Below are 72,089 nucleotides of genomic sequence, written 5' to 3'. Positions count from 1 at the left end.
GAATGGTAATGCATTTGATCTTTCTGCTTGATATGGACTTGATTGCAAAACAGTACTGAAAGCACATTAGTCTTTCTGTTGCCATTCTTCATGTAATACTGTTGCAGTTCCATATAGTAATGAACTAAGTTAAAGGCAGTATATTGCATTTAACAATGTTTCTTTTTGATATGGTTTCAGTACCGTACTGAAAACACTTTAGTCTTCCTATTACCATTCTTCATAAATCTTGCAGTTATATGCAAATGAAAAGAGTTAAAGGTAGAATACCGCATTTATTACTTTATTCATACTTAGCATCACCCTAAAACAACATCTTAATTCTCTGTTTTTCTTGTTCACAATTACACTCTACTTCCTCTTTGGCTAGAAAGAGAAAACAGGAACACTGATACTTGTATCTCACCTTTTTTTCCGTTAACATTTCAGATATGATTACTAAAACTCTGCAAAGCAATTCAGTTACTGCTGCAGTTGCTCAGTTTATCTGTTCACGTCTTTAAACATTTATTCACATCTAAGATTTCACACTGTACAAATATTTTGTTTAATGCAAGTTAAAATAGTAGGGCTGCATCTTCCTTCATATTGTTACACTTTATATGAGTGCACAGCTGCTCTGTTTTGGGAAGGGATGTTGCCTGTTATCTTACCATACACTTTCAGTGTAGCTTCGACTTTCAGCTGTTATGGTTTGTATACTTAGGCTACAGATTCAAGTAACAGTCTGGGAATTTTCTTCAGCAAGAGCAAAAGCTGTACACACACATAAAATTGTAACAATTGAAAGGACATTTTTACATCCTTTCAATGAAACCTTCATTAAATGAAACATATTTACTGTTACAGGTGGATGTAATGCTTCAGAAAAATAATGCCTGCTTTGATACACTTTCTGCTTAATAACTGTAATCATATAAAGTGATTGTTTAAAAATGTATACAGAAGTAATAAAATTGGCCATTTCTCACTAAACTATGTGTTGGTGTTTCACTTGACACTGTGAGCCCCATCTCTCCCCCAGTCTCAACTCTGACTAGGGTGTGGTGCCTAATTGAGTTTAGCCATCTTCTACATGCAGTTAATATTCTGGAAGAAGTGACTGTATTATACAATTATTACACTAATAATTATTTTCTGGCCTACAAAACAAAATTCTTCCTTTACTAAATGGTCTGCATGTTCTTCAACTGCTAAAGTAGTACCTATTGTAAATGAAATTATGTGGCAATCCAAATATTTTTTGGCTTGTATATAAATCCATTATACTTTTACTTCATTTATGTAAGTGGAATACATGTTGTAAGTATACTCATGTGGATGTATATCAGCAATTTTCACACACGCGCACACACACACACACACACACACACACACACACACACACACACACACACACACATATATAATATTTATCTATATATATTTATATTATTTCTTTTTCATGCAAATAATTTGTATTAATGCAGAAAATTATGTTATCACATAAACATTTCATATTTGTACACAGATGCAGTTCTGCGTATAGATATATTTATTTTGCATTATCATAATAACATTATAGATTCTTATTTGCAGTTATGCATATATCCTTTAACGAATACCTTCACTTATTCAACCTTCTTACAGCATATTTTTAAACCTATGTTTAATATGACCTGAAAAAAAAATTAAAAGAAAAAACTTAGTAAAGAGCTCAGGCCTTATTGCCAAAAACCATATCAACCACTGAGCCAGCTGATTGGGACAATACCTCTGAAGATCGTTATACCTGAGTCTGCACTGGGGGCCAGAGAGAGTGTTCCTTGTTAGAGGTGACAAGTGCTCAACCAACTCATCAGATGTCTATTTTTTTTCCAGTCAGACTCTCTAACATACTCTTGGATTTTATCCAGGTACAAATCACTCAGAAGATAGAGCAAAAGTATTTTGGTCTCCTTGTCAGACCAACTCAGAGCATGGCGTCATGCCTTCACAGTTGCTGCCATCACTCAAATTGCCAATACCAGAATGAAGAAAGTGTAAGCAAAGCTGTGGTTCACAGGTTTAGAGCCACTCTCTCTCTGGAGTATGACAACACTCTAACCAGACCCAGTTAACAAGCAGGAGCATTAGTCATGTAGGGTTATTATTAGCATTTGGTTTGACCAAAAATGCTTTATCACCAACATATTTTAAAGATACATTTGCATTTCATTGATATGGTAGATACAATTCATAATAAAATTATCAATATTTTTTTATCTTCCTTACAAATACTACTGCTATACATTCTTCATGTAGCATAGCGGCAGTATTAGTATTATTATTTTTTTTTTTTTTGAGGGATGGTGCTTTTTTCTGAAATAAATATTCCTGTGCATGTCAGTAGTGATGTTTAATAAATGCTGAGTGCTTTGAGGTGGCAAGGTGTGCCAGATGATGTTAGATGGGCAGGGATTACGCTTCATGGTTGTGTAAACTCACTTACATAAGACCCCATTTTGCTTTTTTCTGAACATTGTCAGCTTAGAGAATAAATGAAGTTATCCGCGTACTGAATCAGCATTCTAGAGATTCCTGGGAAGTGTTGTGAACTTTGGTGCTCTACAAAGTTTGTTCAAGGAGAAGCCCAGACCACATTCACAATAGCCAAGGCCTAGTTACATGGATAAGTTCTCTTACACTTTTCCGTTACCGCAGTTTGTAGAGATAAGCACAAAAGGAACTAATTTTCATACAAAATGTGTAAATGAACCTAAATTTACATGAAGAAGTTTACAACCGCCATACTGACTTGTGATTACTTGAGTCAGGTGGCAAATTGTTAGGAAACTACACAGATCTTAACATAATAAAAATAATAGAAATATTAAATGAAACAGTTATGGTTGGCATATTACAATGGCTTAAGTGAATACTGTCAGTTGTAAATGGAAATTTAATACACCAGCAGTGAAATGATCAGTGATCTCTGAAAAATAATGTATTTTGGTGTTGTTTAGTGAGTGTCAATACATGGTATAAATGCAGTGATTTAACTGTGAAGTACTGAACTGGCAAGGATGTTTTGTTGGCACAGCATACCTGTGTATTTACTAAGATATTTCTAAGTGTCACTGCTAAATGAAGCATTAAAGTATTAGGAATACCAGAAAGTAGTAGGGTCTAGGGAAAGGCTGGATCTGTTAACAGACTGTTTTCCTTACTACTGTGGATGTATTCTTGACAGTGCAAACAATAATTCAGCACAGTCTTACTTGATTCGACTGAGGCTATACATGTGTACATATTTATGGGTTCTGTGTCACTTTCTTATCTGAGGATGGCAGGTATGTTTTCATTATTGTCTTGCTTGACTAATGACTACATCAAAATGTTTTTGTGTATAACTGTAGCATAAACTTGTAAGTTAAGAAATGAAGAAAAAACAGAGATTAAGGTGAAGAAAGGACAGCTTCAGCCATGAGGAGAACCACATCCTCATGGCAGCTCTTAGGACATATGGTAAACATTATTTTTGGGAAAGGGGGGCCCAAACAAGTTGAGAAGGCAAAGACCTCCAATCAAGTAATTATGGACATTAATGCAAGCTGTAGAAGGAACCACACATTGCAAGAAGACAAATAATATGCTAGAATAGGCTAATGCCAAGGAGATATAGAATACAATTGCCTGTACCAGTACTGGATAGGGCCTACAATCCTTATCCTTCTAATATCAGATGAGGAATCCCTCCTCTCCATTCCTGGGAATGACTATGACACAGATGATGATGGATTGAAATAATCAGAGGTGCTGTGGACACTGGCTATCGACAATATCTGCAGCAGCAACACACTGCTCAGAAAGGTTGGTTTAAAAACAGCAGCATATATTTCTGTAAAGAAGTAAATGCTGACATGGAATGATTACATTAAACACTTTACAATTAATATTAATAGGTGAATCCTCCACTTCTGCACAGGATATCAATGAAGGCTGTGAGCATGGTAAGTGTCTCCATACCTCCTTACTCAGCAAACAGTAGTATATGTTACTTCTTTATTGGCATGGTTTTCAAATTATTGCTTACAGGGTCAGCAGCAATAACAAACATTCCACTATACCAACACATTTGGAGGTTATCAGCATCAGAATGGTATAGGTGGAGTTGAAGTAAGATGCTCTCAATGTCTAGCAAATGAGGAAATGATGATGATGATGATGATGATGATGACATAGTTATATTAATGAGGCAGCCCAAGGAAAGCTGCACACAATGACTAGGTTTAATGAGAGGATCTCACATCCACAGCATGTTAGTAACTCTGCAGGAAGTGACAGTGCATATGCTGTATCTCCATACCCAGACAAATACTTCTGAGTATGTTAAAAATGCAAATTTATGGAGTGCTCTTCAGTGCTTTTAAATGTTTTTCTGTATCACTGAACTGATTATGAAAACATTTTTGATGTTTTAGTTATGCTTAATCTTAGGGTGGCCATGATGGTGCAGTGGTTAGTGTTGCCACCTCACAGCAAGAGGTTCTCTGGTTTGATCCTTGGCTGGGGTGCCTTCTGCGTAAAGTCTGCATGTCATCCCTGTGGTCACATGGGTTTCCTCTGGGTGCTCCAGTTTCCTCCCACATCCCAAAGACATGCTGTTGGTGGATTGGATACTCTAAATTGGCCGTGTGTGTGTGTGTGTGTGTGTGTGTGTGTGTGTGTGTGTGTGTGTGTGTGTGTGTGTGTGTGTGTGTGTGCCTTCCGTGGAATGTTGGGTGCTGGGCTGGCAACTCAATACTGTAAAACTCCACTGCCAATCATGAGCAGACAGGTGATCTGCTGTGGCAACCCCTAACCGGGAAAAGCTGAAAGAAGAAGTTATTCTTAATCCTAACAGAAAAGAAATTTGCAGAACTACTCTGTATAGTATTCAGGTTTTTGGTGTTACTGTTGCATTATACTCTTCATGACCCACCTTCAGGACCTGTGCTGGGTAATAAAGAAGGGGTGGCCATGAAAATCATGGATGTACCATCTACACATGTAAACAGTGGCGGTAATAATAGTTATGCCAATGAATTTTATTATTTAATTGTATGGATGCAACTGAGAGTCCGTTTTTGATATCTATGTCTATTGTTTCAATGATTTCTGATTTGTCAAAAGGCTTAATGATTTGGAGAAAAATCTAGTCAAATTAAAGCATGTACAGTGGGATGTTATATTTTTCAAAGTCTGCTTGGTCATTAAAAGTATGTTATGTGGTTTAACATTCCTCAGATTGCCGTTGGGGAATAATCTTTACTAGCCCCTGATAGATGGAAATAATGTTTTGAGAGAAAAGGCTTGCAATATATTCACCTCTTACTGAGCTATAACAAGGATGTTCTGAAGGAATTTAGAGAGCAGATTAAGTTACAATATGGCACTCACAAATCCAATAGTACTACCACTAATTTTGATACAAAAGTTGTGTTGATTCAATCCAAGCTAATACAAGAAAATGACATTTTAGAAACTAGAAAGATAAAGAAATTTGAATGAGATGGATGATTATGAAAAGGTATACATTTATTCCAATCAAAAATAGGATAAAATGGGTTTTCTGATTTAGATCCCATTAGTCGTTCAACCCATCTTTGAGACTCAAATTGGATGCTTTTCTAAAGTGACTGGAATTGACATAAAACAGTTGCTAGTGCATGGCTAGACTTGAAAAAGAAACTTTCAATAAACATGTGCACAATTATATTTTAATATTAAAAGTAGATAAAGGAAATGCATTAGTTGTTTGAGAGATGCTTATAATCAGAAAAAGTTTTGTATATTAAATGATATTAACTTTTATAGATCAATGCACTGAAATGTGCTATAGATTGGGTCTATATTATAAGCTTGATGGTTGAAAACATCGAACAACATATGGGCGACACCATATGATGTATGTCTTTAAACACTGACCTTATAAAAAGACAAAAATAAAAAAATAAAAAAGTACCCTAATGGGTTTAAGCAGGGAGGCAAGCCCCCCTCACCCCCCCATGTGAGGGGCTGCACCCCCAAGATCCCCGCAACTTAAATATACCAACTCTGAGACCCACTTCATTGCAGTAAATGGAAATCTCTCCTTACAGAGATTTCCATTTACACGCTCGAGATTCTGAGCGTTCGCTATTCTCGTGTCGACAATGTCAGATTCGACATTATCGGCATTCGAGAATATAATATAGACCCTATAGATTGATAGATTTGTTTATTTATGAATGGTTTGCTGAAGGATTAATAAGCAAAAATTTTATTTTTTTATCATTAAAGCACCAAAGATTAGTAGGATATTTGGATGCCTAAAATTCACAAAGATATGGATAATCTCCTGCTAAGACCTATAGTAGCAAGCAGCAGGTATAAGACTGAAGCCCTTGCTATTTATGTTGATTATTTCTTACAGAACATTGTTTCTCCTGGTGCATTATATATTAAACATTCATTTGATTTTGTAAAAACGTTTGAGAAATTTGAAATTACTTGATTCTGACTTACTGGTAATGACTGATGCTAATTTTATTGTATTCTTTTATTCCTAATGAAGTAGATTTAGAGATGTTTTATGAATTGATTGATAGTCATTTGTATTACAAGCTAAAGTGTTTATGCATATTTTAGATATTATTATAACTTACACTTTCATAGAGTTTGATTCTAATATTTTAAAACAGGTTATTGGTATAACGATGGGTGCAGCTATGGCCCCTAGTTAAGCAAATGCTTTTTTATATCTGGGTGGGAAAAGGAAGTTTTAATGAATTTGAATTTTTCCAATAAAAATATGTTTTGAAGACTTTTTTTAATGTGGAAGACTAGGTCATGTGATTTGGAACTATCTGTAGAATATTTGAATCAATCCATTGTTTTTAGTTCTTAAATTTACATATGATTTTTTTATTTGATTGCTATTATATTTTAGATATTAATATTTATAAGTCCAATGGCATTTTACAGACATTTTTTAAGAAAAAAGTTAAAGGTAATTTTTATTTGAATTTTAATAGCATGCATTCTAAGTATTTGAAGGAACATATTGTTAATGGGCAATTTGATAGGACAAGTCACCTGGCAGAAGATGATGGTATGTTCGATACTGAATGTGAGTCTCTATCAAAATGTTTTTTGTATAGAGGCTTCCCAGACAATATTATGCAAAGATGTGTTCCTTGAAGTAAAAAGTCTTAGGCATACTACATATAAGCCACAGTTAAATGATGTCAAAGACAACACTGCTGTTTCTGTAAGAATGTTTTTGAAAACAGTGCCAGTAAGGCAGTAGACACTAATTATGGGGGGAATTTAATAAAGCCTATGCATTTTTTTTACCATGTAGGCAATGTGCCGCTTTGCTTACAAGCAAGTTTTAGGTTCAGTAAACACTGTTGAGAAGTGTGCACACAAACGCCAAAACAGGACGTTCTGTGGCATGCAAATCACCTCATGAAAAGGTGAATCTCATGCAAATGAGGCAGGTAGAGTGATCCAGCAAGCAGATAGTTAGCTCTTCAGACTCGTATCAGTGTCTGTTGTGTATGCAGAAAAGTTCTCTGTACAGGAGTGTAGACAGACAAAAGGGGTTGTAAAAATATAGATATATGGACAGAAATGGCATACCACATACAGATACAAGTGAAACTATCGTCCTGTGTGTCTGAAAAATTAAAGGAAACAAGTTGAACTAATTTTTTTTTTTTCAATAATAAATCTTTATTGTTTTAGCATTTTCCATACAAACTTAAACAAAACAAAAATATTAATACATTCTACCTATCCTGTCTAATTCAATCCCAAAAACATATATACAATATTTACATGAATGCCTCCAAATGTAACATCAAATTATACAGAAACATATAACAAAAGAATTATAAATAAATCAGTTATCTCAATCTTTACTTATTAACAACTTTTCCCGTAATGAATATATATGTCTCACACTACACTCAATCTCTATATATTATGCCAGTATGATATTAAAAATTTGCTCCCATATCTTTGGGTTATTGATATTTTTATTATGATCCTTCAAGAGTAGTTTGTGGGCTAATATATGTCTTATTGCTAAAGTCCTAAAATTGTTCCATGACGTTTGAGATGGATTTAACCAGTTTGTGACTATATAAAGTTTCATTAATAGAAAAATATTAATAAATATAGTGATTTGGGATCTAGGAAGTTGTTTTGGAGGAATATGTAATATCATAAATTCCCATGAATGTGTTGAACTTTGATATCCCATCTTTTGAAGTTGTAATTTTAAAGAATTCCAAAGTTTATAGATACATTTACAACTCCAGAACATATGAAGAAGATCTGCTGTTTGATCTGTACAATATGGACAGTTTGGAGAGTTTTTAGAATTAAACCTGTGCAATCTGAGGCGTGTATAATAGGCATTACCAAAAATCATAAGTTGAGTATACATTAATTTTTGAAAAGATATTGATTTCGTTGTTAGATTAATTGCCTTCATAAACTGCTTGTCCTCTGTAAGTGGTAGTTTATCCCTCCAATATTTTGAAATAAGCACTGTATTCTGAAATTTAAGATCCTTTATTAGTTTATTAGTGGCTGCTATATATTTGATGTCTTGTTGAAGAGTTTGCCACAAGTTGAAACATTTTGTTATTTCCTCATCTTTAATTTTAAAGTCATCAAAGTAGCTTATAGCTAGTTCTTTAATCTGTCTCAAAATAGTTAAATATGATTTGGGCAGATTCATTTCTTGTCTTATTGTATTAATGGATTCCTTTAAGTAAGGAGATATATCAAGTAGGGTAAAATTCATCATAAGAGGAAAAGTTTTAAGATTTATTAATTTATTATTAATTTTCAAGTTAGGATTTCTATGAAAAGGTTGGAAGACCATCATATGCTGCATAAGATTTAAGGATTCAAATAAGTTTTGTAATGACGTTATATATAATTTAATGTGATCCATTATATCATATGATTTAAGCATTTCCTTTTTTAAGAAAGGTACTGCTTTGGGGTTAATATTCAAATTCGAAATGTATTTGTAGTTCACAGTTACCCACATTGGTGACCATTTATTACTAGATATATCATAATTGGCAATTCTTAAGATTCTGTTCGAGTTTATTATTAAATAGTATGTTTCGAAATTTGGTAAATCTAGACCCCCCTTATTTTTTGGAGTCATCAATTTATCATATGATATCCTGGTCTTTTTTGGATCCCAAATAAACTTAGCCGATTCCCTGTGAATTTGTTTAAAAAAAACCTTGGAAATTAATACTTGAGCAGATCTAAACATATATAATAATCTGGGTAAAACATTCATTTTAATAATTGCAACTTTTGCTAATACCGGTAACTTTAGATTATTCCATCTCTTAAAATCAAATATTATGTGATCCCAGACTAATTTAATGTTAGTGTTATAAAACTCTTTATAATCTGTAAAAAAGGTAATACCCAAGTATTTAATTTTATCTTCAGATTTTACCTGTCCCACCAATGGAAGAAGTGAAAAGGGTTTAGGAGTCCTTAAGGGAAATATGCTTGTTTTTTTAAGATTAATTTTGTAATTAGATATTACCGCAAAGTTCTCCACCACTTTCAGTAGTTTTTCAGTGTCTGAAATTGGTTCATAGGTTCATAGGTTCATAGGTTCATACTAGGCTATCTGCCCAAGGGCATTTATAAGCCTAGCCCATAGTTATGTGGCTTTCGCCACCCCTTTAGTTTGAATAAAAACTATGCCTATCATTTTTCTGTGCCTCTGTCAAGCAGTGACATTGAAGTAATCCCTGGGGTATATCTGCGATCTCCCATCCATTGGTCAAGATTCCTCTTGAACAAGGCCAGCGAGGTGCTCTGCCTCACATGTACCGGGATTTTGTTCCACAGCATAGGGAGTCTCTGGGTGATGAATCTGTCCCTCCAGCACGTTCTATTTATAACCGTGTCGAGGTTTAAGTCTCCGCCCTTGTGGTTCTGAGGGATCTAGATTTTTGAGGTGAAGCATATTCATCAAATCTGGGTTTGACATGGCCTTATATGTCAGGCACAGGTCACCTCTGAGCAAGCGGTATGAGACTGAATAAAGCTGGAGTTCTTTCAGTCGGGCAGCATAAGACATATTTTTGAGACCCTTTATCCTTTTGGTGAGGAACTTTGGGGCCTTTCAAGCTGCATCAGGTGTCTGGTCAGATACATTCGAACGGGCATTGTACTCAATCATAGGTCTAATGAGTGATGAGTACAGGGGACGATGACCTCCCTTGATCTAGATGTGAATCCCTTCATGATCAGGTGGGCGATATAGAAGGTTTTCCTAACTACTTTAGCAACATGAGTGTCAAGCGAAGACTACTGTCAAATTGGGTCCCAAGATCCCTGATGACTTTTTCTGTGCTCAGTGGATTGTCACCTATATGGTAGCTAGGGGTAACCTTGTTTTTCCCGAAGGGTATGACTATGCATTTTTTGGCGTTTAACTTCAGGCCATGGCTCTGGCACCAGTTATCCGTTTCTGTGAGGCCCTTCTGGAGGATATCTGTGTCAGATGTGTTTTCGACTATGGCGCCCAGTTTGCAGTCATCTGCAAACTTTGTCAGCCATAACCCTCCTGTGTTTGCTTGTACTTCAGAAAAGTAGATGCCGAACAAGAGTGGACCCAGGACTGAGCCCTGTGGGACACCACTTGTGACAGGCTTTGAGTCTTGTGACAGGCTTTGAGTGGTGTTGTGCAGTATATATTAAGGTCATCTGCAAACGCCGCCATGGATATTTTTGTTCCATATAATATAGGGGCATTATGATATACATTCTGTTTAATATATAAAAATAAAGGCTCTAGGTATATATTGAACAACAAGGGAGACAAAGGACAGCCCTGTCGTGTTCCATTTTTAAGTTGTATTCTTTTAGAAAAACTTTTGTTGATATACAAAGTGGTGTAAGGATTAGTATATAAGATTTGTAACCATAATATAAATTCCTTGGGTATATTAAAATATGGCAAAGTGTCAAACAAGAACTCTACATCAACCCTATCAAAAGCCTTTTGCGCATCAATTATGAGTGCATAAATATTTAAATTCTTTTGTTTAGCATAAGAAATGAATGAATGTAGTGTTAATGTATTGTCGCTTGTTTGTCTGGCAGTTACAAAACCAGCTTGTTCACTAGAGATTATTTGATTCATAATTCTTTTCAATCTATTAGCCAAGATAGAAGTCAAAATTTTCATATCAACATTTAAAAGTGAAATTGGCCTATAATTATCCGGATTCTGAGTATCAGTATTCATTTTAGGTATAAGGATAGTTTTTGATGCGTTAAAATGGAGATCATTAATTTTATTATTAATTATATAATTAAATACAATCAAGAGTATTTTACCAAGAATATCGCAGAAAGTTTTGTAGAATTCAGCAGTCAGGCCATCAGGCCCCGGTGCCTTATATGGTTTGAAGTTTTTGATTCTATCAGTTATTTCTTCACTCGATATAGGTTTAATTAGGTCTTCTTGGGAAATGTCATCTATTTTTGGGAAACTAATTTTCTGAAAAAATTCCTCATTAGATCTATTTAAGGATAGATCCTTTTGATCCGCATAAATATCCGAGTATATTCTTTCAAAAACATTAATAATATCTGTGGTTTTAGTATATATTGTATTGTCAAACTGTATTTCCGAGATTAAAGATGCTGATTTTGATTGATTAATAATTCTAGCTAATGCCCTTGATGGCATTTGAATATGATTAGCATATCTCGCTAACATTTTATGTTCATAAAACGTCAACCTATTATTTTGAATTAAGAAAAGATCTTTTTGACATTTGAATAATTCCTCCTCTGTTTGACTGTTGTAATTCAGAATCAAGTTTTGGTCAAGTGAATTTATTTTAACTTCCAAATCTTGTGTCTCTCTAATATACATTTTTTTATAATATGAAGCTTTTTGCAAGAAGATCCCTCTTATTTGCGTCTTAACTGTTGCCCATTCTATATCAGGAGAATGTTGTGATTTCTCCAACTTAACTAGTATACTATTAAGAACATCTGTAATTTCATGTATTATTTCTTCTTTATTTAATAGATTTGGGTTTAAAGACCAATTATAACCCCTGTGAGACACATTATGTTTAAAATCTTTAGAAAAGTTTAATGAAATTTTTGAATGGTCTGACAAATAACGCGCATGTATGAGAACTGATGGTTCAAAATTAACCATTGTTTGTGAAATCAAAAAAAAATCTATTCTCGACCACATTTTGTGACACGGTGAATAAAAAGTAAAATTGTTTGTATTGGAATGATTATTCAGATATTTAAAAGGGTCATATAGTTGGAAATCTTCTTTCAAATCATTTAATGCAACCACCGCTTGCCTATTGAATGACCTTTGTGAACAAGACCTATCTAACTTCGGATTTTGATAGGAGTTCCAATCTCCTCCTATTATTATATAATAGTTATTATATTGATTTAGCAGCGGGTATAGTGATGCTATAAAACACTGTTGATTACTACATGGTACATATACATTACAAAGTAAAACAGGTTTATCATGTAGAGTAGATGAGAGAGTAACAAAGTACCATCTTCCTTCCTTATCTATTTTAGAGTCCAAGATCTTCCCTTGATATTGATTTTTAATAACTATAGCTACCCCTGCACTATTGGTCTTACCTTCTGAGGCTATGACCTCTCTAATCCATTTCCTTTTCTTGATCTCTGCCCATTGATCATTAGTTAGATGAGTTTCCTGAAGTAGTGTAAAACACGCCCCAGACTGCAAAAGTAAATGGAGAAATAATTTCCTCTTCTTTAAGCTCTGGAGCCCTTTTGTATTCCATGAGTCTATTTCCCACATTTTACTCTGTTATTCATTCTTTGAAACCTTTAAAAAGAAAAGATCAAGTGTACTCAGAGACATTTTAAAAATATATATGATTTGGAAGCATTCTTGAAATCCCGTCCCATACCAGTGCCTACCCACTCTACCCTTGGACCAGGACATGTATAGGTCTTGTATAGGGTAAACAAGTGTAATAATTACTAACATAAACCTTGATATATACTTCAGGTAACAAGTAAATGAGACATATAATATAATCAAAACCTATAACACCTAACTCTTATTCTACAAAGCCTAATCTAAACATTCCCTACTAAACACCACTATTAATCCACATCTCTTGTATCAGTTATTTTTGAGTAAATCATTAATTATCTAACTAGAAACATCATATAAGTATTGATTGACCCATCCTGATAAAAAAATTATTACTGTCTAAAAACAGCAAATCAAAACATTATATATATATATCTGTTGTGTAAAAATAGTTAACTTTCCTTATTTCTAAATACACTTCTAGTGAAACAGTTCAAATTACATATATTAAAACCCCTTGCTTATAAGATAAAATGAGAGTTCAGTTTTTAGACAAGATTATTTTCACTTGAAAGCCTGCATTATTGCAAAAATATAGTCCTATAAGCATCCAAACAACCCAAATATTTAGTTATGCACTATCATATGTTTAAGCTAATAACATCAGCATTTATCAGTGTTATGCCTAGACATACAGACAACTTAATAATGTTAAGGGAATAACTGCTTTTTTTTCATCAGAATCCTGCCCTAAATGCTTACCTGTCTAACCATTCCTTGTTCAGCATTGCTATATTTTAACATTAAGAAAGTTTGACCATTAGGGGAACTAAACATGCAACATCTTGGACATATGTGCTTAAAGTACTATTATACAACATTCTTCGATGTTACTTTTACTTTTAATCAGTCCAGCATAGTCCTCTTCGGTTTTCCAAGCCTGAAAAACAGTCTAAGCGATCGCGAAGGGGGAACCTTGACAGCGACGGACTCCCGGAAGTGCCACAGTGAATATCACACCCTCAGAAGCTACAGAATCATTTCCTGTCACTACGCAGAGAAGCAGACTTCGCAAAGGCTATAAAACTTCGGAAAATACTCACGAAAGTCCAGGATTTAAAAAACAAACTCTTATCTCAACAAAGAGGGGCCCAACACAGAACAACAAGCAAATAAAGGATTACCAAGACCACGATCCACAGTAGCAGCTAAATCCGACTTCGGATACCATGCCAGTCGCAACGGAGAGCCAGATCAAGTCTCTGAAGCAGGTAAAGCCTTAAAAAGCTTCAAAAAGGTAACTTTTGCTTCATTTTTTGACGAAACCACATATTTGGACCCATCAACTGTGAATATTAACGTATTGGGATACTTCATCTGAAACTTTATATGCTTTTCAATAAGAAGTTTACAATAAGGGGATAACATTTGTCTAGCTTGCCTGATTTGCAGAGGTAAATCCTGAGTCACAGAAATTCTATTATTGTTCCACATAACATATCCTCCATTTTTTTTAATAGTTGAGAGAATCTTGCTAACATCTTGATAATTCAGTATTTTAACATATACAGGTCTTGGACTGTTAGAAGCCTGTGCTTCCCTCAAAGCTCTGTGTGCTCTTTCTATGATTATTTGTTTTGGCAAATCAGGATCCTTAAGAATAATTGTAAATATTTGTAGAATGGATGTAATTAAGTCATTATATTGTACAGACTCCGGTATTCCTCTGACAATTATATTGTTCCTTCTAGATCTTGCCTCTAAATCAGTTATTTTGGCTTGAATAGTTCGAATATCAAGCTCATATGCATCTGATTTTTTTGCTAACAGATTTAGTTTATCTTCATTATCTGCTATCCGGGCTTCACTTTTATCCATTCTCTCAAGAATTTGAGTACAGGAGATTCCGAAAGTTTGTACTTGTACAGTTAATTCTTTTAGAGCTTCTTGAATGGGTAACAGAGCAGTTTTGATATCCTCCATGTTCAGCATTTGATCAGGCTTAGTTTTAATCCCTGATTTTAATTGTTCCTGTTGTTTAATAATTTTTTGTCTTTTCGAAGTAACATCTTTTTCCGGTGATTGCAGTTCTGACAGTTTCGTTTTTGTGGTAGTTGTGTCCATATTTTTGTCTTCCTTCGACATTTTATATCAGCAGTAAAACTCAGAGTATACTGGATACACAGTTCCTTTGTTTGAGAGTCTCTTCAGAGGCAGGTACTCTGTAATAATCCTATTAAATAGTATATTTTCCCTTAGTTTGTTCACTTCTTGAAGGTTAGATGGATGCAGCTGAAGTTATTTTTACCAAGATTTATTGTTTAAAAGTTCTTGATATCACCTCAGGGTTTAGATTTCCACAGGTTATATGCAGAGATGTAGATCAGTAGTGTTTACAGAATGGCAGCCATCTTTGAAACTCTGAACTAATTTTTTTAAATTATCTGGGCATGATTACTTGGCGCGCCGCAGTGTGCAAATATGCTTTGTAAAAAAAAAAAAAAAAAATGGTAAATATAAAATAAATATTATGTGACAGAAATTACTATAGACCTTGCGTGGAGTATCTAAAATGGTGCATTGGTGTGCTGTTACTAACGTGGTATGGCTAGGAAGTATGCAGTTTTCAGGCTGTGAGCGCAATCCCTATGCAAATGAGGTAGAGTTACTGAATAGCATAAAGGGGTAATCGTGTCCGCATATCCCCTTCATGTAGGCAGAGAACCAAGTTGCTGTTTACACAGGAGGTAGGTGACATCAGGAGAGGGTGTGTCCAATGACTTCTAAGCTTATTTCAGCTTAGCTACACCTTGTTTGGGTGGCACACCACCGTGCTGAGCATGCCCTTTCAGGGGGAGGATGTGTGCACTCACTTCTAAGCTTTGTTCAGCTATAGGGAACATGTTTCTGCATTTTTCTGTGGTGCGCCACTATGCTGAGTGTGGAAATCTTGGGGGTGTGAGTACTAAGTGCTAAGCTTTGTTTACCTGCTAGGCGTGAGTTTGCATGGGACACTGCAGTGCTGAGAGTATTTAAAAGCCAATGACATATTGATCAGTTTTGACCTCTGTTTAACTTAAACTATGGCCATTAAATGATGTTAATAATATACTAGACAGGTGGAATGTATCATAGATAGCACATACAGCAGATCACCATAAAGTATGCATACAGCCTACAATCTGATTTTTATCAAATACTCTGCACCACTGGAGTACAGACTTGGGAATTTTAACTGAGAGAATGTTAGGGGCTGCTGCAGGTGTACTATATCTGTATGTGCCAGATGCTGAAGTCAATGCTGCTGCTGTTGCTGACAATAGGCCTAGACAGAAAAGGAGAAGAGTGTTCAGGAGCTACATGAGCTAGAGATTGTAGAGTGCTACAGGGTAGATAAGGACATACTACAAGAACTCACTGAGCTCTGCCACTCTCAACTCACACCCAAAGCCAACAGAGGGGAACCCATCCCAGTGGAACAAAGGTATGTGTAGTCCTTAGGATACTAGCTACAGGGAATTTCCAATGTAGCAGCCCTGGCAGTTATCACAGCTCCCATATCTGTGCATCACAGCTGTACCAGATGTTTGCTAGGGGGGGATATCCCACATGGCCATTTACTGGGAGATGCTGGCTATGCACTGGAACCGTAGATGATGACACCCATCGGAAATTCACACCCATGCATGGAAGAATGCGATAATGAGGCACACCCACATAAACTAGGAATATCATAGACCATGTGTTTAGGCTTTGGAAGTCATGGTTTTGGTGCCTCAATATATCTGGAGGAGCCCTGCAGTACTCTTCAGCCACATGTGCACATACATTCACAGTATGTGCCATGCTACACAATATGATCTTGTGGAAACAGCTGCAGCAGGATCAGCTAAGGGAAGGGATACACAGCCCTCACCACTGCCTAAGTCACCACCACCACAGTCACAGGAGGACTCGGAGGAGGAGGAACCCCCTGATGATGTTCCTATAGGCAGACATAGCTGTGCCCAGTATGCCCTGGCTTTGGTTAATAGATAATGCATAACACATTCACTGACAACCTAGGGGTCTAGGGACTGACACCTTACTCCTTCTGACATACATATAGTAAAATTGTTGAAGCCAGGCAGCACACACAACCTGTGCCTATCAATGTATTGGCTGTGTGCTGCTTGGATCAGACAGAGTCAACCTTGAACTAGCATTATGTCAAATGCTGCATTCACAAGGTAAGTCCCTAACCTACACACTTCTTGTAAGGATTACTATAATATGGTATCATATGTATGGATCTGCTGCATTTATGCAAAGAAATATAGTGGGCTATGTGGACAGAAGTAACACCCACATTGGACTACACATACCCAGTCCAATAGTGTGTGTTCCCTAATAATCACTAGGCCTCATGGTTGGAATATTCACTATGTCAGATAAGAGAGGTGTTAAACAGTGGGGTCACATGATATTTGCACTACTATCTATCCCAGCAGATCATGTACTGTTGTCCCCCCCACCCCTAATATAGCAGTGTTCCCACTGCTTTAACAGTAAGTCAGGAATGGTATATTAGCAGACCAGGCAATCTCAGGGCTGTAACATAGAACTTGATCACACATTGTATGTCACATGTAAAGCAGGAATAACAACCTACATATTCATGCTGTTGATTCTGTGATGAATGACTCCTCTTTGGCAGCCTGTGTGGCTCGGTGGCCTAGGGAAGTTAGCATGGCTGACGATTCTAATCTGGAAGTAGCCACATCTTTTCCATGTGAAGTATTATTATGTTCATGTTTTTATAGACTGTCAATCTGTGTGTGGGTAACATTATGAACCTTAGTCACACTCACATATTAAGTACAGCAGACAGGCCATGGACATTTTCAGTGAAGTGAAGTAGTGCAGAAACAGCAACAGATGTCAGTGCTTGTAACACACAAAATCCCAGACTGGAGTACAGGAAGGCGTGGCCTGGAGTCACTTTATAAATACTGACAGTCCCACTGGGCATGCCCAGACACTTAGTTAAAATGAGCGCAATCCTATTGCCCCTTTATCAAAATGACCTGTTATGGATAGATGTGTCTATACATGCAGACAAATATGTATACATATCTGTCTGTCAGTATCTCTCTCTCCCCCTCATACATAGTGTATCTATCTCTATGCAGTGTCAAATAGATATACACACACACACATATATATATATATATATATACATATTTATGTATATAACAGAGATGTACATATAATAATAATATGCATGTGTGTGTATGTATGTGTGTGTGTTATATATATATGGGAAAGTCTATGTATCATTTTGATATATATAGCTATATATATATATATAGGTTCATAGGTTCATAGTATGAACCTATGAACCTATGAACCTATATATATATATATATATATATATATAGCTATATATATCAAAATGATACATAGACTTTCCCCATATATCTACATAACACATGTACATATCATACACACATGCAGCTATATTTATATGTACATCTCTGTTATATACATAAATATGTATGTGGATGCCTGTATTGTCCTACATACTCTAATAATGGTGAGTAAATATGCACTATTACACATCCATGCTGTTGCTTAAAGGATCCAAACTAAGGGCACAACTGTACTTAATCCACTTACCTACAGACACCTGTGTCTGCTAGATGTCACCGTGTAGACAGACATGGGTGAACAGGTGGTTTAATGTAGAACATTGACAACACATGTATGGATAGGGCAGATTGTTCCTGCCCACAGGTTTGCCTATCTAAGTGCAAACAGCCACATATGGTCATACTGGTAACTATGCACACATAGCTAGGATAATAACGAATATCTCACTGCTAGAATACTAGATGCAGATAACAATATGAAGAAATACCCAACTGCTGACCACAGATGCTGTTCAGCACAAGCCTAGTGTCTGTAATGCTCAAGTACTGTGCCTGCAGTCACATATATAGCAGACTTAACCTGTGGTGCATGTGATAAATACTGTGAGCTATAGTGTGTAAGACTAGATTGGTATGGGTTCTAATCTCACTCCAGACTACTTGGTGTGTGTGTGTGTGTGTGTGTGTGTGTGTGTGTGTGTGTGTGTGTGTGTGTGTGTGTGTGTGTGTGTGTGTATCCCCCTGCAAAACAACTGACATGCCCTCATGGGCTATCCACCTACAATGGTTATGCAAGGTTTGGCCCTGTAAGTTGCTGCCTGCTGATGTCACCCACCTTATGACTGCCAGCTGACAGTGTCATAGCAGATTTAAGCCATGGCATTGGTGATAAGTGCTATGAGCTTTGATGCATAACACTAGATAGGTAGGGGTTCTAATCTCACACCAGCTTATTTGGTGTATGTGTGTGTATCCCCCTGCAAAACAACTGTCATGCCCTCAAAGAGGTGTATGGATATGCACTTGTTTGCCCTGAAACTTGCTGCTGGCTTCCAAAGTGCCATCTTCTCCAAGGCCTGATGATGTCATCCACCTTAAGACTACCAGCTGATAGTGTCATAGCAGACTTAAGCCGTGGTGCATGTGATAAGTACTGTTTGCTACTGTGAATAAGACTAGAGAGGTATGGGTTCTAATCTTACTCCAGGTTACCTGATGTGTGTGTATGTCCATATGGTATAAATGTGCTCACCTTGGTAACTTAGAAATATGTAGGATTTTGAAGTATTTTATTTGTAGAGTATGATGTGGCCCCCCCAAAGGACTGACCACAACAAGGGCTGCTGATGTCATCAAACATATGTCCTAAACTGATAGTACTAGCAGACATGAGATGTGTTGCATGCATCACATACTGTGATCTATAGTGTGTACCAGTACATAGGAAAGTGTTCTCATCTACAGTGGATATAAAACATTTATACACCCCATTTAAAATGCCAGGTTTTTCTGATATAAAAAATGAGACCACAGTAGATCATTTCAAAACTTTTCCCACATTTAATGTGACCTATTACCTGTACAATGCAATTGAAAAACAAACAAATCTGTTAGGGGGAAAAGCATAAAAAATAAAAAATGTACAATAAGCTGGTTGCATAAGTGTGCACACCCTTAAACTAATACTTTGTTGAAGCACCTTTTGATTTAATTACAGCATTCAGTCTTCTTGGGTACACACCTGCCATCAATTAAAGAGACTCTGATTAACCCCAAATAAAGTTCAGCTGTTCTAGTAGGATTTTCCTGACATTTACTCAGTTGCCTGCTACAGCAAAAGCCATGGTTCACAGAGAGCTTACAAAGCATCAAAGGGATCTCATTGAAAGGTATCAGTCAGGAGAAGGGTACAAAAAAATTTCCACAGCATTGGATATACCATGGAACACAGTGAAGACAGTCATCAAAAAGTGGAGAAACTATGGGACAACAGTGACATTGCAAAGGACTGGATGTCCCTCCAAAATTGATGAAATTACAGGACAAAAACTGGTCAGGGAGTCTGCCAAGAGACCTACAGCAACACTGAAGGAGCTGCAGGAATTTCTGGCAAGTACTGATGGTGTACTACATGTGACAACAATCTCCCATATTCTTCGTATGTCTGGGCTATGGGGTAGGGTTGCAAGATGGAAACCTTTTCTTACACAGAAAAACATCCAAGCCAGGCTAAAATTTGCAAAACAATACATCATGTCTCTCAAAAGCATGTGCAAAAATGTATTATGGTCTGATGAGACCAAGGTTGAACTTTTTGGCTACAATTCCAAAAGGTATGCTTGGCGCAAAAACAACACTTCACATCACCAAAAGAATACCATCTCCATGGTGAAGCATGCTGGTGGCAGTATCATGCTTTTGGGTTGCTTTTCTTTAGCTGGAACTGGGGCTTTAGTCAAGGTGGAGGGAATTATGAACAGTTCCGAAAACCAGTCACGTTTGGCCCAAAACCTTCAGGCATCTACTTGAAAGCTGAAGATGAAGAGGAATTTCACCTTTCAACATGACAATGACCCCAAGCATACATCCAAATCAATAAAATAATGGCTTCACTAGAAGAAACTTAATGTTTTGGAATGGCCCAGACCTAAATCCAATAGAAAATGTTTGGGGTGACCTGAAGAGAACTGTGCACAAGAGATGCCCTCGCAATCTGACAGATTTGGAGTGCTTTCACAAGGAAGAGTGGGCAAATATTGTCAAGTCAAGATGTGCCATGCTGATAGACTCCTACCCAAAAGACTGAATGCTGTAATTAAATCAAAAGGTGCTTCAACAAAATATTAGTTTAAGGGTGTGCACACTTATGCAGCCAAATTATTGTATGTTTTTTATTTTTTATATTTTCCCCTAACAGATTTGTTTGTTTTCCAATTGAATTGTACAGGTTATAGGTCACATTAAAGGTGGGAAAAGTTTTGAAATGATTTATTGTGGTCTCATTTTTTTATATCCCAAAAAACTGGCATTTAACAGGGGTGTGTAAACTTTTTATATCCACTGTAGATACAGCCAACTTACTCTATGTGTGTGCCTTGGGATGTCCTGTACACAGTGATTGGAAGTGGTGCTAGACTCAATGTAGCCATGTTTGTATGTGAGCCTGTTAAAATATTATACAGCATGTTATCAAACCATAAGACATTTGAACTTCACTAGCATAATGGCCATACAGCCCTCACAATCATAGATATCTTTATAACCATAGTGACAGGATCAGCGCATATTACTTCAGTCCATGAGGGACACGAGCAGATGCCCTGTTTCTAGATGACCGTTGTCCAGCCAATCATATAAATGGCATGTGCTGAGGTGCAGTGAGGTGCTCTGTATGCCATTAGGCAGGGTTCTGTTTCAAGAGTGTGTTTAAGTCTGATACACAAATCTCTCCCACAAGCATGTAGTACTAACATCACATACAAGGTTAATGTCCTTATAGTGACTTATCCATCTACTATGGCTCCTACAGATAGGCAGCATATGCAATCAAGCAGGGTTAAACATTGCCCCGTATGCAAGGCACAGATCACCTCTGAGTAGTCTATATGCCACAGACGACAATGACACTCATTGCAGATGATCCCCATTGAACACATGCTGAAGACATGAAGTGTCCTTGTGAGGGACCATACTGTTCTGTGCAATTGCCAGTACTACATGGAAAGATACATCAACAAATGGCCATTGCACTCAGATATTGGCATGATGAGGGAAGAGTACCTGGAGGTTATGAGTATGTCAGTTACAGGTGACTGTGGCCTCAGCTATGCCATATGATTCCTGCCATACCACTGCAGAGGCATGGTGATATGAGGCACATTAGGTGTAAACCTATGTGGCCAGGTCTGTGTGCCTGGTTCTTTCACCCCTGAGTATGTACATCACATGTTGAGACTGATGTGCTACTTACCAGGTACATAGATCTAATTGATGGAAATGATACTACATATATATTTACATGGAGTTTATGGCCATTAGTATTTCAACAGGCATGTGTTCACAATACTCTTTTGCACGATAGTAACATAAGACAGAGACTGTATGAATGCTCATAATTTGCAGACATCAGCCAACATAGTTAGCTAGTCAGTCATAAGTCGCATGTATTGCAGTTAAATGGATTCCAAGCAGTAGAAGACCCAGGACTGCACCATGTTGAGCACTGCTGCTTACAGATCAGCTATTGCAGGCAGGTGTCCATATTTCATGTATTTGTGCCATCATTAGTGACCCCTACAATGAAACTATCATGGATGCCTAAGTGAGTGCTTTGTAAATGTTGCCTGAGTGGGGGATATAGTCAGACAACTTGGCTCATTCTAGGGGCTTGTACTCCCTGATGTACCCTCAACCAGGTCCTTGGTGACTGCCTCAGAAGTGCCCACCATGTGCAGCAGTCATGCTCCCCTGTCACACATCCAAACTGTGTACAGTCAACTTTGCATAGATGACATATATGTCTGCTGATCAGCTCCATGATGACTGCCTCTGGCATACAGATATGGATAATTAGACAAAGAGGTATATAGTTATGTTAGACAGTGGATGCACCACCTCTGTACAAGGGTATCACACTTGCCATTGTCCACTCAGCTGGCATGCAGCCAGTGGTGTCAGCATGATTGCAAGGGTATCCCAATGTTGTTAGTAATCATTGTCAGATCACATGTGGGATACAGCCTGGAATGTTAGCATGTGTAATAGATGCTGTGTATCTTCCAGTGAGATGCCAGTTATGAACTGCTCTGTAAATATGGAAATTATGGAACAGGCTGTAGGAATGCCATGTGTCACATGTGGTGGGGACAAGGGAGTGTAGATGATGCACACAGTGTGTGAGCACAGGTTAGGTATGAGTACAGACCCATCATATGTGGCATCATGACGTATGAAGTCACCAACAATCTGGGCCTGCCCTTTGAGGTCACACATGTAACTACACTGTGTGTAGTGGTTCTGCTTTGTGTGGGTGGCTACTTTTCTCAGTTACCATGTTTACACAACATCACAACAATACTATATGCTTCTTTTAGCTGAAGAGGTAGTGCCTCCACCATGATTGGTGGACAACTGCTATCAGCAGGCTTGCTGAGCCATGACCAGCCTGTGTCCCTCCTGTCATGTACAGTTGAAGTCATGCCGTTCTAATGCTGTTAATATACTGCACGGGTGTAGAGCTCTGTATACTTGTCTATCCCATCTGAAGGGGGAGGTGCAATCATGCTATGTCAACCATCCCACAGGAGGTAATATGTGGCTTTCTTGACATATATGTTAGTATTGTCTGCAAGGGGAGGGGCACATGTTGGTAGTTCTAAGGAGACTGAGCTGTGGTCAGATCCCACCAGGGAGGACCTTACACTGGGAGGAGCTGTATTGATCGCCCATATTGGTAAACACATGATACAATACGTTGGTTCCCCATGTGGGGATGTCAGGGAATTGTAGGTCAGGACTTAGTGCTGTGCAACAGTGCCATGACACTGCTGCAGGGCACTGCTGCAGGGCACTGTAGGTCAGGACCTGGACCATCCTTTGGGCAAGTGAGCTACACCATGACTAAGCAACACAGTGTATACATATCACACTTCCCTAACGTGTTTGTGCACTGTACAGAGACCTTGCATGACTCTCTTCTTGCAACTTGCTGGAAGTGACTGCAATACTCACTTGCACAGAGGACCACTAGCATGTAGTGCCAAGCCGTGTCTCCAGAAGTCATGTCACCTGAAATGTCGTAATAGGAGTTACATGGATATGAGCACTAACACTGTTGTACACCTGCTGACACTGGATCAAACAGTGTTACTTTTGCTCAAGGCCAGATCATGCCTACCGACTGTAACTGGCAGAGCCCATTGACTGTTACACTATTCAGTGGATGCCAGACATATGTCTCACTCCACCAAACTGGCCTGACAAGGCATATGACAATATTAGGCCAGCAGGCCTTGCTCGAAACTGTGTATGTCATGTACAGAGTGTTATGTCAGCTGGTAGATAGGCAAGTGTCTGACAGTCATACTCTGGGAAGATAGCATTGGGAGACCTATGCTGCAATGATGCCAGTCACCAGTGGAGTTCACCATCCTACATTATTGGCATACCCCATCTACCTATTGCCTCTCTGCAGTCACAGCCACTGTCAGTGACCTTTGACTGAGTACATTAGCAGGTGATTGCATATTAGGAGCTGTCACAGAATCCCACACAGAGCGAACAGTTATCTAGGATGCCCTAAGCCACTGATAAAGACTAAATATCAATGACTGCACAATACTATCCTGTGGGAAATCATCCACCCCTGCAAAATAGTGTAGTGTCTGCACACCGCACACAGTTGAGCCATTACACATGGAGTTATGGACACAAAGAGTAATGTGGCCTTTGACTTTCACTGGTCTGTAAGATCTAGGGATGCATTCACTGTTGTACAAACTATGCCAACAAGTTTCGGTTGTAAATCACAGATTGTCATTGCATTACTGACTGTGGCAATAATCACTCCTATCATCATGTGCAATGGCAAACTTGCTATGTCACTACACAGGCACAGCATACACCTGTAGCAGCCACATAGGTCTTATGGTACACCAATACACAGCATAGATAACATGTCCTATGGACTCTGTGTCATGACCATACATGTGTAGTCTGTCCCCTAAATGCTTTGGAGGGGATGTGAATGGCTCCATGCAGGGAAGTGTAAGGCTCCATACAGGAAGGTGTCAGATCCCACTGTATACCTCCTGCGTATCTGTGACAGGACTAACACATGTTTCACCTATTCTACATGCCTACAACATCACTGTCGTATACATAGTACATGCTGGAGAGACAGGTATGTAACACAGACAGTACAGCCTGCATGAAACAGGCCCCCTATACATGTGAAGCACACATCTGCTGTGACACACATCATGTGGAGGTTACACAACAGGATGCAGAACATGACAATTATAACATAGCTGGTGTCGTGAAACTGTCTGTACTGGATGCAGTATATTTGTAGATGGGTCATCTCCATCACCACAGCTAGTAGATGTGTGAGATCCCAAAACTCTGGTGACACTTATCAAGGGTAGCAGACCTGTTCACAGATTAAGGATGCATGAATATGCTGAATGCTGCCATTTTTGTTGTTAGCCTGCTATACACATATGACTTATGGAACCATGCACTTATAGTGAGTGTACCTTGCTGAAGACATTTCTGCTCTGCTGACATGCTAACCTGTGCTGTTTTATTGCCACTGTGTATCCATAGATTATCCCAACAGACCCCAGAAACAGAAACATAAATAGGTCTGTGACACACCTGTCATTGTGTAACTATACAGCCATTACAGCATCATAGAATATAGGGTATACAAACATATGTGGTGTGCTCATGACAAATGCCAGCATACAGTATCTGTCATTAACCACTACAAGTGGCATGGCAAAACAACACTGCATTACACAAGTACATGTTAACTAATATAGTCATCCTGTGCATCAGACACAGTTTCATTTCCCTGCATCGATGTTGAGGATGACAGGGATGTGGCACAGGTATCATAAATTACACAGTGTGTTGTTTGGGTGTGCAGAAGGCCTAGGCTGACCCAAACAGTTGACAGCATGTGTGTGAGTCAGGAAGGGAAGCAGGTAAGATGGACCATGGAAAGGCACCATGTGTGTCTGTAGATGACATGCATTTGACAGTGGTGTGTGAGTGTGTGCATGTACACAGTCACTGTCAGTGTTAGCCCTACAAGTGTGGATGTTGGACAGCTTTGGATCATACATGGTAGAGTTGACAGCTCATAGTCTCTGGTCCCAAACATGGGAACTGGGTCTGCTAGGAGTTGCACTGGCAACTCCATACCCAAAGTCAAAAGTGCTGCTAGTACCTGACAGTGACTGCTGTCTGCTGGGACCGTGTCACCAATGGAATGACCCAGACCGCAAGCCCATGGCCTGCCATGTCATGGTGTGGACAGCACACTACCTTCTGCAGTGCTGGATGTACTGCCACTACAAGACCATGATTGTGCATGGCCACGTGGACTCTCACCAGATGGGATTGCTGAACTCCATCCACAAGTCTGGCATTCGACTCCAACCACACGTTCCAGCACAGACAATGTGCGGTCCAAGACAGACACTGTCTCAGCCCACCTTCTGTCCACTACATAAGTCAACTGATCCAGGATGTCTCTAATGCAGTGGAAGCAGTCATGGATGTCAGACTGTGCTGCTTCCATAACCAATATGTCTGGCGTTCCATTCAGAATGTGACTGTGCTTCCATGATGGCCAAAACCATGCACTGAGTGACCCATGATGTAACACCTGCAGCAGATGGTGGACACATAGCAGGCCACCTACAAGCACCCCTGTCAGTCTGCTTGTGTGGGACCTCACCAGCTCTCTGGCTATAGCCAGTGTCTACACTCACTGAAGCCATAGTTGCCACACTTTTCTGTTCAGTGTCCCCACCCTCTGACTGTCCAATATCTGTGGCCTCCGAGGATTGGGTATGTATGGGCATACTGACAGTGTTCGGTGACAATGGGGGCAGAAGAGGGATGTCAACCTCTGGGACAGATTCAGCCACAGAAACCCCTACCTGTGCCACACTGTGGCCACCATCATCATCATCATCAGAGTCTGAGGAGACACTGACATCAGGTTGTGTAGGGGACAGAAACCAACCCCGCGGTCACCTGTGATAAGAAAGGAAAAAGCAGTACATTACTACCGGCACTATTATGCTCTGCATTCCTCTGTTGTGATATATGTAAGACTCTATACACTGTCATCACTATAACAGATCTGTTGAAAACCCAACCTTATATAGTAAGACTTGAGGAAAGTATTCTTCCCACTAACAGCTGTAGTTACTTGTAAATAAACTCTCGTTACACTGCAATCTCATCAGCAACAGTGAGGTAAACTGTTGACATTAGTGTAGGCTCTGCACGGTTGACACATATGACACTCTCCACTGTCCTGACAATACTGTCACATCTATCAGTGTGGTCACACTTACAAGGCATAGGTATGAGGTTGACATATGTACAGTCAGACAATATGTGTGCATTTGGCAATCATGCCAACAGTACAGCAATGCAGGGAGCAGGCCTGGGATGACAGTCTAGGGATTACAATGCTGTAGACATACATGAATAACAAAACAGTGTCATGCTTACCAGGAGCAGGACTATGGGCTTTTGTGATAATTGATGGACCTGTGAAAAAATGAAGGAGAGGTAATGTCAGTACCACCACATGTTCCACTACCACATGGTAATATAGTGATATATCTCACATTTACAGTTACTGTGTTAATTCCTATAGTGGTCAAAATCTGAGCATGACAGTCAAACTGCAGTTAAACCCTTCTCCCTCCCAAAGCAGACAGACTTGACAGCCACATAAGACTATGCACACCCTCACACACTGCAGTATTGCAGTGCTGATCTAGCTGATCTTACTTGCACACTCCTCTGCCATGGAAACTGGGGCACCCACATCCACAATATAGGGTGTGATGGATGCCAGGGAGCTGTCATGTATGCCTAGATTTGAAAGGAATTCCTCTGTGGCTGAGAGCTGTTGTTCCGCTGCAGGCCCTCCACCAGTGTTGCCATGATCCCTGCCTACATCTGTCACTCTTCTGCATGCAGCAGTGATCATGTCCATTGCATGGTGTTGCACCTGCTCATATGTCCTTGTTCTGATGGCCTGTAGCATTGAGATCATGGACAAGGTCAGCCCACAATGCCTCCCGCTGTTCTCTGCTGTGCCACCCCCTGGACAGTAGGACTTTGTGGCGCTGACGGAGCCCTTCCAGTATCAACTCATTCTCTGCATCTGTGAAAGCTGCATGGCATCATGCATACATGTTTCCTGGAAGACAACCACATGGGAACACATGTCAAGTTCACATAAGTGGAAGTACACTATGTAGAGATACAGCAAGGATAGAATGGCTGGCAATATCTACTGCTTCATCACATGTCATATTCCACAGTGTGCAAATGTACTAAGCATGTGGATACAACTAGAATACTATCAATAGTCAGGTATTCCCATGTGTGCTATGACATATACTGCTGTACAATCATATGGCCCACACTGGAGTCTATTGTAGTGTACCCCCAAGGGCCAACCCTCCTGATAATATGTGAAAGCAACTGTGCCAAACAAATAACAGTATGTGATTACAGCCACTATAAAGGGGGAGTCCCAACAACCCAGTGTGCAACACTGATATTATACATTCCACCTTTGAGGTATTGCACATTCTCTGCATGTGTAACAAATCTGGAGATCACTGACATGGCATTATCACAGTTTTAAGAATGGCTTATTGCTGTGATCCCCTATTCCCCTTAAGTATATGCACATATCTGCATCCTGATGTAAAAAAAATGGTTACATACCTGATGGAGTGTAGCACTCCTCTGATATGTACTGATAGTTAATATTTTGCATACTCGTGTTTGGTGTGAGAAAAGTCTCATACAGACTGGGTTCCCATAGCCAGCTGCTTGCCTTTTTAGCATGCTGCTCATCAGTACGTGATTGCCTCTTAACCAAACTGTGGTTCTGAAATGCTAATTGCAGCCAACACAGTTGATTTGCACTATCATCAGCCAATCACATCCAATGACAGTCTAAAGACTTAAACTTTGCCTGTGATATAAACAAGATCTGCTGGAGAGACAGGTATGTCCCTTTCTCTGGAATAGGCTCCCCATCCATGTGAAGCAGAGTTCCTCCCTAAACCAATTCAAATTTAACTTAGTTGGACGGGGAAAAGAAAACTCATCCTTGGTTTGCCACCTATGTCTCTAATGGATAAAAGCAGCCTATAAATGGCTCATCTTCTAGGCTCCTACTTGTAAATGTTTTATCCTTCAAGTCCCTGTTTACACTTATCAAGGGTACCAGAACTTGTCAGAGATTTGTGATGCATGGCTAAGTTTAAAAAGGTTTAAAAAGGCCCATGTGGTTATTAGCCTAGTACAAATGAACCTGTGAGTCAAGCACCCTTGGCTTTGTCCATTCATATACTAGCTAGGGTTTACTGGACTCAAGTAGGAGTCAATCTTAGAAGGGAAGGAGGATAGAGTAGTGTCCAGACATGTGGAGGCAGTTCACATGAGATTACAAGTCCTTCTCAAGAAAGAACTGTAATTAGTAGGGTGAAACAAGGACAATAGATTCCATGCAGGCCACATCAGCATTCATCTGCACCTAGCAGAACCTCTCTTGTGAGGTCCTAGTCATGGTCCCACAGCAATGTCAGATCAGTGTCTGCAGGATCACCTGCATCAAGTAGGTCATGGTATTGGACCAACTCACCAACCGTCATGACAGCCCCTCTTCAAAATCACAATCACTTAACCTATTTTTAGGAGATGTGTATGACACATTTGACCTTGACCTACTGTGATTCAGGTGTGATATGTATGCTACTTCCAATTTGACTTACACACACACACACACACACACACACACACACACACACACACACACACACACACACACACACACACACACACACACACACACACACACACACACAAAGGGAGATCTTAGGACACTTTTCAACTGTATGCATTTTATTCCTCTAATGGTATTACTTAAATTCTCATAGAACTGTGGAATAAAAGCTAAAATTGCAGTGATTAACATGATTAATGTTCTATGCATTATCATTGTTACAGCTGGCAATTACCTACAACGTAACACCCAAGTATTCAGGAAAACACTAAGAAAACCGAGCATTTAGCCATAAGATTTACAAACAATAATATGAGTACCTGTTCTGAAATAAAGAAATAATTATTTAAAGATGAGATGTTTGAGTCTTGGCTGGATTGCCTTCTGTGTGGAGTCTGCATGTCCTCACTGTGTTCATGTGGGTTTCCTATGGGTGCTCCAATTTCCTCCCACATTCCAAAGAAATGCAACAAGTGGATTGGAAACACTCTAAATTGGCCCTAGGTCTGAGTAGGTGTGCAAGTGTGTAGTACGGATGAACTAGCCATTCGACGGTGCAAACCTTGTCTCTAGAAGATTGCCACTGTTGAAGTCACACCCTGACCCCATGTGCAAAAAATGGGAAAAGGGGTTGAAGACAGATGAATGGATGGATGCGTAGATAAATCGAATGTCTAATGAATCCTGACAGTAGACCATGCAGTACATAACGTATCGCAAGATATCACTGTATGCATCATTTAAACTCTATGTCCTTTTTTACAAGAATGGAAACACTAACCTGAATACCATGGTTCATAGCTCTAGACTAGGTTCATAGGTTCACAGGTAGGTACTAGGCTATTGGCCCTAGGGCCTATATAAGCCTAGCCAAATGGTACCCTGGCTTTTGCCACCCAAGAAAATTATTTCCCTGTGCCCCTGTCAAGCAGAGCCACAGAAGTGATCCCCGGGGTGAATTTCCTATCTCCCATCCAATCATCAAGATTTTTCTTGAAGAGTGCTAATGAGGAGCTTTGTTTGATATAGATAGGTAGTTTGTTCCAGAGTATGGGAAGTCTCTGTAATAGGAATCTATCCCTCCAGCGTGTTCTGTTTATTCTGGTGACAAGATTTAGGTCCTTAGAGCATGTAGCTTGGAGGGATTGGGATTTCTTTACGTGGAGCATGCCCAACAGCTTTGGGTTTGACATAGCTTTGTATGTTAGGCAGAGATCACCTCAGAGTAGGCGATATGCGCCAGAGTAAAGCTGGAGTTTTTTTAGATGGTCTACGTAGGGCATCTGTTTGACACCAGTAATCCTCTTTGTGAGATGTTTCTTTGGCCTTTCCAGTTGTTATAGATATCTTGTGAGGTAAATACTAAAAGGGATGTTGTTCTCTATAATGAGTCTAATGCGTGATGAGTAGAGGGGAATAATTACCTCTTTTTTCCTGGATGAGAAACCTTTTGTGATGAGATGTGCCATGTAGAAGGATTTCCTGACTACTGTGGCAATATGATTATCAAGGGAGAGACTACTGTCCACCTGTGTCCCAAGGTCTCTTATCACACTTTTGTTGTTAAGTAGACTACCGTTTATGTGGTAGTTCATGGGTACAGAGATTTTACAAAAAAGGGATGACAGTGCACTTTTTGGCATTGAGCTTGAGGCCATGGCTTTGACACCAGGCATCTGTCTGAGTGAGGCCCTTTTGTAAAATGTCCACATCATTAGGAGTTTTGATTATGGCTCCTAGTTTGCAGTCATCTGTGAACTTTGTTAGCCAAAGACCTTCTGTGTTAGCCTGCACTTCAGAGACGTAGGTACTAAACAGGAGAGGGCCTAGGACTGAACCCTGTGGTACTCCACTTTTCACTGGTCTGAAGTTGGATTTAGAGTCTGTTACTTTCACAGTGTGGGTTCTATCAGTGAGCCAGTTGGCAACCCATCTTGTGACATAGGGATTTATACCTAGTTTAGTGAGTTTGTCTATAATTCCAGAGTGGGGGATAGTGTTAAAAGCCTTGGCGAAATCTTGATAGGCTGTATGAACCACCTTACCCTCATCTACAGCTTTGGTGACCACTTCAAAGAAGTCTATCAGGTTTAGGAGACATGATCTGCCTTTTACAAACCCGAACTGGGCAGGGTCCGGAGTTTGGAGATTACCAATGTCATTGTTTATAAGTTCCATGATGATACGCTCCATAGCCTTGCAGACCAGGCTGATTAGCCTAATGGGGAAGTAGTTCCCTGGGTTCGTGGTGGCTCCTCCTTTGTGGAGTGGCATAACCATTGCTGTGCTCCATTCAGCGGGCACAAAGCCTGAGGTGAGGCTATGATTGGACAAGGTACTTAGGTGGGGTGCCAATTCATTCTGTAGTTCATGTAGAATGCAGCCTGGGATGTTGTCAGGTCTAATGAATGCTGTATTCTTGGCTTTGGAGAGTGTGTTTTTCACCTGTGCAGCCATGATTACAGGTACTTTGCATTCTTCTGGTATAGAGATGAGCCCTTTAGGGTTACTTAAGAAGTTAACTTGTGACTGTTTCTGCCATTCAATACCGAGCTAATTGGAGGAAGTCGGAGGAAGGGCTCTGAGCTAATTAATCTGTGATATATAACATTAAGTATCCTGTTTTTTTTGCTTATTTCTGAGTTATTCATAGCACTTTTATTTTACTCACTGGGTGTGAGGTATTAAGTAGAATTTTCTACAATTGTTAAGCATCTGATTGGGTTTGTTTGTTCTGATTTCCTGCTAGGAGTGTATTATACAACTTGTTTGCATTTAAAAGCATTTTCTAGAGTCTCCTTGATCCTTTATCTATTTAAACATTTCTGCAGTTTTTTTCTACCTAAGTAGTGTTGGTAGTGTAGCATTGTTCATATTCAGGCTTGTGTTTTGGGCCTAGTTGTTGGTTAGTAGAGGCTGTGTGTCTGAGCACATGTCCCAGGCCATCATAGCTTAGCCAGGACCAGTATAACATTTCAGTGAGAGTGAATTGTTTGTGGTCATTGGCTGACTTGGTTGCCTGGACTACGCCTTGGACCTCATTTGTTCTTTCAAGCTTTTTTTAAAGTTGCCACTTCTGTCTTAAGAAGCGTGAAGTTGGTTTTGGAGAAATTTTTTACTGTGGTTTCCCTAATGGGGGGTGAGGGAGGGATGTGGATGTCTAGGGTGATTAGCTTGTGGTCGGATCTGACCAACGAGGAATTGACCTCTGGTGTGGAGCACCGGTTGCCCATTTTGATAATAAACAGGATATTGCTGCCCCTGGTAGGGGTGTGGGTAAGTTGATCCATGTCATTGGAATTTATGAATTCCAGAAAACGTTGAGCACAAGAGTTGGTACATGAGTAGTTTTCCCAGTTAATGGTAGGGTAGTTGAAATCGCTCATTATTAGGGTGTTAGGGTGTTAGGTTGTACTCTAATACTTTCCAGTGTATCAAGAAATGAGGAGTGGGAATCCTGGGGCATGGTGGGGGATCTGTAGCAAGCTACAATTTGGATTGTGGTCTTGCCCAGAGTTAGTTGCACTTGGATAATTTTGGATGCATTATGCTGAGTAACTAGCCTGGAGGTGTGGATATCCTTAATGAATATGGACACACCTCCGCCTTTAGTGTTTCAGTCCAGGTTAGGTGGCTGAAAGGTGTGGCATGAATTATAGTCTGGTAATGCAGGGGTACTGTCTGGAGCCTTGAACAAGGTCTCTTTCACTGCACAGATGTCGATGTTCTCCATTTTAATGAGTGCCTCGAGAGAGTGCATTTTGAGGTTTAGACTTCTAGCATTGAGTAGCAATACCCTCAGATTCTTCTTGCCTGTACCTGTTAGGGTGGTGAATTTGTCATTTGAACCATGCCTAAAAAAGGCACTATAGGGGTGGCTAGAACCATAGCCAGTATCCGGAATCCCAGGGACGACAGGTGCAGGCCATCTCTGGCAAAGCATCGTGGCTTGTCGATCATGTTATCCCAGGCAGACAGATACTGGATCCCCTTAGAATGACACCAGAAGCTTAGCCAATTGTTGAAGTTAATCATTTTGCCCTTGTACTGTGGTATCATTCTGGGTGATGGCAGGATGCTACTCAGGGCTAGGGTCATACCTGCCTGGGCTACAAGATCGGACAGCTCCTCCATGTCCCATCCTCATAGTACCTACCTATGAACATATGAACCTATAGCATTTCAATAAGAGTGAAGTGTTTTGAGGTCATTGGCTGACTGGGGTGGCCTGGACTACGCCTTGGAGTAAGTACATCACTGTTTCTTTCAAGCATTTTTAAAGTTGTTTCAGGTTTCAACTTTGATACTTAAGAAGTTAACTTGTGACTGTTTCTGCCATTTCACACTGAGCTATTTGGAGGAAGACGGAGGAAGGGCTCTGAGCTAACTAATCTGTGACATATAACATTAAGTATCCTTTTTTTGGCCTATATCTGAGTTATTTATAGCACTTTTATTTTACTCACTGTGTGTGAGGTATTAAGTAGAATTTTCTACAAATGTTAAGCATCTTGTTGGATTTGTTTGTTCTAATTTCCTGCTAGGAGTGCATCATATAACTTGTTTGCATTTAAAAGCATTCTCTAGAGTCTCCTTGATCTTTTATCTGTTTAAACATTTCTGCAGTTTTTTCTACCTAAATGGTGTTGGTAATGTAGCATTGTCCATACTCAAGCTTGTGTTTTGGGCCTAGTTGTTTGTTAGTAGAGGCTGTGTGTCTTAGCACATTACCCAGGCCATCATAGCTTAGCCAGGGCCAGTATAGCATTTCAGTGAGAGTGAATTGTTTGTGGTCATTGGCTGACTTGGGTTGCCTGGACTACGACATGGAGTAAGCACCTCATTGGTTCTTTCAAGCTTTTTTTAAAGATGTTTCAGGATTCATCTTTGTTACTTAAAAAGTTAACTAGGGACTGTTTCTGCCATTTCACACTGAGCTAATTGTAGAAGTCAGAGGAAGGGTTCTGTGCCAACTAATCAGTGATATATAACATTAAGTATCCTGCTTTTTGCTTATTTCTGAGTTATTTATAGCACTTTTATTTTACTCCCTGTGTGTGAGGTATTAAGTAGAATTTTCTACAATTGTTAAGAATCTGGTTGAGTTTGTTTGTTCTGATTTCCTGCTAGGAGTGTATCATATAACTTGTTTGCATTTAAAAGCATTCTCTAGAGTCTTCTTGATCCTTTATCTCTTTAAACATTTCTGCAATTTTTTTCTGTATAAGTAGTGTTGGTAGTGTAGCATTGCCCATATTCAGGCATGTGTTTTGGGCCTAGTTGTTTGTTAGTAGAGGCTGTGTGTCTGAGCACATGTCCCAGGCCATCATAGCTTAGCCACGGCCAGTATAGCATTTGACTGAGAGTGAATTGTTTGTGGTCATTGGCTGACTGGGGTTGCCAGGAATACGCCTTGGATTAAGCAACTCATTGGTTCTTTCAAGCTTTTTTAAAGTTGTTTCAGGATTCAACTTTCTTTCTTAAGAAGTGAACTTCTGAGTGTTTCTGCCATTTCACACTGAGCAAATCGTAGGAAGTGGGAGGAAGGGCTCTGAGCTAATTAATCTGTGATATATAACATTAAGTATCCTGTTTTTGCTTATTTCTGAGTTATTTATAGCACTTTTATTACTACTCACTGTGTGTGAGGTATTAAGTTGAATTTTCTACAATTGTTAACCATCTGGTTGGGTTTGTGTGTTATGATTTCCTGCTAGGAGTGTATCATATAACTTGTTTGCATTTAAAAGCATTCTCTAGAGTCTCCTTGATCCTTTATCTGTTTAAACATTTCTGCAGTTTTTTCTACCTAAGTGGTGTTGGTAGTGTAGCATTGTCCATACTCAGGCTTGTGTTGTGGGCCTAGTTGTTTGTTAGTAGAGGCTGTGTGTCTTAGCACATGTCCCAGGCCATCATAGCTTAGCCAGGGCCAGTATAGCATTTCAGTGAGAGTGAATTGTTTGTGGGCATTGGCTGAATAGGCTTGCCTGGACTACGCCTTGGAGTAAGCACCTCAGTGGTTCTTTCAAGCTTTTTTTAAAGTTGTTTCAGGTTTCACCTTTGTTATTTAAGAAGTTAACTTGTGACTGTTTCTGCCATTTCACACTGAGCTAATCATAGGAAGACGGAGGAATGTTTCTGCGCTAACTAATCTGTGATATATAACATTAAGTATCCTTTTTTTTGCTTATATCTGAGTTATTTATAGCAAGTTTATTTTACTCACTGTGTGAGAGGTATTAAGTAGAATTTTCTACAATTGTTAAGCATCTGGTTAGGTTTGTTTGTTCTGATTTCCTGCTAGGAGTGTATCATATAACATGTTTGCATTTAAAAGCATTCTCTTGAGTATCCTTGATCCTTTATCTGTTTAAACATTTCTGCAGTTTTTTTCTGCCAAAGTGGTGTTGGTAGTATAGCATTGTCCATATTCAGGCTTGTGTTTTGGGCCTAGTAGTTTGTTAGTAGAGGCTGTGTGTCTGAGCACATGTCCCAGGCCATCATAGCTTAGCAAGGGCCAGTACAGCATTTCAGTGAGATTGAATTGTTTGTGGTCATTGGCTGACTGGGATTGCCTGGACTATGTCTTGGAGTAAGCACCTCATTGGTTCTTTCAAGCTTTTTTTTAAAGTTGTTTCAGGTTTCAACTTTGTTAGTTAAGAAGTTAACTTGTGACTGTTTCTGCCATTTCACTCTGAGCTAATCGTAGGATGTTGGAGGAAGTTCTCTGAGCTAACTTATCTGTGATATATAACATTAAGTATCCTGTTTTTTGCTTATTTCTGAGTTATTTATAGCACTTTCGTTTTGCTCATTGTGTGCGAGGTATTAAGTAGAATTTTCTACAATTGTTAAGTATCTGGTTGGGATTGTTTGTTCTGATTTCCTGTTAGGACTGTATCATATAACTTTGCATCTAAAAGCATTCTCTAGAGCCTCATTGATCCTTTATCTGTTTAAACATTTCTGCATTTTTTTCTACCTAAGCAGTGTGGGTAGTGTAGCATTGTCCATATTCAGGCTTGTGTTTTGGGCTTAGTTGTTTGTTAGTAGAGGCTGTGTGTCTGAGCACATTTCCCAGGCCATCATAGCTTATCCAAGGCCAGTACAGCATTTTAGAGACAGTGAGATTTGTGTGGTCTTTGGCTGACTGAGGTTGCCTGGAATACTCCTTGGAGTAAGCACCTCAGTGGTTCTTTCAAGCTTTTTTTAAAGTTGTTTCTGGATTCAACTTTGTTACTTAAGAAGTTAACTTGTGACTGTTTCTCCCATTTCATACTGAGCTAATCAGAGGAAGTGGGAGGAAGGGCACTGCGCTAAGTAATATGTGGTGTATAACATTAAGTATACTGTTTTTGCTTATTTCTGAGTTATTTATAGCACTTTTATTTTACTCACTGTGTGTGAGGTATTGTGTAATTTGCTACTATTGCTAAGCATCTGGTTGGGCTTGTTTGTTCTGATTTCTTTCTAGGAGTGTATCATATATCTTGTTTGCATATAAAAGCATTCTCTAGAGACTCCTTGATCATTTATCTGTTTAAACATTTCTTCAGTTTTTTCTACGTAAGTAGTGTTGGTAGTGTAGCATTGTTCATATTCAAGCTTGTGATTTGGGTCTAGTTGTTTGTTAGTAGAGGCTCTATGTCTGAGCACATGTCCCAGGCCATTATAGCTTAGCCAGATGCCCTACACAGACCTTCTCAAGAAACTCCAGCTTTACTCCGTCGCATATCGCCTACTCAGAGACGATCTCTGCCTAACATACAGATCTATGTCAAACCCAGAGCTGTTGGACATGCTCTACTTAAGGAAATCCCAATCCCTCCGAGATACATGCTCTAGGGACCAAAACCTTGTCACCACATTAAACAGAACATGCTGAAGGGATAGATTCCTGTCCCAGAGACTTCTCATACTCTGGGGCAGACTACCTATCTATGTCAAACATAGCTTCTCATTAGCACTCTTCAAGAAAAATCTTGATGATTGGATGGGAAATAGGAAATTCACCCCTAGGATTACTTATGTGGCTCTGCTCTACAGGGGCACAGGAAATAATTTTCTTGAGGACGAAAGCCAGGGTACCTTTTTGGCTATGTTTATGTAGGCTCTAGGGCTAATAGCCTAGTACCTATGCATGAACCTATGAATCTATAGCATTTCAGTGAGAGTGAATTGTTTGAGGTCATTAGCTGACTGGTGTGGCCATGACTACACCTTGGAGTAAGCATATCATTGGTTCTTTCAAGCATTTTTAAACTTGTTTCAGGTTTCAACTTTGTTACTTAAGAAGTTAACTTGTGACTGTTTCTGTCAGTTCACACTGAGCTAATCGGAGGAAGTCCAAGGAAGGGCTCTGAACTAACTAATCTGTGATATATAAAATGAAGTATCCTTTTTTGCTCATATCTAAGTTATTTATAGCACTTTTATTTTACTCACTGTGTGTGAGGTATTAAGTAGAAATTTCTACAATTCTTAAGCATCTGGTTGGGTTTACTTGTTCTGATTTCCTGCTAGGAGTGTATCTTATAGCTTGTTTGCATTTAAAAGCATTCTCTAGAGTCTCTTTGATCCTTTATCTGTTTAAACATTTCTGCAGTTTTTTCTACCTAAGAAGTGTTGGCAGTGTAGCATTGTCTGCATTCAGATTTGTGTTTTGGGCCTAGTTGTTTGTTAGTAGAGGCTGTGTGTCAGAGCACATGTCCCAGGCCATCATAGCTTAGCCATTGCCAGTATAGCATTTCAGTGAGAGTGAATTGTTTGTTGTCATTGGCTGATTGGGTTGCCTGGACTACGCCTTGGAGTAAGCACCTCACTGGTTCTTTCAAGCTTTTTTTAAAGTTGTTTCAGGTTTCAACTTTGTTACTTAAGAAGTTAACTTGCGACTGTTTCTACCATTTTACACTGAGCTACTTGTAGGAAGTCAGAGGAAGGGGCTCTGTGCTAACTAATCAGTGATATATAACATTAAGTATCCTTTTTTTTACTTATTTCACAGTTATTTATAGCACTTTTTATTAATCACTGTGTGTGAGGTATTAAGTAGAATTTTCTACAATTGTTAAGGATCTGATTTTTTTTTTTTGTTCTGATTTCCTGCTAGGAGTGTATTATATAACTTATTTGCATTAGAAGCACTTCATAGATTCTCCTTGATCCTTTACCTGTTTTAACATTTCTGCAGTTTTCTCTGCCTAAGTAGTGTTGGTAGTGTAGCATTGTCCATATTCAGGCTTGTGTTTTGGTCCTAGTTGTTTGTTAGTAGAGGCTGTGTGTCTGAGCACATCTCCCAGGCCATCATAGCCTAGCCAGGGCCAGTATAGCATTTCAGTGAGAGTGAATTGTTTGTGGTCATTGGCTGACTGGAGTTGCCTGGACTACGCCTTGGAGTAAGCACCTTATTGGTTCTTTCAAGCTTTTTTAAAGTTGTTTCAGGTTTCAACTTTGTTACTCAAGAAGTTAACTTGTAACTGTTTCTGCCGTTTCCCTCTGATCTAATCATAAGTAGTCAGAGGAAGTTCTCTGAGCTAACTTATCTGTGATATATAACATTAAGTATCCTGCTTTTGCTTATTTCTAAGTTATTTATAACACTTTTATTTTACTCACTGCATGTGAGGTATTAAGTAGAATTTTTTACAATTGTTAAGCATTTGGTTAAGTTTGTTTATTCTGATTTCCTGCTAGGAGTGTATCATATAACTTGTTTGCATTTAAAAGCATTGTCTGGAGTCTCCTTGATCCTTTATCTGTTTAAATATTTCTGCAGTTTTTTTTCTACCTAAGTAGTGTTGGTAGTGTAGCATTGTCCATATTCAGGCTTGTGTTTTGGGCCTAGTTGTTTGTTAGCATAGGCTGTGTGTCTGAGCACATGTCCCAGGCCATCATAGCTTAGCCAGATGCCCTACGCAGACTGTCTCAAAAAACTCCAGCTTTACTCCGTCGAATATCGCCTACTCATAGGCGATCTCTGCCTAACATACAAACCTATGTCAAACACAGAGCCGTTGGACATGCACCACTTAAAGAAATCCCAATCCCTCCGAGCTACACACTCTAGGGACCTAAACCTTGTCAGCACATTAAACAGAACATGCTGGAGGAATAGATTACTGTCCCAGAGACTTCCCATACTCTGGAACAGAACTACCTGTCTATGTCAAACAGAGCTCCTCATTAGCACTCTTCAAGTAAAATCTTGATGATTAGAAGGAAAATAAGAAATTCACCTCAGGGATCACTTCTGTGGCTCTGCTCGACAGGGGCACAGGAAAATAATTTTCTTGGGTGGCGAAAGCCAGGGTACCTTTTTGGCTAGGCTTAGATAGGCCCAAGGGCTAATAGCCTAGTACCTACCTATGAACCTATGAACCTATGGCATTTCAGTGAGAGTGAATTGTTTGTTGTCTTTGGCTGACTGGGGTTGCCTGGACTATGCCTTGGAGTAAGCACCTCATTGGTTCTTTCAATTTTTTTTAAAGTTGTTTCAGGTTTCAACTTTGTTACTTAAGAAGTTAACTTGTGACTGTTTCTGCCATTTCACACTGAGCTAATCAGAGGAAGTCAGAGGAAGATCTCTGAGCTACCTAATATGTGATATATAACTTTAAGTATCCTGTTTTTGCTTGTTTCTTAGTTATTTATAGCACTTTTATTTTACTCACTGTGTGTGAGGTATTAAGTAGAATTTTCTACAATTGTTAAGCATCTTGTCGGGTTTGTTTGTTGTGATTTCATGCTAGGAGTGTATCATAAAACTTGTTTGCATTTAAAAGCATTCTCTAGAGTCTACATGATCCTTTATCGGTTTAAACATTTCAGCAGCTTTGTCTACCTAAGAAGTGTTAGTAGTGCAGCATTGTTCATATTCAGACTTGCGTTTTTGGCCTAGTTGTTTGCTTATAGAGGCTGTGTGTCTGAGCACATGTCCCAGGCCATCATAGCTTAGCCAAGGCCAGTATAGCATTTCAGTGAGAGTGAATTGTTTGTGGTGTTTGGCTGACTGGGGTTGCCTGGACTACACCTTGGAGTAAGCTCCTCCTTGGTTCTTTCAAGTTTTTTTAAAGTTGTTTCAGGTTTTAACTCTGTCACTTAAGAAGTTAACATGTGACTGTTTCTGCCATTTCACACTGAGCTAATCGGAGGAAGTCTGAGGAAGGGCTCTGAGCTAACTAATCTGTGATATATAACTTTAAGTATCCTGTTTTTGCTTATTTCTGAGTTATTTATAGCACTTTTATTTTACTCACTGTGTGTGAGGTATTAAGTAGAATATTTTACAGTTGTTAAGCATCTGGTTGGGTTTGTTTGTTCTGATTTCCTGCTAGGAGTGTATCATAAAACTTGTTTGCATTTAAAAGCATTCTCTAGAGTCTCCTTGATCCTTTATCTGTTTAAACATTTTTACATTTTTTTCTAAGTAGTGTTGATAGTGTAGCATTGTCCATATTCAGGCTTGTGTTTTGGGCCTAGTTGTTTGTTAGTATAGGCTGTGTGTCTGAGCACATGTCCCAGGCTATCGTAGCTTAGCCAGATGCCCTACGCAGACTGTCTCAAAAAACTCCAGCTTTACTCCATCGCGTATCACCTACTCAGAGGTGATCTCTGCCTAACATACAAAGCTATGTCAAACCCAGAGCTGTTGGACATGCTCCACTTAAAGAAATCCCAATCCCTCTGAGCTACACTCTCTAGGGACCTAAACCTTGTCACCAAGAACATGCTGGAGGGATAGATTCCTGTCACAGAGACTTCCCATACTCTGGAACAGACTACCTATCTATGACAAACAGAGCTGCTCATTAGCACTCTTCAAGAACAATCTTGATGATTGGATGGAAAATAAGAAATTCACCCCAGTGATCACTTCTGTGGCTCTGCTCGACAGGGACACAGAAAAATAATTTTCTTGGGTGGTGAAAGCCAGGGTAGCTTTTTGGCTGGGCTAAGATAGTCCCTAGGGCTAATAGCCTAGTACCTACATATGAACCTATGAACTTATAGCATTTCAGTGAGAGTGAATTTTTTGTTGTCTTTGGCTGACTGGTGTTGCCTGCACTACACTTTGGAGTAAGCACCTCATTGGTTCTTTCAAGCTTTTTTTAAAGTTGTTTCATGTTTCAACTTTGTTACTTAAGAAGTTAGCTTGTGACTGTTTCTGCCATTTCACACTGAGCTAATCGGAGGAAGTCGGAGGAAGGGCTCTGAGCTAACTAATATGATTTATATAACATTAAGTATCCTGTTTTTGCTTATTTCTGAGTTATCTATAGCCCTTTTATTTTACTCACTGCGTGCTAGGTATTAAGTAGAATTTTCTACAATTGTTAAGCATTTGGTTGAGTTTGTTTGTTCTGATTTCCTGTTAGGAGTGTATCATATAACTTGTTTGCATTTAAAAGCTATCTCTGGAGTATCCTTGATCCTTTATCTGTTTAAACATTTCTACAGTTTTTTCTACCTAAGTAGTGTTGGTAGTGTAGCATTGCCATATTCAGGCTTGTGTTTTGGGCTTAGTTGCTTGTTAGAAGAGGCTGTGTGTCTGAGCACATGTCCCAGGCCATCATAGCTTAGCCAAGGCCAGTATAGCATTTCAGTGAGAGTGAATTGTTTGTGGTCATTGGCTGACTGGGATTGCATGGACTATGCCTAGGTGTAAGCACCTCATTGGTTCTTTCAAGCTTTTTTTTTAAAGTTGTTTCAGGTTTCATCTTTGTTACTTAAGAAGTTAACTTGTGACTGCTTCTGCCATTTCACACTGAGTTATCATAGGAAGTCGGAAGAAGGGCTCTAAGCTAAGTAATCCCTGATATATAACATTAAGAATCCTGTTTTTTGCTTATTTCTGAGTTATTCATAGCACTTTTTTTTACTCACTGTATGTGAGGTATTAAGTAGAATTATCTACAACTATTAAGCATCTTGTTGGGTTTGTTTGTTGTGATTTCATGATAGGAGTGTATAATAAAACTTGTTTGCATTTAAAAGCATTCTCAAGAATCTACTTGATCCTTTATCTGTTTAAACATTTCTGCAGTTTTTGCTACCTAAGAAGTGTTGGTAGTGTAGCATTGTCCATATTCAGGCTTGTGTTTTTGGTCTAGTTGTTTGTTAGTAGAGGTTGTGTGTCTGAGCACATGTTCCAGGCCATCATAGCTTAGCCAAGGCCATTATAGCATTTCAGTGAGAGTGAATTGTTTGTGGTTATTGGCTGACTGGGGGTGCCTGGACTACACCTTGGAGCAAGCACGTCCTTGGTTCTTTCAAGCTTTTTTTAAAGTTGTTTCAGGTTTTAACTTTGTTACTTTAGAAGTTAACTTGTGACTGTTTCTGCCATTTCACACTGAGCTAATCGGAGGAAGTCGGAGGAAGGGCTCTGAGCAGACCTCTCAACTGTCTCGAATTACTCGGTTTTTACCGAGTTTTGGGGTCCAAATAATGGAGTGCCATGATTCCCGAGTGGCACCCCTTCATTTCCGAGTTTTTCTCAGCTGCTTTTTATTTTTATCTTTTTTCCCGTTTTTGAGTTAATGTCATCACGTGCATGATGATGTCAGCTACGTCAGTGGTTCCAGCCTGTCGGAATTGGGCTTGCATTCCGGGCCAGGCTGTTCAAATGGAGAGCGGGGAAACATTATCTTTTGGCTGCAGACTGCACTCAATTATTGTGAGCCATTATGATTAACAATGTTAGATGTGTTTAACTTTAGAATGATTGTTTGGCAATATCTCTACAAAGAAACTAAAATGCAATTGCGATACAGAGCTCCAGACTTTCTGCTGCATTTTCTCGGATTTCTGGCTGGCTCCTGGCTTGACATGACTGCTGTGACGTTTGAAAGGGTAGGTTGGGTTCTTATTTTCAGAAGGGGGTGTGCCTGTGTTAATGCGTACGAGGACAGTTTATTTTTCTTAATGAGAAGCCTGCTTGGGAGCTCTGCTATTTCTGCACGGCGAGTTGTTGCTTAAAGTACTTCAAACGAATGGGAGCTCTGTAAGGTACGTGAACCACTACGAGTAGTGGTGTGTAAGCCTGCTTGGGAAAGAACTGCAAACGCAGTTGCATTTCTGCACAACTGCTACTGTTGACATTCAAACGGAGCATTTCTGCACGGTGCTTGCAGAAAAGGAGAGAGAGTGGTATGTGTGTGTCCGCATGCATGCCATTTCTCAGTAAGTTGCAGTAAAACTGAAAAAGCACAAAGTCAAGCAGCTTCCCTTCTTCTAGAGATAGATATTTCAATAGATGCACTTTGTTTTTAAAAGTCTTTAAATATCTGTTGCAATAGCTAGTATTAAGGTTGAATTGTAAGCCTATGACATGCTTTAATAATTTTAATGGTGTTCAGTTATATATCTGATTTGAGGAATAGCTTCGGTACTTTTCCGTTATCGGGGCAATAATGAGCGTTTGGAATCTTGGCTCTCATTATAACATTGATCGTTCAGCTGCTGCCGATGTGGGTGCTGTCAGAGTTATTAAGTGTGGTCGATCACATTTAATAAATAACGACAATTTGACTTATAGACTTGTTTTACTTTGAGTAATGCATGCCAACAGGGTTTAATAGGAAGTGAATTAGCATGCATTATTCGGAGGAAAACAAGTCTATAACTCAAATGATTTTCATTATTTATTAAATGTGATCGACCACACTTTTCTCCTAAAACCGCCAGTTGTAGGGAATAAGGACAGGTTTGAGGCAAAAATCAAGACAGAGTTGAGAGGTATATGTACATGGGACACATGTACCTGGTAGACATTTTGCTGTAGTTATTCTACTAAAATATACTGTTTAACTGCACCTAAGTGCTACTGTTGCTGTAGGGGAATTTCTGTGGAGTGGTTCTTTATTTTTAAAAACGATACTGCTAATGCAAAGCTAAGAAAGTTGTAGAGGAACAGGAAATGCAGCAATTATTTCAAATGACAGTGACACACAATACTGCCACACTTCTTTCTTGAGTCACTTAGGACACTTCCTGTATTAGCAAGTAGATTTGCTTGTTCAATACTTTATATTTTTTAGGATCCTTCAGCAAAATGGTGTAGCTTAATTTGAGTGCAGATTTGCTTGTTCATTACTTTATACTTTTCAGGATCCATCAGCAAAATGGTGTAACTTAATTTGACTGAAGAATGCCAAGATGTATGTGAGTATGTACAATGGGCTGACCCCTATTCACACATCACCAAGGGACAATGAATGAAGCATAAAGTCCAATATACAGTGCAGTGTTGTAAGAACTACAAAAAATGTTAAAGGGAGGTCATACATACTCACATACATCTTGGCATTCTGCAGTCACATTAAGCTACACCATTTTGCTGAGAAGGTCGTCTTAGCTATTACAGTTCTGTTGCCCTGTTAATGGAAAAGTACCATAGCTTCTGTTGTCTATACAACAAAGCTTTAACTTTCCATTAAATGACTAGCTTTCATAAAACTGCTGATTTGGCTTAGTGGTATGTTGATGTGTCCCTGGTTTTTGCCCCCCACCCCAAAACCCCCAAAAAAGTGAAATTGAAAATAAGTGCCAAGAAACTGTGCAAGATGCCTATGGCTTACACTACTGTCATTTCACTATTGTCACTTCTGTTGCTCTGCCCGACAGGGGCAGAGGAAAATAATTTTCTTGGGTGGTGAATGCCAGGGTACTTTTTTGGCTAGGCTTAGATAGGCCCTGGGGGTAATAGCCTAGTACCTACCTATGAACTTAAAGCATTTCAGTGGGAGAGAATTGTATGTTGTCTTTGGCTGACTGGGGTGCTTGGACTATGCCTTGGAGTAAGCACCTCATTGGTTCTTTCAAGCTTTTTTAAAGTTGTTTCAGGTTTCAACTTTGTTACTTAAGAAGTTAACTTGTGACTGTTTCTGCCATTTCACACTGAGCTAATCGGAGGAAGTCGGTGGAAGGGCTCTGAGTGAACTAATCTGTGATATATAACATTAAGTATCCTGTTTTTGCTTATTTCAGAGTTATTTATAGCACTTTTATTTTACTCACTGTGTGTGAGGTATTAAGTAGAATTCAACAACAAAACACAAAAGGAGCTCACCAACGCTGATGTTAACAAAAAACTCCAGTTTTCACTTCAAGAGTTTAATATTCAAAACAAATGCTGGATCCAAAGTGCTTCACGTTCACAAACATTTCATCAGACTTCAATAGCAGCATATTATATTACATGCCTTATATAGCAATGAATTAACCCATATCCTGTTAGTTAATCATCATAATTATGCAATTCAAATTTAAAGTTGCATATACACTGCTTTCAACCGGTAAAACTGATATACCAGCTAATTTAAAAATGAAAGCAAATATAATTCATTCCATCACATAACACTATTAATAAAAATTCATTTATAAAAAATATATAATATATATATATATATATATATATAAAAATATAAATATAAATAAAAAGAATATATATATATATATATATGAATATAAATATATATACATATTATACATGTACATATTGCTCATGAAAAATGCATATACACATTGAAATATATATATATATACACATGTAGAATGTATGTAAACACTAACATCATTAAATATCATTAAAAAATAATATTAAAAAATAAGTTCTAGCCGATAAGCAAGCTTTAATGTTTATAAGGTCTCGCTGCTAAAAAAGGCTTGATTGAGACCTTATCATTCAAACCACACGCTTTATGTGCTTGTAGCCTCATTATCCATCTACATTCCATCTCTTCAGTGTGGTTCTTAATATCACCTAGTCTACTACTCTTCTTGGTCAATTCCAAGACCATAAATTTAAAACTATGGGTCATGCCATTATCCAGGACATGTTGTGCCAGGGCATTATTTGTATTTTCTTTGTTAATGGCATATATGTGTTCCCTGATACATTCTCGTAATGTCCTGTTCATTTTTCCCACATAGAAAAACTTGCAAATTTGGCATTGGGCTAAATAAACTAAGTCTCTGGATCTGCAATCTGCATAAAACTTAAAAATATACTCTCGTCCAGTTACTGGATGAATAAACCTATCTTCATTATTAATGTATGTATACTGGTTACAAGATCTACACGCATGAGTCCCTATCCTTTTGGAGAACTTACTATTCACGCTATTTCTTTCATAACATAGTAGCCTTTTTAATGACTTCATATTCCTATAAGTTATATTAGGTCTAACATCTACCAAATCCCTTATTTTCTCATCTGTTGTTAAAATTCTCCAATTATTATTAATGACTTCTTTGATTAATGTATTTTTATTGGTAAAGGGAATATAATCAATCTATTTTTATTGTGTGTCTCAAAATCCTTTCTATCTGTAATACTTTCTGTCTGTCTATGAAAAAAAGATTTACCCTTTCCCATTCTGTGTTTATTACATAATACAAGTGTGTCACTAATTTCTCTTTGCTTATATCCTCTGTCTAGAAAATTCTTCGCTAATGTCTTCTGTTGTTCCTGATATGTGTCCTCTTTTGCTGTTAGCCTGGACACTCTGTAAACCTGGCCCTTCAATATATTTGAGTAAACGTGTTGGGGATGCATGCTATTACGATGTAATAAATTGTTTTTCCAACACGATTTTCTATGCATAACTGTCTCCATGCCATTAAATTCCTTATTTAGTCTAACATCTAAGAACTCTATGGTATCAAACGAATATGTACATTCAAACCTCAAAAAATCCGTAGTGCCATTTATATAAGTGACAAATTCATTTAATTCTTCCTCAGTACCACTCCAAGCTATAAACACATCGTCCACAAAGCGTCCGTAATACTTAATACTATCATGGAATAGAGTATTACCTAATACATAAGTGCTCTCCCAATATGCTAAAACTAAGTTGGCATAGGAGTTAGCACAAGGGGTCCCCATCGCTACCCCTTTCTGCTGTAAATAGTAAGTGTCTTCATACATCAAAACATTGTTACTCAACACAATATCCAAAATCAACATCCATTTCATAACTAGATTACTCGGGATGTCTTTCGCTATGAGCATTAACCTTACATAATCCATCCCTATGTTATTAGGTATTGAAGTGAATAAAGAGACCACATCTAAGGTCACTAATATGACAATCTCTACACATGATCTAGTTGTATTATGTTCGGCTAGACTTTCAAGAAAGTGTTGTGTATCCTTCACTATTGATTTAATCCCCTCCACGATAGGTTTGAACTGTTTATCCAAATAAATAGACATAGGCTCAGTGAGCCATCCAATCCCTGAGACAATAGGTCTCAGTGGAGGGTTAAGTAAATCCTCGTGGACCTTCGGTAACCCCCTAAAAACAGGAATCATCATTTTTTTCTACCAGAAAATATATATATCAACATCTATCACATTGCTTAGCAGTAAATCATATAAATGACTATGTACATCTTTAATAATCTTGTTCAATGAGGTGCCATTCAGAGGTCGATATGTTAAATCATCTGATAATAAGTCATTAATCTTATTACTATACATGTCATGGTCCATTATCACAATCGCCCCACCCTTATCAGCTTGACGTATTATAATATCATTATTTCTTTGTAGACTTGTTATAGCTTCTTTTTCACTCAAAGTCATATTGAAGAAATCTGGTTTAATATCATTCCTTTTATACAAATCTACCAAATCATTCTCACATGCACGCTCAAAGGCATCTAACATAGGATGTAATTGCGGTGTAAAAGTTGAAGGTTTCCTAAGACCATTCACATCATCTGCATTTGTATTGCATGCGTGATTCCCAAACAACAACTTCAGACAAATATTCCTAGTGAACATCTTAATGTCTATTATAATGTCAGTAACTTCAGTGAAACCAGAAGGTATAAAATGTAGTCCCTTATTCAAAACAGAGACCTCGTGTTCTGTTAAACAGTACCTTGAAATGTTGACTACTAAAGCCTGTTCATGGGTCATAGCGCTTTCTTTTGTAATTCGTACATTTCCTCGGTGCTCTTCCTTTTTCTTACCTTGTTCTGTTGTGACCAAGCATCTGGTTGGGTTTGTTTGTTCTGATTTCCTCATAGGAGTGTATCATAAAACTTGTTTGCATTTAAAAGCATTCTCTAGAGTCTCATTGATCTTTTATCTGTTTAAACATTTCTGCATTTTTTCTACCGAAGTATTGTTGACAGTGTAGCATTTTCCATATTCACGCTTGTGTTTTGGCTTAGTTGTTTGTTAGTAGAGGCTGTGTGTCTGAGCACATGTCCCAGGCCATCATATCTTAGCCAAGGCCAGTATAGCATTTCAGTGAAAGTGAATTGTTTGTGGTCATTGGCTGACTGGGGTTGCCTGGACTACACCTTGGATTAAGTACCTCTTTGATTCTTTCAAACTTTATTTAAAGTTGTTTCAGGTTTCAACTTTGTTACATAAGATGTTAACTTGTGACATTTTCTGCCACTTCACACTGAGCTAATTGGAGGAAGTTGGAGGAAAGTCTCTGAGCTAACTAATTTGTGATATATAACATTAAGTATCCTGTTTTTTGTTTATTTCTGAGTTATTTATAGCACTTTTATTTTACTTACTGTGTTTGAGGTATTAAGTAGAATTGTCTATAATTGTTAAGCATCTGGTTGGGTTTGTTTGTTCTGATTTCCTGCTAACTAATCTTTGATATATTAACATTAAGTACCTTTTTCTTGCTTATTTCTGAGTTATTTATAGCACTTTTATACTCACTGTGTGTGAGGTATTAAGTAGAATTTTTTACAATTGTTATGCATCTGGTTGGGTTTGTTTGTTCTGATTTCCTGCTTGGAGTGTATCATATAACTTGTTTGCACTTTAAAGCATTCTCTAGTCTCCTTGATCATTTATCTGTTTAAAAAATTCTGCAGTTTTTTTCTACCTAAGTAGTGTTGGTAGTGTAGCATTGTTCATATCCAGGCTTGTGTTTTGGGCCTAGTTGTTTGTTAGTAGTGGCTAAGTGTCTGAGCAGATGTCCCAGGCTTAGCCAGGGCCAGTATAGCATTACAGTGAGAGTGAATTGTTTGTGGTCATTGACTGACTGGGGTTGTCTTGACTATGCCTTGGAGTAAGCACCTCATTGGTTATGTCAAGCTTTTTTTAAAGTTGTTTCAGGTTTCAATTTTGTTACTTAAGAAGTTAACTTGTGACTGTTTCTGCCATTTCACACTGAGCTGATCGTAGGAAGTTGGAGCAAGTTCTTTGAGCTAACTTATATGAGATATATAACATTAAGTATCCTGTTTTTTTTACTTATTTCTGAGTTATTTATAGCACTTTTATTTTATTCACTATGTGTCAGGTATTAAGTAGAATTTTCTGGAATTGCTAAGCATCTGGTTGGGTTTGTATGTTCTGATTTCCTGCTAGGAGTGTATCATGTAACTTGTTTGCATTTAAAAGCATTCCCTAGAGTCTCTTTGATCCTTTATCTGTTTAAACATTTCTGCAGTTTTTTCTACCTTAGTAGTGTTGGTACTGTAGCGTTGTCCATATTCAGGCATGTGTTTTGGGCCTAGTTGTTTATTAGTAGAGGCTGTGTGTCTGAGCACATGTCCGAGGCCATCATAACTTAGCCAAGACCAGTATAGCATTTTAGTGAGAATGAATTATTTTTGGTCATTGGCTGACTGGGGTTGCCTGGACTATGCCTTGGAGTAAGCACCTCATGGGTTCTTTCAAGCTTTTTTTAAAGTTGTTTCAGGTTTCAACTTTGTTACTTAAGAAGTTAACTGTGACTGTTTCTACCATTTCACACTGAGCTAATAGGAGGAAGTCAGAGGAAGGGCTCTGAACTAACTAATTTGTGATATATAACAGTAAGTATCCTGTTTTTGCTTACTTCTGAGTTTTTTATAGCACTTTTATTTTACTCGCTGCATGTGAGGTATTAAGTAGAATATTATACAATTGTTAAGCATCTTGTTGTATTTGTTTGTTCTGATTTCATGCTAGGAGTGTATCATAAAACTTGTTTGTATTTAAAAGCATTCTCTAGAGTCTCCTTGATCCTTTATCTGTTTAAACATTTCTGCAGTTTTTTGTACCTAAGTAGTGTTGGTAGTGTAGCATTGTCCATATTCAGGCTTGTGTTTGGGCCTATTTTTTTGTTAGTAGAGGCTGTGTGTCTGAGCACATGTCCCAGGTCATCATAGCTTAGCCAAGGCCAGGATAGCATTTCAGTGAGAGTGAATTGTTTGTGGTCATTGGCTGACTGGGATTGCCTGGACTGTACCTTGGAGTAAGCACCTCATTGGTTCTTTCAAGCTTTTTTTAAAGTTGTTTCAGGTTTCAACTTTGTTACTTAAAAAGTTAACTTGTGACTGTTTCTGCCATTTTACACTAAGCTAATCGTAAGAAGTTGGAAGAAGGGCTCTAAGCAAACTAATCTGTGATATATAACATTAAGTATCCTGTTTTTTCTTATTTTGAAGTTATTTATAGTACTTCTATTTTACTCACTGTGTGTGAGGTGTTAAGTAGAATTTTTTACAATTGTTAAGCATGTGGTTGGGTTTGTTTGTTCTGATTTTTTGCTTGGAGTGTATCATATAACTTGTTTGCATTTAAAAGCATTCTCTAGAGTCTCCTTGATCCTTTATCTGTTTAAACATTTCTGCTGTTATTTCTACCTAAGTATTGTTGGTAGTGTAGCATTGTCCATATTCAGGCTTGTGTTTTGGGCCTAGTTTTTTGTTAGTAAAGGCTGTGTATCTGAGCACACATCCCAGGCTATCATAGCTTAGCCAGGGCCAGTATAGCATTTCAGTGAGAGTGAATTGTTTGTGGTCATTGGCTGACTGGGGTTGCCTGGACTACACCTTGGATTAAGTACCTCTTTGGCTCTTTCAAACTATATTTAAAGTTGTTTCAGGTTTCAACTTTGTTACTTAAGATGTTAACTTGTGATTTTTTTCTGCATTTTCACACTGAGCTAATTGGAGGAAGTTGGAGGAAAGTCCCTGAGCTATCTAATCTGTGATATATAACAGTAAGTATCCTGTTTTTTGCTTATTTCTGAGTTATTTATAGCACTTTTACTTTACTCACTGTGTGTGAGGTATTAAGTAGAATTTTCTACAATTGTTAAGCATCTGGTTGGGTTTGTTTGTTGTGATTTCCTGCTAACTAGTCTGTGATATATAACATTAAGTATCCTGTTTTTTTTCTTATTTCTGAGTTATATGTAGCAGTTTTATTTTACTCACTGTGTGTGAGGTATTAAGTAGAATTTTCGACAATTGTCAAGCATCTGGTTGGGTTTGTTTGCTCTGAGTTTCTGCTAGGAGTGTATCATATAACTTGTTTGCATTTTAAAGCATTCTCTAGAGTCTCCTTGATACTTTATTTGTTTAAAAATTTCTGCAGTTTTTTTCTAAGTTGTGTTGGTAGTGTATCATTGTCCATATTCAGGCTTGTGTTTTGAGCCTAGTTGTTTGTTAGTAGAGGTTCTGTGTCTGAGAACATGTCCCAGGCCATCATAGCTTAGCCAGGGCCAGTATAGCATTTCAGTGAGAGTGAATTGTTTGTTGTCATTGACTGACTGGCGTTGCCTGGACTACGCCTTGGAGTAAGCACCTCATTGGTTCTTTCAAGCTTTTTTTAAAGTTGTTTCAGGTTTCAACTTTGTTACTTAAGAAGTTAACTTGTGACTGTTTCTGCCTTTTCACACTGAGCTAATCGTAGGAAGTCGGAGGAAGTTCTCTGAGCTAACTTATCTGTGATATATAAGATTAAGTTAACTGTTTTTTCGTATTTCTGAGTTATTTACTGCACTTTTATTTTACTCACTGTGTGTGAGTTATTAAGTTGAATTTTCTACAATTGTTAAGCATCTGGTTGGGTTTGTTTGTTCTGATTTCCTGCTAGGAGTGTATCATATAACTTGTTTGCATTTAAAAGCATTCTCTAGAGTCCCCTTGATCCTTTATCTGTTTAAACATTTCTGCAGTTTTTTTCTACCTAAGTAGTGTTGGTAGTGTGGCATTGTCCATATTGAGGCTTGTGTTTTGGGCCTAGTTGTTTGTTAGTAGAGGCTGTGTGTCTGAGCACATGTCCCAGGCCATCATAACTTAGCCAGGGCCAGTATAGCATTTCAGTGAGAGTGAATTGTTTGTGGTCATTGGCTGACTGGGGTTGCCTGGACTACGCCTTGGAGTAAGCACCTCAGTGGTTCTTTCAAGCTTTTTTTTAAAGTTGTTTCAGGTTTCAACTTTGTTACTTAAGTTAACTTGTGACTGTTTCTGCCATTTCACACTAAGCTAATTGGAGGAAGTCGGAGGAAGGGCACTGAGCTAACTAATATGTGATAAATAACATTAAGTATCCTGTTTTTTCCTTATTTCTGAGTTATTTATAGCACTTTTATTTTACTCACTGTGTGTGTGGTATTAAGTAGAATTTTCTACAATTGTTAAGCATATGGTTGGGTTTGTTTGTTCTGATTTTTTGTTAGGAGTGTATCATATAACTTGTTTGCATTTAAAAGCATTCTCTAGAGTCTCCTTGATCCTTTATCTGTTTAAATATTTCTGCAGTTTATTTCTACCTAAGTAGTGTTGGTAGTGTAGCATTGTCCATATTCAGGATTGTGTTTTGGGCCTAATTGTTTGTTAGTAGAGGCTGTGTGTCTGAGCACATGTCCCAGGCCATCATAGTTTAGCCAGATGCCCTTCGTAGACCGTCTCAAAAAACTCCAGCTTTACTCCATCACATATCGCCTACTTAGAGGCGATCTCTGCCTAACATACAAAGCTATGTCAAACCCTGAGCTGTTGAATATGCTCCACTTAAAGAAATCCCAATCCCTCTGAGCTACACGCTCTAGGGACCTAAACCATGTCACCACAATAAACAGAACATGCTGGAGGGATAGATTCCTGGCTCAGAGATGTCCCTTACTCTGGAGCAGACTACCTATCTATGTCAAATAGAGCTCCTCATTAGCACTATTCAAAAAAAATCTTGATGATTGGATGGGAAATAGGAAATTCACCCCAGGGATAATTTCTGTATCTTTGCTCAACAGACGCACAGGAAAATAATTTTCTTGGGTGGCGAAAGCCAGGGTACCTTTTTGGCTAGATTTATATAGGCCTTTGGTCTTATAGCCTAGTACCTACCTATGAACCTATGAATCTATAATAGCTCTGTTGCTTTTTGTTTTGTGAGTGTGCAAAAGGCTCATCAAAACAGGGTCCAGAGATCTCCTGTATGCCAGGCAAAGGTCACCTTCCAGAAGTCTGTATGATACCGAGAAAAGAGACAGGGTTTTGAGGTGATCTGTGTAAGATATTCCCTGGGATTGAATAAAGTGAAATCTCTGTGCATGGACCGTGTAGCCATTCCTTCATGGAATATGGACTCCGAGCGATCCAGTAAACTACTGTTATGACGTGCATAGGCCTGCCTACACTATTCCTGCATGGACACCACTGCATAATGCTAATTACCTCATTTGCTGGTGAAAACCATGCAAATGAGGTGAATTAGCAATTCAGCAAGAAAGGCAGGCATCCGTGCAAGAATAGTGTTAGTTCCAGAAATGTATTTGGCTACTAGCTGAATACATTTCTGCAAAAACTAAAATGGAGGCATGACAGCTCAAATAAAAGCATGTATTATAATCTTTAGTTATGCCAATGGCCAAATATATGGCCATTGGCATGGAAAAGTGTTTTGCATTTCTAAAAATAAAACTTTTTTTTGGGGCCGATCTCAGCCATTTAAGCATAGGGCAGTGGGGCGCAAACAGGATCATGCAGAAAATAAAAAAAAATAAATGTGAAAACACAATTTTAAGGGAAATCTGCATTTTGCCTTTATAGTTTATGGCATGCAGAATCAAAATAATACCAGGGAACAGTGGTTGCTAAGGGGAAAGGTTCCGGTGTAGTGCAGTAACTAGGGCCTAAGGCAGTGGTGTATGCAAATGAGGGGAAATTTACTGAATCACAAAAATATTCTAAGTGGCATACTGCACCTAACCATGTAGGTGCTATAACATGATCGTGTAAGCATGAGGAGCAGCAGACATGAAAAGGGGGTGTGGCATGCATGGCGTAAGCACATTGGAGCTCCATGGCCTCCAGATAAGCTTAGCTAAGCACAGCTAAACAATGGTGTGTGTCTAAGGCTGTATTGACTTATTCCATGAAATGAAGATTGTGTTCGCATCCAGGGAGGGCCATTTCTCAGAGTTTACATTAGCAAAACAGGTTTGCATGGTGCGCATCAGGTCTAAAACAAACAAAAAAAAAAATCCTGGAGATAGCAGGACTGTTTACATTTGGGCACCGGGTTTGCGTGGCACACCTCAGGACTTAAAAGGGGAAGAAATGGGAAGGGAAAAAAGGTAGAAAAAAGGGAAATAGCAGAATAAAAGCAATCAAGTACAAATTACATAGCTAGCAGGTGGAATGTATCATAGTCAGCCAATCATACAGGCAGCATCTGCAGTACAACAGTATAAACTATGGAACCACCTTACAGTCTGGTTTTTCCCACAAACTCTGCACCATTGGTGTACACATGCAGGGTCATTTTAACCGGAAAAATGTTAGGGGCTGCCATTGCTTTGATCCATCAGTATGTGCTAGAGGTTGAGGGTGGTGAGGAGGATAATGCTGACAACTTCCACAGACCGAGGAGGAGGAGAAGAGTGTTCAGACCCAGGGTAACTTACCAGGGACTACATGATCTGGAGATAGTAGAGTGCTACAGCATGGACAGAGACAAACTGCAGCAAATCACTGAGCTGTGCCGAACTCAACTCAGACCCAGACCCAACAGAGGGGAATCCATCCCAGTGATTATCAAGGTATGTGTAATCCTAAGAATACTAGCTACAGGTACTTTCCAAAGACCTACTGGGGACATCATGGGGGTCTCACAGGCATCTGCATCCAGGGTACTCTACCAGTTCCTGAATGCCATGCTACCATATGCTGGTGAGCACATTTACTTCCCCAACAACCGTGAGGAGAGGACCAGCAATATGCTTCTCTACCATCATGTAGCAGAATACTTGGAGGTACTGGGTGCAATAGACTGCTTGCACATCCACATCAAAGCACCACCCCATAAACAGGGTAGGATCTAAATAAACCACAAGGGCTTCCCCTCCATCAATTGTCAGGTCGTGTGCAATGCCCAGGGCATTATCATGAATGTGTGTGCTGGCAGCCCTGGAAGCAATCACAACTTCCACATCTTGCATTCATCACAGCTGTACCAGGCATTTGCCAGCGGGAGCATCCCATATGGCCATCTGGTGGGGGATGCTGGCTATGCACTGGAGCCGTGGATGATGTAACCCATCAGAAATCCACACACACCCACACAAGAACACCATAACGAGGCACACTTACAAACCAGGATCATTATAGAGCATGTGTTTGGGATGCTCAAGTCACAGTTCCACTGCCATGACATATCTGGGGGAGCCTTGCAGTACTCTTCAGCCACATGTACACATATGTGCATAGTATGTGCCATGCTACACAATATGATCCTGTGGAAACAGCTGCAGTAGGAACAGCACAGGGAAGGGCCACACAGCCCACCACCATTGCCAAGGTCACCACAGGCTCAGAGGGACTCAGAGGAGGAGGCCCCTGAGCCTGTTCCTGTAGGCAGATGGAGGCATGCCCAGTATGCTCAGGTCTTGGCAAAGAGGCAACGCATAGCACACTCACTGACACTGTAGGGACCCCAGGGACTGACACCTTTCTCTGACTTGCACACTCAGTAAAATGGATGACACACATCACATTACCTGTAACTTACCATGTATAGGCAGTGTACTGTGTACACACAACATAGGCATCCCTCAAGCAACATCCTCACAACTGCTGCAGGCACAAGGTAATTCAGTCTTCTTAAAAATAAATGAATGGATTAGTATGTTTTGGTAACATATCTATGGTAATGCTGCATGTATGCAAGGGAATGGGGTGGCCTACTTGGATAGCAGCAGACAACTAACAGCTATGTGGAACACCACAAAATGTATGCCCAATACTGGCCTCCCCACACTATGCAGTAGTACCCAAGGTGGCAAAGCCCACTGCAGTATAGGTGTGGTGCCAACTAACTGAGGGGTCATAGGTCACACGCATGGATGTCAGTGTGGGGGTCTCATACCCATCCCTCTGACCCACATAGCAAGTCAGCTGTAGAAAACCAGAGAGGAATTTCTGGCAAAGGCCCACAAATGGTGGCAATGTTGAATTACCCCCCTGCAGACTCACACAGTGATAGCATAGCAGGTCTCACAGTTGCAGTAAGGCTATGTAGGGTAAGAAGTCTGAAACTCAAATGTATGCCATTACAATCTGACCTATTGTCTTTACTGATATGCCTCTAGTCCCCAAGACAAGTCACAATAGTATGGTAAATGCAACCAAAGTGTAAAGCAAATATCAGCACAGTCTGTGCAAATGTATACAGTCAACTGATGTGCCCCCCCCACCATATACCCACAGAAATGCAGTAACATGTATGTTTGCAGGGAAATAGTAGCATAGCACACATTGGCAAGGCTGTCCCAATACACATGAAAACATGTTGCATGCCCATAATATACAGGGGTCAATGTGTTATGTGTATGTGTGGTTAATACTGTCAGGATCTGACCAGCACGTTCTCCTGGCAGTCTTGTAGTACCCTGCGTACAGTGCTGTTTTTGACACGGCCATGTGCAAATAACTGCAGGGCCAACTATTAAGCATGTCAATGACACCTACTTCTCTGCCACTGACATACCTGGAAGTCACAGTGCTATATGGAATATACTACACATATAATGGACTTCTTGAAGGCTGTGTAGCTGAGGTGCTAAGGTTTTTGTGAATATAGTACTTTTTGGTACTGCTGCTAGTGGTTATTTTCAATAATTCTTTCTTTTATGTTTGGCTTTACATATAATGGACATGTCTGCACAGTAGAATGCACTCTGTACCCACACCCATAACTCCCAACCTCTAACAGCAAGACGTCTTGACAAGGTCAGAAATAAAAGTGGAACAAAGGCACAATGATAGGCATGTGTTGTAAATATCGCCCTTACATACTGAGAAAGTTGGTAGGTTGAGGGGTTTTGCAGTACCGGGAATTGTCGAAAGGTTATGTAGTCTGAAACAGTAATGTCTGTCATTATTTTGTAACATCACTCTTCAATTATATGTAACTAACTTGCCATAAAAACACAAGTTTATGTAGACTGGTTGAAACCTCTAGCCAAACACCTCCGGAAAATCTACCAAAAAATGTACAAGTGAGTGGTATGGCCACACAAGAATATGACATCTCAGGTTAGAAAGATACCACACAAGCAGGAGATCCCCAGCCAGTATATCACCAAGTTGCTGGACTGTTTACACAGCTCGTCATTACTCAACTGGCTGTAGCCACACCTCACAACTGGCCTTGTTGGGCAAGAATTTACATAGCTCCCCTTATAATATTGGTCTATGCATCATACAACTAGTATTCCTCTGTTAAAGCACTGTGATGATCTCTACAGATATCTGCCACTAGGCAATTACACAATACATTACAGTGTCAGACTACAGATATGTCAGAAAAAATATCTGCTAAACAAACGCAGTACCCTGAGGAAAGAACTGTGTACTCCTGAGAGGTATGGCTGTAGCACACATAACACCGGACCAGAGTACACTTATCTCTGGAATGGAGTCCCATTCTAACTATAGAAGGTCACACTGGGCATGCTCCTAAACTTAGAGAATCACAGGACATGTTAGAACCCACATCGGACTATATGACTGTATTGTGTATATATGACTGTGCATACAGACAGCTATGTACACCTTAACTGTCCTTACACAAATACACACACACACACACACACACACACACACACACACACACACACATCAGACAGGATTACCCTCAGCTAGCTGTAGATGGCCAATATGTGATATATCTTCATCTGTTGGGTATGATATACAGACAGACATATAGATGGGCAACAGATAAAAACATGTCAAGCATACACACACATAGATGTGGGAAGTGAGAGACAGACAGTGATAGAGAGTGAGACACAGGGGAACACAGACAGAGTGAGTCACACACACAGATGCCCTGAAAGGTATACAGTGATGACCTTCTGTGGACAGTGGCATACCAGTTGTAAAAAGTTGCACATGCCAGCATAAAAGGTGAGCCCCATTGTGTAATAGTACTGAGGCTGGGGTTATAATATCACATCACCTGTGTGTGTGTGTGTGTGTGTGTGTGTGTGTGTGTGTGTGTGTGTGTGTGTGTGTGTGTGTGTGTGTGTGTGTGTGTGTGTGTGTGTGTCTGTAGATCTAAGTATTAGGAGACTGTTCCCACTCAGTACACTTCACATTGCCCTACTTCACAAGATCTGCTGCTGTCATTCACCTTAGAAGTACCATTGGACACCTATCACCCCTATAAGCTCTGTAGTGCATGCGATAACTGTGTAACACTATAGTACAAATAACTAGATAGGTAGGGGTTCTACTGTCAATACTGGCAAGTAAGTGTGTGTGTGTGTGTGTGTGTGTGTGTGTGTGTGTGTGTGTGTGTGTGTGTGTGTGTGTGTGTGTGTGTGTGTGTGTGTGTGTGTGTGTGTGTGTGTGTGTTTGGGTGCGAATCATATTGTGTGTGGGTTATACCATTTTGAGATGTGTACTACCATGTACACTTCCCATCACCCTACTTTACAAGGCCTGCTGATGTCATTCACCTTAGAAGTACCTTGGGACAAGGTGAAATCATATGAGCTCATGGTGCACCTGCTAACTGCATAATACTATAGTAAAACAATAACTATATAGGTAGGGGTTCTAATTTCAAAACTGGCAACTGGTTGTGTGTGTTTGGGTGAGTATCATATCCTGTGTGGGTTATACCATTTTGATGTGTGTACCATCCACACCTGTTTACAACCTCCCAATGGCATTACTTTATATAGCATGCTAATGGCATCTGCCTCCCATGCAGCATGTTAAACCATTGTACAGGCCATACCAGTCATCTGTACAGATGTCTATGGGATATCCAGCTGTTTGCAACCTATATGTGGTCTGTGTCCCCTAACAATGGCCATGTATGTGATATTGTTGCCAAATAGGTCACAGTTAGTGTAGTGACAAACATGCCAGCATCAGATATCATACCTGACTGAAACATCATGTTGATACAATGTCTGTTACCCTATCACTTGTCCAGGCTTGTAGGAGCAATAGATGACTCCAATTGCTATCTCTGGTGGGTTATCTCACCATCCATGAGGCATTCACAACATTACGTGTTGTAAGAGGTAGTGGGTTATGACCCACGCATATAATCTATGTGGGGCATGTCATCTGTATGTAGCACTATAGTACATTAAAGTGGATATGTAGGTTTACTAATCTGTCTATTGCCAGCTGTGTTTGTGTTACTATATGCACATCCCCTGTGTCAGTCTTTAATGTGTCTATGCGAAGGATATACTATTTTGTCTCCCTGTTCCACCCTGTGAACCCAGGAATACATACCAGAAACCTGTCATGCACAGTACCATGCATGCCCTCACTAACTGCATCAGGGTTGAGTGTATGGGAAAGAAATGGCAGGGTACAACAGGTGCTGACACGTGAATCTGTTGTGGTCAGTATAATGGCTAAGCTTGTGAGGGACCTACTGACAGTACTCCAGTAACCTGTTCTGTATGTATGATCCTGTGGTACCACACAACACTCAGGAGACATGTCTGAAGGCTACCTGTCTGTGACAAGGGCTATGTATGCAAGGTCACACTGTCTGACAACAGTGTTCCTCACACACTGTTGAATGCATACACACCTGGTAAACGTACATATAAAGCTGTACCTTGGCTATGAAATGGTTGGTGTGTTTCCACTTTGCCATACTCCATGTTGTTAATGTCTGCAGGGCCACAGCTTGCAGACACACAGACACCTGGAACATAAACAGAATACAGCATGTCAGACTACATTCAGTCAGTGGTACTAACAGCAATAATGCATCATGGCTAATAAGGTACATGCACCTTTATGTGTACCCATAACAATTGCAAGCAGACAGCACCTTACACAGCATTACATAGCTACACTGTACTATATTCACCCTGTCCATCAGACCCATATTAGCATGTCCCTGCATTGATGGTATGGATGACAGTGATGTGACACAGGTATCATCATATGCACAGGGTGTGGTGTGGGTTTGCCAGAGGCCTAGGCTGAGCTATATGGTTGACATCATGTGTGTGTGTTTGGAGGGTTATCCTATAGATGGGCTGTGCAGTGGTGCTGTGTGTGTCTGGAGGTGACCTGTCTGTGATACCGAAGTGTGTGTGTGTGTGTGGTGTGTGTGTGTGTGTGTGTGTGTGTGTGTGTGTGTGTGTGTGTGTGTGTGTGTGTGTGTGTGTGTGTGTGTGTGTGTGTGTGTGTGTGTGTGTGTGTATGCACACAGTCACGCCATGTGGCTGTCCTACATAGGGGTATGTTGGACAGCTGTGGACCGTACATGGCAGGGTGTCCAGTTCACCATCTCCAGCCACAGACACATGAACTGGTCCTGCCAGGGGTCTCACTGGCACCAACAGGCTCAAGACCAGATGCAGTACTGCTTCCTGTTGGTGACTACTGTCTGTTGGATCTGTGTCCCTGACGGGACCAGCCAGGACCACGTGCCCATGGCCTGCTCCATTGTGATGTGGACAGCAACTCCCCTTCAGTAGTGCTTGTGTCACTGCCACTATGGGAGTGTGAAGGTGCACAGCCCTGTAGACTCTCAGCTGATGTTGGTGCTGACCTACATCCACATGGCTGACACCCATCTCCACCCAAACGCTCTAGAGCAGACATGCCATGGTGGAGGATTGACAAGGTCTCACCCCACTGTCTATTCATGACCTCAGTATTTTGGTGTGTGGCCTCAACAAGGTCATGTATGTTGCCACGTAAATAAGGAAGAGTTGCATCCAGCACCCAGAGTATTTGTCTGATGTTGCATTCAACACGTGCCTGTGCATCCATGGCAGCCTAAAACATGTGTCTGGTGACACCTGCTGTGCACTTTAACAGTGGCTTGATGAGCAGCAGTCCTCCTGTGAGCACCCCTGTCCATCCATCTGTGTGGGACCTCGCCTGCACTATGGCTATGGCCAGTGTCAACACTTACACCTGCCATAGTCACCACACTAGCCTGTTCCATGCCACCACCTGCCAACTGTTCATCATCTGTGGCTGCTGGGGATGGGGCATGTGTGGGCATTGTGACTGTGGTGGGGACATTGTGGATGACTGTGGGATGCCAACCGATGGCACAGATTCAGTCCCTGATAAACTCACCTGTGCCTGACTATGACCATCATCATTGTCAGAGTTTGCAGAGACACTGACATCAGATTCTGAGCAGGAAGGACCACGACCATTATGTCCACCTGCGGGGGGGATGACAACATATGTAAATTAATACCTGCACTATAACGTTTACTGCTACACACACACACACACACACACACACACACACACACACACACACACACACACACACACACACACACGTGCACACACGAGCACACATGCACACACATACAGGTGAGGTGGCAGACAGGCATTACACAGACCTCAATAGCCAACTGTTGACATTCACAACACAGTCAGACCACTGCATACACACCCTGGACAGGCCCTCAACATCATGCAGTGCAGCTCTTTCCACTTAATATTACTACTTATATACAACTCTGTGATATGAAAGTAGTGTTAGTAGATGATGGGCTTTCAAGTAGCACACACTGCATCCATGTACACATAATCTCTGTTCAACTGTGTAGCACAGTGGCAACTCCTACAAAGCATACCTCTCAACTGTGCAGTGTCGCTGAATGTCTCCATGTGCGGCTCAAATTTCTGGTCTGTTTGTCATAAATCCTGTGTTCGTCTGACTCATTATTAGGATAATATGAGGACTGGTGTCACTAATTAATAACATATTTTGAGTTTCACACTTCAAAACCTAAAGTACATGTATGTTACAACAGAGCCTGTTACACTAACAACCTTCTAAGCTTACAGTGGATATTACAAGTATAGACACCCCTATTAACATGCCAGGTATGTCTGATATATGACATGAGACCACAGAAATCATGTGATAACATTTCCAACCTTTAATGTGACTCATTCCCTGTGCTATCCAATTGAAGAACAAACACATTGGATAGGGATAACATGTAGAAGTTGAAATATGTACAATAGGCTGGTTGTATGACTGTGCACACCCTTAAATTAATACTTTGTTAAAGCACCTTTTGATTTCATAACAGCAGTCAGTCTTCTTGGGAAGGTGTGTATCAGCATGCCACATCTCAACTTAGAAATATTTGTACACTATCCCTTGCAGAAGCCCTCCAACTCTGTCAGATTGCGAGGGCTTCTCTTCTGCACAGTCCTCTTCAGGGTGCCTCACATATTTTCTATTAGATGTAGGTGTAGACTGTGGCTGGGCCATTACAAAATGTTGATTGCCATCTGGTGAAGACGTTTTTTTTGGATTTTATGTATGGTGTGGGTCATTGTCATGTGGAAAGGTGTCATTCCTCTCTATCCACAGCTTTCTAGCAGTCACATGAAGATTTTGGGCCAAATGGAACTGGTATTTGGAAGTGTTCCTAATCACCTCCACCTTGGCTAAAGGCTCACTTCCAGCTTATGAAGAGAAACCCCAAAGCAGGACACTGCCATCACCATGTTTCACCATGGGGATGGTGTTATTTTGGTGATGCACAGTGTTGCTATTGTGCCAAAAAAACTTTTGGTATTGTGGCCAAAAAGTGCAACCTTGGTCTCATTACACCATAACACATTTCCCCACATGCTTTTGGGAGACCTGATGTATTTTTTCTTGAGAAATACACCAGACCTAGATGTTGTTTTTTGTGAGAAAAGGCTTCCATCTTCCAACCCTATGCCATAGGCTAGACGTGGAGAATATGGGAGATTGTTGTCACATGTACACAACTGGTACTTAACAGAGATTCCTGCAACTCCTGTAGTGTTGCTGTAGGTCTTCTGGCAGCCTCCCTGACCAGTTTGGGTCTTGTCTGCTCCACACATTTGGAGGGATGTCCAGTTCTTTGCAATGTCACTGTTGCCCCATATTTTCACCACCATTTGATGACTGTCTTCAGTGTGTTCCATGGTATATTCAATATTGTGGAAATGTGTGTGTACCCTTCTCTGGGCTGATACCTTTCACAAATGAGATCCCTTTGCTGCTTCATAAGCTGCATGTGAACTATGGCTGTTGCTGTAACAGGCAACTGAGTGAATGTTAGGATAATCCTGGTAGGACAGCTGACCGTTATTTGCTGTTAATCAAAGATTCTCTGTAATTGATGACAGGTGTGTACCCAAGAAGACATAATGCTGTAATTATGTCAAAAGCTGCTTCAACACAATAATAGCTTCAGCCTGTGCACACGTATGCATCTAGCTTCTTGTATGTTTTTTATGTGTCATAATTGTTCCCCTAACAGAATTGTTTGTTCTACAATTGAATTGTACAGGCTACAGGTTACAAGAAAGGTTGGAAGGGTTCAGAAATGTTTTATTGTGCTCTCATTTTTGTATATCGCGAATACCTGGCATTCTAATAGGTGTGTGCACACCTTTTATATGCACTGTATAACACTAATTTATAAAATATGTCCCTAGTTTTGGGCCTTTGTCCCCCAATTTTGTCAGTCTTTGTCCGGATTTCTTACAATGACAGGTTGTGAGGTATGCTACGGATATATGACATCTCCTGCAAATAGGCTCCTGTGATGACCACTGTGATACAATGCAGTTAACAACACCACAAGTGAACATGCAGATATCGCAAAATGGCTGAGAGCAATAGTTGTGTGCATGGTCATATGCATGACCTTAACATGCCTGGGTTACTGGTGAGTCACAACAGGAACATCCCATACTCACTGGCTTCAGGCTGCTGTCCCACATCCAGGCTAGAGGTACCTATGTAGTTGTGGGGGAGAGGTATTGTCAGCAGACTCGCATTCGGCATTGGTACAGGATGAATGCTACTTTTCTGTACATGTACAGTACAAGCTCTGATAGTATACAATTTGCTGTCCTTCACCATTGATGTATACTTGTGTGCATTACTAAACCCCACCCACAAAGGCAGTTTGAAATTAAATATGCATCTAGATACTCTATAGAAGACAGTATGACTGCTACATAATTAAATTGATGTGCACAGTGGCCTTAACTGGACGCTCCTCACCCATTGCTAGGGTGCCACCCACCTCCATGACTTGTGTTTCTTGTTTTGGCTGTTGTGTGGATGTTGCCCCAAGGCTGGCAAGGAGCTCTTCTGTTGCCATAAGTGGGGCCTGTGTGGCTGGACCCCCCACCTGTAGCAGTATGGTCCCTGGCCACAGCAGCAGCCCTTTTTCAGGCACAATGTATCAGGTCAGTTGCCCGATGCCTGACCTGATCGTATATGCAGCCATGGTGGCCCAAGGTGTTAACTCTGTGGACAAGGTTGTCCCACAGGGCAGTCTTCTCCCACAGATTTTGTCGGCTATGGTCGAACAGCAACCCATGCTGCTGGATTATGTCATCGGTGATGGCTGCTTTCTCGTCTGCAGTATATGATGGTTGATACTGCATGCCACCTGGAAGACATAAACAAGGAATCACATCACAGGACCTCAGACATTGCCCAGAGTTATTTACAGAGCCAGCACATCAACATTGCCTATCATTAGCCACCACTTACAACCACATCATACCCCAGTCATTTATCAGCACAGAATGAACCTGCATTGCACTCCTGGTTCTGATGTGTCATGTTCCCCCCAATGATGGCCAGTACATTGCATAAACCACCATTCATCATTCACATTTGTGTAGAGGGATGAGAGTGGCTGTCTTCCTTGCAGATGGGATGTCAATCCTGCTTAGGCTTTGCTTGGATACAGTGTGTAATGGAGCTGGAAGCATATGCCTGAGTTCATGTAGGATGCAGACAGGAATGTTATCAGATCCCATGGAGACTTGCTTTTGTTGACCTTGATTAGGCATTATGCACCTGCTCCCTGATGATGAGGGGTGCGGGTGCTGTGCATATCCACCTATACGTATGGTGAGCCAAGGGGGTGGTGGTTGCCCTAAACCTGTCTGCAGCAGGTTGGCTATAGCTATGGCATGTGTGTATGTGGTGTGATTGGCCACCATTACAGGGTGGGTTGAGTTGTTGCCTCTGAGACTGCAGACATATGTGACGATGGCCTTGTGATTTCCCTTGGTGGATGTGTCCTATTTGTACTCATAGTTAGCCTTACAGTAATCTGCGTGTAACCTTATATGCTCATTCAGATAAAGGTTGACTTGCTGTCAAGTTGGTGCCTGCTCCTACTTTGCCCTGTACAGCCAAAATAGAGACCGATTATGTGGTTTGTGTATTGCTGCTGTCCAGCAAGGAGGATTACTCTACCTTGGTGGAGGCAGGTTTTACAATTAAGGTATTGCTGAGTCCATACAGCTATGTAGATGGTCATATAGCTGTTTGCAGTAGGCATGGACACAAGGTCATAACACAGTTAGACACCTCTTCAATTTCAACCTGATAATCATGCTTATTTTAGTACCTATGTCTGTGTCAGGGCAATGCAACAACCAGTAGAAATCTAACTCTGTTGGATGCACAGAAACTAAGATTACACACATGTACAGCATGTACAGCTTATTCACCTGATGTTTTGCATCCCATGTTTGTTGGTATGAGGCAGGCCGGTACACCTACTCATGCATACATGTGCACAGGTAATACCTGATATACAGTTCTATTTTATGTCAGTATGGCACACTGTATTTACACTCTTGCTGCTCAGTCATTCCTCTCAACCTGTTAGAGCAGGACATATGGAGGACGCCACACATACATGGGCGGTGATGGTCCAAACTTAGTGATATTTTCTTAATATTGCTGTAAAACACTTAAGTCATTTGATAGTACAGTACCCTTTGCATTCACAGACATACCCTGGAGGATGTCTGACACTCATATGGCAAGAAGAGAGGAGAAAGGCTAGGAGTGTGGTAGTGAGGGTAGGAACTTTTAATGTTGGCAGTATGACTGGTATGGGGACAGAGGAAGCTGCAATGATGGACAGAAGGAAGGTTGATATATTGTGTATGCAAGAGGCCAGATGAAAGGGGGGGGGGTAAGGCTAGGTGTATCGGAGGTGGGTCCAAATTGTTCTATCATGGTGTGGATGGGAGGAGAAATGGTGTAGGGATTGTCCTGAAGGAACAGTATGCCAAGAGTGTTTTTGGAGGTAAAAAGAGTGTCAGATGGAGTGATGCTTATGAATCTGGAAATTAATGGTATAATGATGAATGTTGTTAGTGCATGTGCTCTGCAAGTTGGGTGTGCGATGGATGAGAAAGAAAAATTCTGGAGTGAGTTGGATGAAGTGGTGATGACTGTACCCAAGGGTGAGAAAGTGGTGACTGGAATAGATTTCAATGGGTATGTTGGTGAAGGGAATAGAGGGGATGCAGAAGTGATGGGTAGGTATGGTGTTAGGCAAAGGAATGCAGAAGGTGAGATGGTGGTGGACTTTGCAAAAAGGGTGGACATGGCTGTAGTGAATGCATATTTTATCAAGATGGAGGATCAAAGGGTGACATACATGACTGGAGGAAGATGCACACAGGTGGATTATATCCTATGCTAGAGGGCCAGTTTGAAGGAGATTGAAGACTGTAAAGTGGTGACAGGGGAAAGTGTAGTTAGGCAGCATAGAATGTTAGTCTGTGGGATGACGTCGGTGATCAAGAAGAGGAGGAGGAGTGTGAGGGCAGCACCAAGAATCAAATGGTGGAAAGTGAAAAAGGGTGATTGTGAGGTTGAGTTCAGGGAAGAGTTAAGGCAGGCACTGGGTGGCAGTGAAGAGTTACCGAATATCTGGGTAACTACAGCAGAGCTAGTAAGGGAGACGACTAGAAAGGTGCTTGGTGTGACATCTGAACAGAGGAAGGAGGACAAGGAGACCTGGTGGTAGAATGAGGAAGTACAGGATAGTACACAGAGAAAGAGGTTGCCAAAGAAGAAGTGGGATTGTCAGAGAGATGAAGAAAGTAGACAGGAGTATAAGGAGATGAGGTACATGGCAAAGAGAGAGGTGGCAAAGGCTAAGGATGAGTCAAATGAAGTGTTGTATGAAAGGATGGACACTAAGGATGGAGAAAAGGACTTGTACCGATTGGCTAGACAGAGGGACCAAGCTAGGAAAGATGTGCAGCAGATAAAGGTGATAAAGGATAATGAGGGAAACATACTCACAAGTGAGGAGAGTGTGTTGTGCAGATGGGAAGAGTACTTTGAGGGGCTGATGAATGAAAAGAATGAGAGAGAGAGAGAGAGAGAGAGAGAGAGAAGGTTGGATGATGTGGGTATGGTGAATCAGGAAGTGCAATGGATTAGCAAGGAGGAAGTAAGGATAGCTATGAAGGGGATAAAGAATGGAAATGCTGTTGGTCTAGATGACATACATGTGGAAGCATGGAGGTGTTTAGGAGAAATGGCAGTAAGTTTTTAACCAGGTTGTTTAATGAAACCTTGGAAAGTGAGAGGATGCGTAAGGAGTGGAGAAAAAGTGTTCGGGTACTGATTATAAGAATAAGGGTGATGTGCAGAGCTCTAGTAACTACAGAGGGATAACACTGATCAGTCACAGCATGAAGTTATGGGAAAGAGTAGTGGAAGCTAGGTTAAGAAGGGAGGTGATGATTAATGATCAGCAGTATGGTTTCATGCCAGGAAAGATCACTACAGATGCGATGTTTGCTCTAAGAGTATTGATGGAGAAATACAGAGAAGGTCAGAAGGAGTTGCATTGTGTCTTTGTGGACTTAGAGAAAGCATATTACAGGGTGCCTAGAGAGGAGTTGTGGTATTGTATGAGGAAGTCAGTAGTGGCAGAGAAATATGTAAGAGTGGTACAGGATATGTACAAGGGTAGTGTGACTACGGTGAGTTCTGAGGTGGAAGTAATGGATGGATGCATTTGAGGTGGAGGTGGGATTACATCACAGATCAGCTCTGAGCCCTGTCTTATTTGCAGTGGTGATGGACAGTTGACAGACATGATCAAACAGAAGTCCCCGTTGACTGTGATGCTTGCAGATGACATTTTGATCTGTAGTGAGAGTAGGGAACAGGTTGAGGAGACCCTGGAGATGTAGAGATATGCTCTAGAGAGGGGAGGAATGATGGTCAGCAGGACTAAGACAGAATATATGTGTGTGAATGGGAGGGAGGATAGAGGAATGGTGAGGATGCAGAGAGTAGAGTTTGCAAAGGTGGATGAGTTTAAATACTTGGGATCAACAGTTCAGAGTAATGTTGAGTGTGGCGGAGAAGTGAAGAAGAGAGTACAGGCAGAATTGGGGATGTGGAGAAGAGTGTCAGGAGTAATTTGTGACAGACGAGTACCATTCCGAGTGAAAGAAAAGGTCTACAAGAGGGTAGTGAGGCCAGCTATGTTATATGGGTTGGATACAGTGGCATTGACCAAAAGGCAGGAGTCAGAGCTGGACATGGCAGTTAAAGATGTTAAGATTTGCACTGGGTGTGATGAGGGTGGACAGGATTAGGAATATGTATATTAGTGGGTCAGCCCAGATTGAATGATTTGGAAATAAAGCCAAAGAGGCGAGATTATGTTGGTTTGGACATGTGCTGAGGAGGGATGCTGAGTATATTGGGAAAAGGATGGTAAGGATGAAGCTGCCAGGTAAGAGGAAAAGAGGAAGGCCTAAGATAAGGTTTCTGGATGTGGTGAGAGAGTACATGCAGGTGGTTGATGTGACAGACCAAGATGCAGATGACAGGAAGAAATGGAGACACATGATCCTTTGTGGCGACCCCTAATGGGAACAGCTAAAAGAAAGAGAAGGAGATGTTGTAATGACAGTCTTCACAGATTTACCAATGATTTGCCAGACATAACACAACTGTATGAGTAAATGACCAAAGATATGAGGCACATATATGGTCAGTGTGCATAACACTGGACAGTTGAATGGTATGAGCTCAGTATATCACATGCAGTTCATGTATATCATAGTTATATTCACAAGCAACATATGGATATCTACGATATTCCCAATAGCTGGCCTAGCAGTGTCACAGTCAGTATTGTTCAACACACACTCCAGTAGTAGTCATATGTGAGCCATCCTTTCCCGGGGTGACTCAGGGGCCTGAGCTGTGATCTATGTCACTGGAAACAGACCCAGATGCTATGGCCATAGGTTTTGAGCAGCAATATATCAGTACAGCAAGTATTGTTGAGACTTATTTGTTGAACTTTCTATTTTCCCATTATGACATACCTCCTACTGCATTCCATTACATGCCTACTTATTTGACATACTTTTTTTCCCAAGTATAGTTGGTTTGATTCCGACTTGTATTGGTTTGTAGATTTGTTTATCTGTCTGTCTCTCTCTCTCTCTGTCTCCAAGATATAGGGTATACATCTGTTTTGCATAGGCAGCAGCTTGCCTTTTGTAGATAATGATTATGAGCAGCTGATGGCCTGTGCACCAATTGGTGTCCCCCTCTTGCTAATTGCATGCAGAACAGCTGTGTTGTTATTCCTATAGCCAATGGCATGGCAACGCACTCCTATAATTGAGTACTTCATGTGGGCATTGTCCCTATTCCTTGCCTGTGAGGAGAACTTCATGGAGGTGTGTGAACAACAGCATCAAAGAGGGTAATTGGAAATACCTCTTACAATGCAAACTGTGGAGACAGCCCAACAAAATGAGAGAGAATATTCCAGACATAGGGACAGAATGTAAGTATTGCTGCTATACAGTTGGATTAATGCAAGTTTAACAGGGTTTGTGTGGATATGACTTTTCTGCATGATTTTAAGTCTGACAGTGTTATGTGGTTGACATAACTTTCAAATGCAGGCCTATCTGCAGAATAGCCAGAGTTTGGACTCTAATGTTTGGTGTGTTCCTCAGACATTTTTTGCTTTGGCAAATCAGTAGCATACTCTGGGGGCTGCAGTCAGTAAATGGTAACATCCATTTGTTTTTCTGACTTCATATCCCTCAGAAAAGATATGTTACAACAAACCCTGTTGCACCAACAACTTTCTCAGTTTATAATAGCAATATTTCAAATATGTAAAACTGTAAAATTCCCCAAAACAGGCAGAAGACAGCTTGATATGCAACTTAATCCAAAAACTTGATGAACCAGCAAGTAATCGTACCAAGACACTTTATTGCAGAGAAAGAAAGTTAGCGCTTTCACGTTAATACCATACCGCTTCTTCAGACAAACATGAATGGGGACAGAATAACTTATATACAAATGACATCATCTCAAACAGCTTAACAGCCAATAAAACAAACATTCTTGCAGCCACATTCTCAGCTTAAAGGCATATGAAGTACATAACATTTACTGGCATAAAATCTGATAAAAAAATAAAAAATAATAAAAACATTAACACAAATAAATAAAACATGAAAAATATTCATAAATATATACACAAACAACAATAAATGCCATACAGCCATTTATTCCTTAATACAGGCTTAATGGGAACGTGATCATTCAACCCCATAGCTAGGTGTGCCCCCAACCTTAAGATCCACTCCAATTCGACCACCTCAGTATGAGTCACTATATCACCACCTCGCAGACCTGGGCTGATCACACATAATACCTGGAAGAAAAGTTGTGTTCAGGGCCAGTAGACTAAACATGTTTCGCTAAAGCACTAAAATCATATTGCTTCTTCATGCAATACACATGGTCCCTAATTCTTTCTTTTAAGCTCCTGTTTGTCTTACCAATGTAGACTCATCTATAAACTAACAAAAACTGCATGTAGGTTCTTTAGGCACCCTGTCACGGGCTACTTGTGGAAGTTGAGGCATCTGCTGATTGCTCCACCAGGAATGTGGTTTATTTAGCAGATTGTCAGTGCTGTTATAAATTCTACATTGGTAAGATGAACAGGAGCTTAACAGAAAGAAATTAGGACCATGTGTATTGCATGAAGAAGCAATATGATTTTAGTGCCTTAGCAAAACATGTTTTGTCTTCTGGCCCCATGTTTGTTTTATTGGCTGTTAAGCTGTTTGAGATGATGTCATTTGTATATAAGTTATTCTGTCCCCATTCATGTTTGTC

The sequence above is a fragment of the Protopterus annectens genome, chromosome 2.part2 (assembly GCF_019279795.1).
Source record: "Protopterus annectens isolate FY-2018-M chromosome 2.part2, PAN1.0, whole genome shotgun sequence".
In the NCBI taxonomy this organism is placed as follows: Eukaryota; Metazoa; Chordata; order Ceratodontiformes; family Protopteridae; genus Protopterus; species Protopterus annectens.
Note: the sequence above shows the minus strand (reverse complement) of the source record.